At 46.3% G+C, this 72,089-nt stretch overlaps 2 protein-coding genes, 1 non-coding gene and 1 pseudogene across 3 annotated transcripts; 2 read left to right on the top strand and 2 right to left on the bottom strand.

Annotated features, from left to right (window-relative positions):
• Nucleotides 1–25,385: 25,385 nt before the first annotated feature.
• On the top strand, nucleotides 25,386–25,859 carry LOC147965729 (putative B3 domain-containing protein Os03g0621600; annotated as a pseudogene).
• Nucleotides 25,860–32,230: 6,371 nt separating this feature from the next.
• Nucleotides 32,231–36,708, bottom strand: LOC147965728 (uncharacterized). The gene is made up of 3 exons (XM_087526895.1): nucleotides 36,690–36,708; nucleotides 32,644–33,600; nucleotides 32,231–32,277 (listed from the first exon to the last, which is right to left on the bottom strand). The coding sequence occupies exons 2-3, from the start codon at nucleotides 33,584–33,586 to the stop codon at nucleotides 32,231–32,233; spliced, it is 990 nt and encodes a 329-aa protein (XP_087383021.1). The 5' UTR covers nucleotides 33,587–33,600; nucleotides 36,690–36,708.
• A 4,762-nt stretch (nucleotides 36,709–41,470) lies between these two features.
• Nucleotides 41,471–41,551, bottom strand: TRNAL-AAG (transfer RNA leucine (anticodon AAG)). The gene has a single exon. It is a non-coding gene; the product is annotated as a tRNA-Leu (tRNA).
• A 1,823-nt stretch (nucleotides 41,552–43,374) lies between these two features.
• OTP43 (Pentatricopeptide repeat (PPR) superfamily protein) lies at nucleotides 43,375–51,475 on the top strand. The gene is made up of 3 exons (XM_048679367.2): nucleotides 43,375–45,086; nucleotides 45,675–45,761; nucleotides 50,985–51,475. Exon 1 carries the CDS (start codon nucleotides 43,432–43,434, stop codon nucleotides 44,923–44,925), a length of 1,494 nt encoding a protein of 497 aa, XP_048535324.1. The 5' UTR covers nucleotides 43,375–43,431; the 3' UTR covers nucleotides 44,926–45,086; nucleotides 45,675–45,761; nucleotides 50,985–51,475.
• Nucleotides 51,476–72,089: the final 20,614 nt, after the last annotated feature.

Below are 72,089 nucleotides of genomic sequence, written 5' to 3'. Positions count from 1 at the left end.
GCTAGGAGTGTCCAAAAGAGGTGCGGTTTGAGGCCACGCGATCATGATCGAACACTCTAGATGATAGAAGGGGTTTAGGTGGGTTTTGGGCCACTTTGGAAGGGTGTTGGGCTGCAACACACACGAGGCCTTTTCGGTCCCTCGGTTAACCGTTGGAGTATCAAACGAAGTCCAAATGGTACGAAACTTGACAGGCGGTCTACCGGTAGTAAACCAAGGCCGCTTGGCAAGTCTCGGTCCAATCCGGAAATGTTTAATCCCCACACACGAAAGAAAGGTACGAATGACCATCGAAGGAGAACGGAGCACCGGAATGCAAAACGGACAACGGGGAAAATGCTCGGATGCATGAGACGAACACGTATGCAAATGCAATGCACATGATGACATGATATGAGATGCAAGACAATGACAACAACACACGGAGGCAAAAACCCAAACCCGAGAAAATAAAATAACTTAACGCTGGAAACGGCAAGAGTTGGATTACATATTAGGTAAATCACATCAGGGGTGTTACATTAGCATCATGGATATTCAAGGAATTCATACTAACAACATTGCAATCATGCTCATCATTCAAAGATTTAGTGCCAAACATTTTATAGATTTCCTCTTCTAGCACTTGAGCACAATTTTCCTTTCCATCATACTTACGAAAAATATTAAAAAGGTGAAGCGTATGAGACAAACTCAATTCCATTTTTTATAGTTTTCTTTTATAAACTAAACTAGTGATAAAACAAGAAACTAAAAGACTCGATTGCAAGATCTAAAGATATACCTTCAAGCACTCACCTCCCCGGCAACGGCGCCGGAAAAGAGCTTGATGTCTACTACACAACCTTCTTCTTGTAGTCGTTGTTGGGCCTCCAAGTGCAGAGGTTTGTAGGACAGTAGCAAATTTCCCTCAAGTGGATGACCTATGGTTTATCAATCCGTAGGAGGCGTAGGATGAAGATGGTCTCTCTCAAGCAACCTTGCAACCAAATAACAAAGAGTCTCTTGTGTCCCCAACACACCCAATACAATGGTAAATTGTATAGGTGCACTAGTTCGGCGAAGAGATGGTGATACAAGTGGTATATGGATGGTAGATAAAGGTATTTGTAATCTGAAATTATAAAAACAGCAAGGTAACTAATGATAAAAGTGAGCGTAAACGGTATTGCAATGTGTTGAAACAAGGCCTAGGGTTCATACTTTCGCTAGTGTAAGTTCCCTCAACAATACTAACATAATTGGATCACATAACTATCCCTCAACATGCAACAAAGAGTCACTCCAAAGTCACTAATAGCGGAGAACAAACAAAGAAATTATGGTAGGGTACGAACCACCTCAAAGTTATTCTTTCCAATCAATCCGTTGGGCTATTCCTATAAGTGTCACAAACAGCCCTAGAGTTCATACTAGAATAACACCTTAAGACACAAATCAACCAAAACCCTAATGTCACCTAGATACTCCAATGTCACCTCAAGTATCCGTGGGTATGATTATACGATATGCATCACACAATCTCAGATTCATCTATTCAACCAACACAAAGGACCTCAAAGAGTGCCCCAAAGTTCCTACCAGAGAATCACGACGAAAACGTGTGCCAACCCCTATGCATAGGTTCATGGGCGGAACCCGCAAGTTGATCACCAAAACATATATCAAGTGAATCACGTGGTATCCCATTGTCACCACAGATACACACGGCAAGACATACATCAAGTGTTCTCAAATCTTTAAAGACTCAATCCGATAAGATAACTTCAAAGGGGAAACTCAATTCATTACAAGAGAGTAGAGGGGGGAAGAAACATCATAGGATCCAACTATAATAGCAAAGCTCGCGATACATCAAGATCGTATCACCTCAAGAACGCACGCGAGAGAGAGAGAGATCAAACACATAGCTACTGGTACATACCCTCAGCCCCAAGGGAGAACTACTCCCTCCTCGTCATGGAGAGCACCGGGATGATGAAGATGGCCACCAGAGAAGGATTGCCCCCTCCGGCAGGGTGCCGGAACGGGTCTAGATTGGTTTTCGGTGGCTACGGAGGCTTCTGGCGGCGGAACTCCCGATCTATTGTGCTCCCTGATGTTTTTAGAGTATATGGAGATATATAGGCAGAAGAAGTGCGTCAGGGGGGCCACGAGGGGCCCACGAGGGTGGAGGGCGCGCCCAGGGGGGTGGGCGCGCCCCCTACCTTGTGGCCTCCTCGAAGCTTCCCTTACGTAGACTCCAAGTCTTCTGGGCTTCTTCTGATCCAAAAATAGGTTCCGTGAAGTTTCAGGTCATTTGGACTCCATTTGATTTTCCTTTTCTTCGAAACCCTAAAACAAGGTAAAAACAGAAACTGGCACTGGGCTCTGGGTTAATAGGTTAGTCTCAAAAATGATATAAAAGTATATAATAAAGCCCATAAACATCCAAAACAGTAGATAATATAGCATGGAGCAATCAAAAATTATAGATACGTTGGAGACGTATCAATCCGTTGCATGGCAATCCCTACTCACTCACATTGATATCTATTGATGGGCATCTCCATAGCCCGTTGATACGCCTAGTTGATGTGAGACTATCTTCCCCTCTTTTGTCTTCTCCACAACCACCATTCTATTCCACATATAGTGCTATATCCATGGCTCACGCTCATGTATTGCGTGAAGATCAAAAAAGTTTTGAAAATGTCAAAAGTATGAAACAATTGCTTGGCTTGTCATCGGGGTTGTGCATGATTTAAATACTTTGTGTGGTGAAGATAGAGCATAGCCAGACTATATGATTTTGTAGGAATAACTTTCTTTGGCCATGTTATTTTGAGAATACATAATTGCTTTGTTAGTATGCTTGAAGTATTATTATTTTTATGTCAACATGAACTTTTGTCTTGAATCTTTTGAATCTGAATATTCATACCACATATTAAGAAGATTTACATTGAGATTATGCCTAGTAACACTCCGCATCAAAAATTCTGTTTTTATCATTTACCTACTCGAGGACGAGTAGGAATTAAGCTTGGGGATGCTTGATACGTCTCCAACGTATCTATAATTTTTGATTGATCCATGCTATATTATCTACTGTTTTGGACATTATTGGGCTTTATTATCCACTTTTATATTATTTTTGGGACTAACCTATTAACCGGAGGCCCATCCCAGAATTGCTGTTTTTTGCCTGTTTTAGGGTTTCGAAGAAAAGGAATATCAAACGGAGTCCAAACGGAATGAAACCTTCGAGAACGTGATTTTCTCACCGGATACAACTCAGGAGACTTGGACCATACGTCAAGGCACGTAACAGGAGGCCACGAGGTAGGGGGGCGCGCCCTACCCCCCCCCCCCTAGGCGCGCCCCCACCCTCATGGGCCCCCTGTTGCTCCACCGGCATACTTCTTCCTCCTATATATATCCACGTACCCCCAAACGATCAGATACGGAGCCAAAAACCTAATTCCACCGCCGCAACTTTCTGTATCCACGAGATCCCATCTTGGGGCCTGTTCCGGAGCTCCGCCGGAGGGGGCATCGATCACGGAGGGCTTCTACATCATCCAAGCCTCTCCGATGAAGTGTGAGTAGTTTAATTCAGACCTACGGGTCCATAGTTAGTAGCTAGATGGCTTCTTCTCTCTTTTTGGATCTCTATACAATGTTCTCCCCCTCTCTCGTGGAGATCTATTCGATGTAATCTTCTTTTTGCGGTGTGTTTGTTGAGACCGATGAACTATGGGTTTATGATCAAGTCTATCTATGAATAATATTTGAATCTTCTCTGAATTTTTTTATGTATGATTGGTTATCTTTGCAAGTCTCTTCGAATTATCAGTTTGGTTTGGCCTACTAGATTGGTTGTTCTTGCCATGGGAGAAGTGCTTAGCTTTGGGTTCGATCTTGCGGTGTCCTTTCCCAGTGAGAGAAGGGGCAGCAAGGCACGTATTGTATCGTTGCCATCGAGGATAACAAGATGGGTTATTTATCATATTGCATGAAACTATCCCTCTACATCATGTCATCTTGCTTAAGGCGTTACTCTGTTTTTAACTTAATACTCTAGATGCATGCTGGATAGCGGTCGATGAGTGGAGTAATAGTAGTAGATACAGGCAGGAGTCGGTCTACTTGTCTCAGACATGATGCCTATATACATGATCATACCTAGATATTCTCATAACCATGCTCAATTTTGTCAATTGCTCAACAGTAATTTGTTCACCCACCGTAGAATACTTATGCTCTTGAGAGAAGCCACTAGTGAAACCTGTAAGTGCATCTAGTGCCACCCCTAGTTGGTTTTGGAGTATTGACGACAAACCTAGTTGAGGGACTAATGTGTTTGTGAGAATTGCAGGATAACACAGGTAGAAGTCCCTCATTGATTCGATTTTCCTACCAGAGATGACCCCTAAAAATGTATGAAGACATTGAAGTCAGAGGTGGTATGTGAAGACATTCACATTGAAGACTATGATAAGAGAAGACATCGCGTGAAGACTATGGAGCGCGAAGACTTAGCAGTTTCGTCGTTCTGTGTTTTTCTTTGTTAATTCATAGGAACCACCGTATTGTTAAGTGGGGTCCAAGAGAACCAGTCAGAATGACTGAAGTGATGCTTAACCAAAATCCTATGTCTTCGAGTGAAGACTATAAGAGCAAATCTTGTCCAGAGTTGGATAAGTCAGCTTTGCTTGTAGTCCAAGTAAAGTTGTCGTGTGTGTTTGAAATCTGACCATTGGAACACGTGTCAGTTCCTTAGTGACCAAGGGTCATTTCGGACAAACCAGGTCGGGTTGCCCAGTGGCTATAAATAGTCCACCCCCTACAACCATAAACGGTTGGCTGCTCAGAGTTAGAGTACGGCTTTTGTCGTTTGAGAGCAACCCACCTCGAAGCCTTTGAGAGAGAATTCCTTGCGAGGATAAAGCCCTAACCACCTAGAGCCAAAGAGTGTTAGGCATCACTGAGGTCTTCTTGTCTGTGTGATCTGAAGACTTATTACACTTGAGGACTGTGAATCCTCCAGCTGGTTAGGCGTCGCGTTCTGAGCATCCAAGAGTCATTGTGGATCGCCAGTGAACGAAGTCTGTGAAGGTTTGGAAGTCTACCTTGAAGACTTACCAGAGTGATTGGGCGAGGTCTGTGTGACCTTAGCTCAAGGGGAATACGGTGAGGACTGAGTGTCCTGAGCTGCGTGTTGAGGACTGGGTGTCCGGGACTGTGTGTCCTTAGGTTTAAATACCTAGCCTCCCTAACCAGACGTACAGTTGTCACAGCAACTGGAACTGGTCCAAAAAATCATTGTCTTCAACGAGTCACTGGTTTCATCCTTCCCTTCCCTTTACTTACTGTTGGTCTTTGTGAAGTCATTGTATGATTGCATTATCGTTTGTCTTCACTGAGTGACTGCTTGTTCTGATTGGCTTCACAATATCTTCCTACCTGATCTTTACTGCCTAGCTGCTATTAGTCATTGTGCTTTCACTTCATTGAATACTTGACTATGGTTTGCCTAGTGTAGTCTACCTTCCGCTGCATGGTAATAGGTTTATTTCTATCGTTTGTCTTCGAAACTTCCATGTTTTGAAGACTTTCATAAAAATCACCTATTCACCCCCCCTCTAGTCGATCACTAGCACTTTCAATTGGTATCAGAGCAAGGTACTCCCTTGTTCTGTGTGATTCGGTTTAACCACCTGGAGTTTTAGCTATGTCGACTGCAGGGATAATTAAAGTCTCTACTGCATGCCCCGTCTTTGATGGAACTGAATATCCCTACTTGAAGAGTAAGATGCGCATGCATCTTGAAGCCATTGATGTCGACCTATGGTATGTCGTCAAGAATGGCGTTCCCAAGATGGTGAAGGTGTCACCACTGCTGATGTCAAGAAGTTCGTTCAACTGGACTCCACTGCCAAGAACATCATCTGTGGTCATCTGACCAAAGGGCAGTATGGCCGCGTGAGTGCTTTGGAAACATCTAAGCTAGTCTGGGACTGGCTCTCCAAGGTCAATGAAGGCGTCTCAACCCAGAGAGATCAGAGAATCAGTGTCCTTCGCAACCTCTTCAACCGCTTCAAGAGAAATGACAATGAGAATGTCCAGCTCACGTTTGATCGACTCACTGACATCACAAATGAGCTTCAAGCTCTCGGCGCCACTAAGATCACCAAGCATGAAGTCCTCAAGACACTCCTGAGATCACTTGACAGCTCGTTTGACACCCTAGCCCTGATGATTCAAGAACGTCCTGACTTCAAGACACTCGATCTGTCTGACATACTTGAGAGGCTCAACACACACAAGTTTCAGCTTTCTGAGAAAAGAGACATCTACGGTCCCAACTATGGGCGAACTTGTGCCTTGAAGGCAAAAGCTGTCTCCTCATCTGAAAACATTGGAAAGGAGCTTGCTATGCTTGTGAAGAAGTTCCAAAAATTCACCAAGAAGGAAGGCTTCAGAAAGTCTTCACGATCAAGCTCAAGGAATGATGAAGCTTCTGCTCATGACTACAAGAAGAGAACATGCCACAAGTGCAAGAAACCTGGCCACTACATCTCTGAGTGTCTGCAGTGGGAAAATGAGAACAAGAAGAAGAAGAAGAGCAAGTAGGATGACTCTGACGACAAGAAGAAGAAGAAATACTCAAAGTCTTCTTCCAAGTCTTCCTCAAAGTCTTCATCACACAAGAAGAGCTCATCTGGCAAGGCACGTGCGTTTGTTGGCAAGGAAATGGATTCAGAGGAGGAGTCCGCTTCTGAGGAGGCAGAGGTGGAGTCTGAGGAGGAGTCCGATTCTGGCATTGCGAGTCTGGCTACAGCATACGTTGCCAAGTCCATCTTCAACACTGAAGACAATGACTTCATCACCGACACCGATGCAAATGAAAAGGACTACCCCGCTCCTACCTACTGCTTCATGGCACACGGTGCCAAGGGTACGACACCAGCTGCTTCAGAATGGATTATTGATAGTGGGTGTACTAATCACATGACTGGCAAGCGAATCCTTCTCATGGACTCAACCTTACGTCCATCTGAGAAAAGTCACATCACATTTGCTGACACTGGTAAAAGCAAGGTATTGGGTCTAGGTAGAGTTGCAATCTCAAAGGATCAACACATGGATAAAGTCATGCGTGTTGAATCCCTTGGTTTCAACTTAATGTCTGTCTCAATGCTTTGCGATTTAAACATGATTGTGATGTTTGGAAAATATCGTTGCCTTGTTCTAATGGAATCTAACAAGTCTCTAGTGTTTGAAGGGTATCAGAAAGATGATTTGTACGTGGTAGATTTCTCAGCAGGACCACAACTTGCCGTATGTCTTCTAGCAAAAGCTTCTGAATGCTGGCTCTGGCATCGGAGGCTAGGGCATGCTGGCATGAGGAACCTCCAAACCCTTGCAAGGAAGAAGCATGTCATAGGCATCGAGGGCGTCAAGTTCAAGAAGGATCACTTATGCGGTGCCTGTGAAGCAGGAAAGATGACGAGGGCCAAGCATCCCTCGAAGACAATCATGACAATGACTCAACCCTTCGAACTGCTCCACATGGACCTTTTTGGTCCCACTCATTACTCAACTCTTACTACTACTGCTTGTCTCTATGGCTTTGTCATTGTTGATGATTATTCAAGATATACTTGGGTGCATATAATCCTCTACAAGACTGAAGTGCAGGATGTCTTCAGACGCTTCGCCAATCGAGCCATGAACAACTATGGCGTCAAGATCAAGCACATCAGAAGTGACAATGGCACTGAATTCAAGAACACTGGTCTAGACACTTATCTTGATACTTTGGGCATTACACATGAATTCTCAGCTCCGTACACACCGCAGCAGAATGGCGTCATGGAACGCAAGAACAGAACACTTATTGAGATGGCCCAGACGATGCTTGATGAATACAAGACTCCAAGAAAGTTCTGGCCTGAAGCCATTGATACTGCATGCCATATCATCAACCGTGTTTATCTTCACAAGCTTCTCAACAAGACATCCTATGAGCTCCTTACTGGCAAGAAGCCAAATGTCAGTTACTTCAGAGTATTTGGTGCCAGGTGCTGGATCAAGGATCCACATCACACTTCAAAATTTGCACCAAAAGCACATGAGGGTTTTATTCTTGGATATGGAAAGGATTCGCACTCCTACAGAGTCTTCAACCTTTTTCACTATAAAGTGGTTGAAACAGTGGATGTGCGGTTCGATGAGACTAACGGCTCACAAAGAGAGCAGCTGCCAAATGTGCTAGATGAAGTTCCATCCAGTGAATCAATCAAACTTATGGGAACTGGAGAAATCATACCATCTGAATCTCAGCCTGAAGAGGAACTTATCATCTCCGCACCTGATCAAACTGAAGACAATGCTCAGCCTGAATACAATCCTTCTAATGATGACAATCATCAGTAAGAGCAAAATCTTCGTCCTGTACATCCTCGTGTTGCAAATGAAGTACAAATTGAGAGAATAATTGATAGCATCAATGCACCAGGTCCACTCACTCGTTCGAGGGCAACACAACTAGCAAATTTCTGTGGGCACTTCGCATTCGTCTCAATATCTGAACCCAAGAAAGTTGAAGAAGCCTTCATGGAACCTGAATGGATTCAAGCTATGTAAGAAGAGCTTCAACAGTTTGAGATGAATAATGTATGGGAACTGGTTAAGCATCATGATCCTCGCAAGCACAATATAATAGGCACCAAATGGATATATCGCAACAAGCAAGATGGGCATGGTCAAGTTGTCAGAAACAAAGCTCGTCTCGTTGCTCAAGGGTACACTCAAGTTGAAGGGATTGACTTCGATGAAACATTTGCTCCTATGGCTAGACTTGAAGCCATACGCATACTGCTGGCCTATGCAAATCATCATAACATTCTTCTGTATCAAATGGATGTGAAGAGCGCTTTTCTCAATGGCAAGATTGAAGAAGTGTATGTTGCACAACCGCCTGGCTTTGAAGATCCAAAACATCCTGACATGGTGTACAAGCTCAACAAGGCACTATATGGCCTCAAACAAGCCCCTCGGGCTTGGTATGACACACTCAAAGACTTCCTGAAGAGCAAAGGCTTCAAACCTGGTTCCCTCGACCCCACTCTCTTCACGAAGACATATGATGGTGAACTATTTGTGTGCCAAATATATGTGGATGACATTATCTTCGGCTGCACCAATCAGAAATACTGTGAAGAGTTTGGATATATGATGCAAGAGCAATATCAGATGTCCATGATGGGTGAGCTGAAGTTCTTCCTTGGTCTTCAAATACGTCAGCAACGCAACGGCATCTTCATATCTCAAGAGAAGTACCTCAAAGATTGCCTGAAGAAATTTGGGATGCAAGACTGCAAAGGCTTCACGACGCCAATGCCAGCCAAACATCATCTGAGTCCCGATGACAATGGTAAAGAGTTCGATCAAAAGGTATACCGCTCCATGATTGGTTCTTTACTTTATCTATGTGCATCTAGGCCAGATATTATGCTTAGTGTTTGCATGTGTGCTCGATTCCATGCGGCACCAAAGGAATCGCATCACTTAGCCGTGAAGCGAATTCTTTGATATTTGGCTTACACCCCAACATTAGGATTATTGTATCCAAAGGGCTCAGAGTTTGATCTGGTTGGATTCTCGGATGCTGATTATGCTGGTGACAAGGTGGATCGCAAGTCTACATCGGGCACATGTCATTTTCTGGGACGATCACTTGTATGTTGGTCTTCAAAGAAGCAGAACTGTGTATCTCTCTCCACTGCTGAATCTGAATACATTGCTGCTGGATCTTGCTGCGCTCATCTTCTATGGATGAAGCAAACACTCAAAGACTATGGCATTCATCTGAAGCAAGTGCCACTCTACCGCGACAACGAAAGCGCCATCAAGATTGCCAACAACCCAGTTCAACACTCGAAGACAAAGCACATTGAAATTCGTCATCACTTTCAAAGAGATCATGTTGTGAAGGAAGATATTGATATCATACACGTCAACACTGAAGAGCAATTGGCAGATATCTTCACCAAGCCCTTGGATGAGAAGAGGTTTTGCAAGTTACGGTGTGAGCTAAATATCTTGGAATCCTCAAATGTCTTGTGATCAGGCACACATCCTAACACTTATGCATATTGATGACTTAGATGTGCAACACGCGAAGTAAAGTATATCTTCAATCAATGAAGACTTACATTCTAAGTGTGAATACATTAATGTGGAATTTGACTTCGGAGCGCCACGATAATTGTGCGCCGTGTCTGGGTCTAATACTTCCTATACGGTGGGTAACGCCACCACCAATTTTTTCTGTTTGAAGTGTTTCACTCATGGCGTTACGTTTGGTATGTCTTCACATTTGGTTTGGCTTCAATCTCAACTTGTCTTCATGATTATCTTCACTATGTTGATTTGATTGTCTTTCTCATATATATATATATATATACTAGTGTTCTGTCCTCTACATCATTCACTTATAGCTATGTCTTCTTGTTGAATCTTTTGAACTAAGTGAATGTGATCGGACCCTAACCTCTCTATGCTTTCTATCTCAAACTCTATCTCTCCAAATCATATGCATTCTATTGAAACTGTCGAATATCTTCTCTGCGTCCTTGTCAGCAGAAGATACAGAGACAAACATTAAGTCCATTTTCAATGCTAATTCCTTCACCTGAAACCCAGAGAAGTGGGAACGACCACCCGACAATCCAGGCATGCGTGGGAACTGTTGGGGAACGTAGTAATTTCAAAATTTTCCTACGCACACGCAAGATCATGGTGATGCATAGCAACGAGAGGGGAGAGTGTGATCTACGTACCCTTGTAGATCGACAACGGAAGCGTTAGCACATCGTGGTTGATGTAGTCGTACGTCTTCACGGCCCGACCGATCAAGCACTGAAACTACGGCACCTCCGAGTTCTAGCACATGTTCAGCTCGATGACGATCCCCGGACTCCGATCCAGCAAAGTGTCGGGGAAGAGTTCTGTCAGCACGACGGCGTGGTGACGATCTTGATGTACTATCGTCGCAGGGCTTCGCCTAAGCACCGCTACAATATTATCGAGGACTATGGTGGAAGGGGGCACCGCACACGGCTAAGAATATGATCACGTGGATCAACTTGTCTGTCTAGGGGTGCTCCCTGCCTCCGTATATAAAGGTTCAAAGGGGGGGTGCGGCCGGCCAGGAGAGGGCGCGCTAGGAGGAGTCCTACTCCCTCCGGGAGTAGGATTCCCCCCCTTTCCTAGTTGGAATAGGATTCGGGAGGGGGGAAAGAGGAGAGAAAGAAGGAAGGGGGGAGCCGGCCCCCTCTCCTTGTCCTATTCGGACTAGGGGGGGAGGGGCGCGCGGCCCAGCCCTGGCCACCTCTCCTCTCTTCCACTAAAGCCCACTAAGGCCCATATACCTCCGTGGGGTTCCGGTAACCTCCCGGTACTCCGGTAAAATCCCGATTTCACCCGGAACACTTCCGATATCCAAATATAGGCTTCCAATATATCAATCTTTATGTCTCGACCATTTCGAGACTCCTCGTCATGTCCGTGATCACATCCGGGACTCCGAACAAACTTCGGTACATCAAAATGAATAAACTCATAATATAACTGTCATCAAAACCTTAAGCGTGCAGACCCTACGGGTTCGAGAACAATGTAGACATGACCGAGACACATCTCCAGTCAATAACCAATAGCGAAACCTGGATGCTCATATTGGCTCCCACATATTCTACAAAGATCTTTATCGGTCAGACCGCATAACAACATGCGTTGTTCCCTTTGTCATTGGTATGTTACTTGCCCGAGATTCGATCGTCGGTATCTTAATACCTAGTTCAATCTCATTACCGGCAAGTCTCTTTACTCGTTCCGTAATACATCATCTCACAACTAACTCATTAGTTGCAATGCTTGCAAGGTTTATGTGATGTGCATTACCGAGAGGGCCCAGAGATACCTCTCCGACAATCGGAGTGACAAATCCTAATCTCGAAATACGCCAACCCAACATGTACCTTTGGAGACACCTGTAGAGCTCCTTTATAATCACCCAGTTACGTTGTGACGTTTGGTAGCACACAAAGTGTTCCTCCGGCAAACGGGAATTGCATAATCTCATAGTCATAGGAACATGTATAAGTCATGAAGAAAGCAATAGCAACATACTAAACGATCGAGTGCTAAGCTAACGGAATGGGTCAAGTCAATCACATCATTCTTCTAATGATGTGATCCCGTTTAATCAAATAATAACTCTTTTGTTCATGGTTAGGAAACATAACCATCTTCGATTAACGAGCTAGTCAAGTAGAGGCATACTAGTGACACTCTGTTTGTCTATGTATTCACACATGTATTATGTTTCCGGTTAATACAATTCTAGCATGAATAATAAACATTTATCATGATATAAGGAAATAAATAATAACTTTATTATTGCCTCTAGGGCATATTTCCTTCAGTCTCCCACTTGCACTAGACTCAATAATCTTGTTCACATCGCCATGTGATTCAACACTAAGAGTTCACATCACCATGTGATTAACACCCATAGTTCACATCGCCATGTGACCTATACCCAAAGGGTTTACTAGAGTCAATAATCTAGTTCACATCATTTATGTGATTAACACCCAAAGAGTACTAAGGTGTGATCATGTTTTGCTTGTGAGATAATTTTAGTCAACGGGTCTGTCACATACAGATCCATAAGTATTTTGCGAATTCTATGTCTACAATGCTCTGCATGGAGCTACTCTAGCTAATTGCTCCCACTTTCAATATGTATCTAGATCGAGACTTAGAGTCATCCAGATTTGTGTCAAAACTTGCATCAACGTAACTTTTTACGACGAACCTTTTGTCACCTCCATAATCGAGAAATATTTCCTTATTCCACTAAGGATAATTTTGACCAATGTCCAGTGATCTACTCTTAGATCACTATTGTACTCCCTTGCTTAACACAGTGTAGGGTATACAATAGATCTGGTACACATCATGGCATACTTTATAGAACCTATGGCTAAGGCATAGGGAATGACTTTCATTCTCTTTCTATCTTCTGCCGTGGTCGGGCTTTGAGTCTTACTCAATTTCATACCTTGTAACACAGCCAAGAACTCTTTCTTTGACTGTTCCATTTTTGAACTACTTCAAAATATTGTCAAGGTATGTACTCATTGAAAAAACTTATCAAGCGTCTTGATCTATCTCTATAGATTTTGATGCTTAATATGTAAGCAGCTTCACCGAGGTCTTTCTTTGAAAAACTTCTTTAAAAACACTCCTTTATGCTTTGCAGAATAATTCTACATTATTTCTGATCAACAATATGTCATTCACATATACTTATCAAAAATGCTGTAGTGCTCCCACTCACTTTCTTGTAAATACAGGCTTCACCGCAAGTCTGTATAAAACTATATGCTTTGATCATACTATCAAAGCGTTTATTCCAACTCCGAGAGGCTTGCACCAGTCCATAAATGGATCGCTGGAGCTTGCACACTTTGTTAGCTCCTTTTGGATCGACAAAACCTTCCGGCTACATCATATACAACTCTTCTTCCAGAAATCCATTCAGGAATGCAGTTTTGACATCCATTTGTTGGATTTCATAAAATGCGGCAATTGCTAACATGATTCGGACAGACTTAAGCATCGATACGAGTGAGAAACTCTCATCATAGTCAACACCTTGAACTTGTCGAAAACCCTTTTGCGACAATTCTAGCTTTGTAGATAGCAACACTACTATCAGCGCTCGTCTTCCTCTTGAAGATCCATTTAATCTCAATGGCCCGCCGATCATTGGGAAAGTCAATCAAAGTCCATACTTTGTTCTCATACATGGATCTCATCTCAGATTTCATGGCCTCAAGCCATTTCGCGGAATCTAGGCTCATCATCGCTTCCTCATAGTTCGCAAGGTCGTCATGGTCTAGTAACATGACTTCCAGAACAGGATTACCGTACCACTTTGGTGCGGATCTCACTCTGGTTTACCTACGAGATTCGGTATTAACTTGATCTGAAGTTACATGATCATCATCATTAGTCTTCCTCACTAATTGGTGTAGTAGTCACAGGAACAGATTTCTTGTGATGAACTACTTTTCAATAAGGGAGAAGGTACAATTACCTTATCAAGTTCTACTTTCCTCCCACTCACTTCTTTCAAGAGAAACTCCTTCTCTAGAAAGGATCCATTCTTAGCAACGAATGTCTTGCCTTCGGATCTGTGATAGAAGGTGTACCCAATAGTCTCCTTTGGGTATCCTATGAAGACATATTTCTCCGATTTGGGTTTGAGCTTATCAGGATGGAACTTTTTCATATAAGCATCACAATCCCAAACTTTAAGAAACGACAACTTTGGTTTCTTGCCAAACCACAGTTCAGATTGTGTCGTCTCAACGGACTTAGATGGTGCCCTTTTAAACGTGAATGCAGCTGTCTTTAATGCATAACCCCAAAACGATAGTGGTAGATCGGTAAGAGACACCATAGATCGCACCATATCTAATAAAGTACGGTTATGATGTTTGGACACACCATTATGCTGTGGTGTTCCAGGTGGCGTGAGTAGTGAAACTATTTCACATTGTTTTAACTGAAGGCCAGACTCGTAACTCAAATATTTTACCTCTGCGATCATATCGTAGAAACTTTTATTTTCTTGTTACGATGATTCTCCACTTCACTCTGAAATTCTTTGAACTTTTCAAATATTTAAGACTTGTGTTTCATCAAGTAGATATACTCATATCTGCTCAAATCATTTGTGAAGATCAGAAAATAATGATACCTGCCACGAGCTTCAATATTCATCGGACCACATACATCAGTATGTATGATTTCCAACAAATCTGTTGCTCGCTCCATTGTTCCGGAAAACGGAGTCTTAGTCATCTTGCCCATGAGGCATGGTTCGCAAGCATCAACTGATTCATAATCAAGTGATTCCAAAAACCCATTAGCATGGATTTTCTTCATGCGCTTTACACCAATATGACCTAAACAGCAGTGCCACAAATAAGTTGCACATTCATTATTAACTTTGCATCTTTTGGCTTCAATATTATGAATATGTGTATAACCACGATCGAGATCCAACAAACCATTTTCATTGGGTGTATGACCATAGAAGGTTTTATTCATGTAAGCAGAACAACAATTTATTCTCTTACTTAAATGAATAACCGTATTACAATAAACATGATCAAATCATATTCATGCTCAACGCAAACACCAAATAACACTTATTCAGGTTCAACACTAATCCCGAAAGTATCTGGAGTGTGCGATGATGATCATATCAATTTTGGAACCACTTCCAACACACATCGTTACTTCACCCTTAACTAGTCTCTGTTTATTCTGCAACTCCCGTTTCGAGTTACTAATCTTAGCAACTGAACTAGTATCAAATACTGAGGGGTTGCTATAAACACTAGTCAAGTACACATCAATAACATGTATATCAAATATACTTATATTCACTTTGCCATCCTTCTTATCTACCAATCACTTGGGGTAGTTCTGCTTCCAGTGACCAGTCCCTTTGCAGTAGAAGCACTTAGTCTCAGGCTTAGGATCAGACTTGGGCTTCTTCACTTGAGCAGCAACTTGCTTGCCGTTCTTCTTGAAGTTCCCCTTCTTCCCTTTGCCCTTTTCTTGAAACTAGTGGTCTTGTCAACCATCAACACTAGCGACTGTAGTACTCAGACAATCTGAGCACATGCTCACTAGTTGAGCGATTCTCCTCCATCTTTTAGCTATAGAACTTGTTGGAGACTTCATATCTCTCAACTCGGGTATTTGCTTGAAATATTAACTTCAACTCTTGGAACATCTCATATGGTCCATGACGTTCAAAACGTCTTTGAAGTCCCGATTCTAAGCCATTAAGCATGGTGCACTAAACTATCAAGTAGTCATCATATTGAGCTAGCCAAACGTTCATAACGTCTGCATCTGCTCCTGCAATAGGTCCGTCACCTAGCGGTGCATCAAGGACATAATTCTTCTGTGCAGCAATGAGGATAAACCTCAGATCACGAATCCAATCCGCATCATTGCTACTAACATCTTTCAACACAATTTTCTCTAGGAACATATCAAAATAAACACAGGGAAGCAACAACGCGAGCTATTGATCTCCCGGGGGGTTCCGGTAACCTCCCGGTACTCCGGTAAAATCCCGATTTCACCCGGAACACTTCCGATATCCAATTATAGGCTTCCAATATATCAATCTTTATGTCTCGACCATTTCGAGACTCCTCGTCATGTCCGTGATCACATCTGGGACTCCGAACAAACTTCGGTACATCAAAATGCATAAACTCATAATATAACTGTCATCGAAACCTTAAGCGTGCGGACCCTACGGGTTCGAGAACAATGTAGACATGACCGAGACACGTCTCTAGTCAATAACCAATAGCGGAACCTGGATGCTCATATTGGCTCCCACATATTCTACGAAGATCTTTATCGGTCAGACCGCATAACAACATACGTTGTTCCCTTTGTCATTGGTACGTTACTTGCCTGAGATTCGATCGTCGGTATCTTAATACCTAGTTCAATCTCGTTAACGTCAAGTCTCTTTACTCGTTCCGTAATACATCATCTCACAACTAACTCATTAGTTGCAATGCTTGCAAGGCTTATGTGATGTGCATTACCGAGAGGGCCCAGAGATACCTCTCCGACAATCGGAGTGACAAATCCTAATCTCGAAATACGCCAACCCAACATGTACCTTTGGAGACACCTGTAGAGCTCCTTTATAATCACCCAGTTACGTTGTGACGTTTGGTAGCACACAAAGTGTTCCTCCGGCAAACGGGAGTTGCATAATCTCATAGTCATAGGAACATGTATAAGTCATGAAGAAAGCAATAGCAACATACTAAACGATCGAGTGCTAAGCTAACGGAATGGGTCAAGTCAATCACATCATTCTTCTAATGATGTGATCCTGTTTAATCAAATAACAACTCTTTTGTTCATGGTTAGGAAACATAACCATCTTCGATTAACGAGCTAGTCAAGTAGATGCATACTAGTGACACTCTGTTTGTCTATGTATTCACACATGTATTATGTTTCCGGTTAATACAATTCTAGCATGAATAATAAACATTTATCATGATATAAGGAAATAAATAATAACTTTATTATTACCTCTAGGGCATATTTCCTTCAGGAACGTGGAACAACCTCCGATATGTTGCATGATGGCCACGTGTCCTTCAGATGTGAATCGCCAGGGGCACCTGTGTAATAACACTGTGCCATCCCTGTCCCTATAAATACACGCCTCACCACAGTCATTATCCTTTCTTCCACTCTCGCACAAACCCTAGCGCCACCGCTAGCCCTCGAGGACGCCGGTGACGAAGCGCTTAGCTGCCGCCACCTCACCGACGCCGTCTTCACGCCGGCCGCGGACATCGTCTTCTCCGCCGTCGCCGTAGGTGTCCTCCGTCGCCAAATTAGGGCATGGACGATCGAACTGCTCGTCCTCCTCTCCCACTCCGTCTAGCAGTTCTTTGTGTGGTAAATAAAACTTCCTTTTTACGGCCCCTTTGATCCTATAGATTCATTACTTTCTACCACAAGCAGTTTCTATTCACACAAGTTGGATCTATTTCATACTGCATATCATAATATGCCTAGTATGTTCACTTATGCTTCACAAAGTAGTTAGATTCCTCACTTGTACTTATTCATGGATTCGTACAAATCTGGAACCAACTCTCTATCTATGAGTGAATGTCTTCGCACTATGAGGTCATTGTCTTCTAAACTGATTTATCTTCAAAATCTTCTAAGAATGCATATGACCTCTTCCCCTTCCCTCGCACCTTAATGTTGTCACGGGTACATGTCCGTGGGAGAATCCCTTGGTTCTCATAGTCTGCATTCATTTGCAGAATTCTTACAACATCATATAAATTCTCCCGAAGCCAGTTCATGTTTGACCCGCAGGCGGAAGCCTTTGAAACCTTTGAACGTGTTGAAGCCATTCAGTTTAAAGTTCATGGCTACAGAGAAATCTACAAGGAAGGGAGGCAGACAGCGTCATGGAAACACTGCTAAGGACCTGCCACCAGATCTCTATGAGCTATACAAGTCAGATCCAGAAGAAACCTATGGAGAACGCAAGAACCGAATCCAATGGATTCGAAGACATTGGGCAGAGAAATGGTTCAAGTACAGATTCGTCACCGACGAATATGCTGAGTAGAGTGTTATCAAGGGCCCATGGGGAGATATCATATACAAAGGTCTTCAGCCCAAATCACAGTCCGAAGCTATTGCTCAAGGCTTTTACCCATGCATGCTTCGTGGACCCCAGCCTGCTAATGCCGACCCATCCTCTCTGTTATGGTGTCGCGAAGACAATCTCTTCAAGCGCAACTATCAGTTTGCACAGAACTCTGCCAAGGAAAACAAGAAGTCATTGGGATTAGACTTCAACCCAGGCCCCTCTGCGCCACGTGCTGATGGCACACGAGAAGCTGAACCCAATCTGGTTGGGCCCTTCTACAACCTAGAAGGTCTCATCACTCATATTATGGTTCAAGGGGCAGTTGTGGATCAACCTGCAGATGATGCTAAATCTGACGAAGCACCTGCACCACCGAAGCCAACGAAGTTGAAGAAGTCTAAAGCTTCAAAGTCTGCCTCAGCACCAAAAATCTTACGGGCGAAGCCACTGGCTACTGCACCTCCTAAAGACAGTGTGCAGTCTGAAGATCTATCACGTATCTCCAAGAAGACTGAGATGAGAAAGAATACTGATCAGGCACTGACTGCTACTGCTATTCTGCGCAATGACGCCATTGATCTGTCCAGCGATGAAGATCTTGCAGATGACGCTCTTGAGCAACTGATCAAGAGCAAGGAAGAAGCAGAGATCTTCAATGATTTGCCTCTCTTTGATGTGGCAATCATCCATAACTTCATTGATGAGTGGTTTGACACGCCCAACCTCAGCTTTAAAGATCTGCAACTTCCAATTGGCCTCAGTGTCGCCTTCACTGGCGCCATTGCTTCTGAGCTAGCTCTAGCTCAGCGCATCGTTGAACTGAAGCAAAAGATCGACTATGAGAGAGCTCGGTTCAAGAAGCACATGGCCAAGCTCAGCATGCAAGATGTGAAAAACTTCAAGATTATGTTGCATGAGCTCAAGGAAGCCTTTCTCAAGAAGCATGAAGAAGCTAAAGGTTCTCGTGAGCGCATGAAGAGCCTGGCCGACAAGTGTGTGCAAGCCTACAATGAGGCTGAGAAGCGCAAGGCTCTTGGTCGTCCTGGCATCGACCCAAGAATGGCTGCAAAGAAGAAGAAGCCATCAACAGACCAATCTGCACCTTCAAGGCGGGAAGAGCCACGCATAGTCTTTCCAAGCAGCATGACTGGATCGAAGCCAAAGGTCCGGTCAACCGCTTCAAAACTAAAGAAGACGAGGACTACCGAGGCTGAAGCCAGAAAGAGGAAAAATCCTGATGCTTCTGATGTCGCTCCCTCCAAGAAGAAGCGCAGAACCAAGAAAGATCGGGCTGCTCCCACAGAGCCCCTTGTTGTAGAACCCATCTCTGTTGCTCGCCCTGATTCCTCGCATTAAGAACGGCAGATAGTAGTTCATGAGCCTACTTCCACAGAGGCTCCTGAAGCTGAAGACATTCCAACAGTTGACCCCACCACTGCTGAAGACATTGGTCACCATGACAATGTTGAAGATGATGAAGTCCTTCCTCAGATCGAGCACCAACTGGTATCATCGCATGTGCTCACGCACAGCGAACTCATCAGCATTGGTCGTCCTCTGACGCCAACTGCTTAGGATGCATCGTGGGTTGATCACCCACAACAACAAGACACCCCGAGTACTCCCAACAACAAGTCACACCACCTGTGCAAGACGAAGAAGACGACTTTGAGGCCCAGCCAACTCCATCTCCATAGGCGTCGCCAGCGCTATGCAGGCTTCGCAAAGGACCAAGGCCTCAAGTCCCTCTTTCGAGCGTTCCAGAAGGAGAAGTGCACCACCAATCTGTTGCACGTCAAGTGTTTCCAGATGCCACTCCTACTGTGACTGTCTCTGAATCCGAAGCCAAAATAGTTGAAGATGTTCCGGCTGCATCAGCCGATGAAGAAGAAGCCCCAAGAGTTGCTACACCCCCGTCTCACCAAGATGTTGTTCTCGAGGAGAACGTGACCGACCCTCCAGCTTCTGAAGTGAAGGTTGAGAATCCTGAGGCTGCCACCACTAACACCACTGAAGCCAATGACGTGGTCATGGCTGAAGACACTGTGGAGCCTGCACCTAACACTGTTCCAGAGGCCAATGAAGCCAATGATGCACCTGCAACAGATGTGCAGCCTGACGCCTCTATTGATGCCACTGCTCCTGTTCCGCCACCAAGGCCACACACTATCGAGCAAGCATTCAACTATGGCCAACTTATCACTGTCAAATGGCCTTTTCTGACTCCTCCGCCTGCTGCTGGTCCTCAGTTTGACTATCACGTTGAGCACAGGCCTCAGGTTCAGAAGCCAATGCCAAGGTTGCCCAGGTTTCCAGGTACTGCATCTGCACCCGAATCTTTTAATATCAATGGCTTCAAGGCACACAACACCTTCTTTGATAGCTCCAAGAACCCCTACACCAAGGCAAGAATATCTTCTGATCGGTTCTGGAGCTATCAGCAGCGCAGTTATTACTCATGCATTCTGTACAATCAAGGTCGCATTTTCCCACATATGCGTCTTGACACTGAAGCCATAACTGGTCTGCCTTGTTTGGAAGAAGCTCTGGATTGCTTCAGAGAGTCTGGATTGTTGCCGTTCGTCACTGACAAGGAGCACTGGAACGAAGAATTGCTGCTCCAATTCTATGCCACTCTTCATATTCGTGGCTACAACAGAGATCCGAAGACTTGGGTCCTTGAGTGGATGACAGGAAATGTTCATCACGAAGCCAAAGCCTTTGATATCATTGAGCTCACTGGTCTGCCCACTCCAGAAGATCTTTATGAACCTGGTTGTCAGCTTCACAGTGCAGCTATGGAGAGCATTTTTCACAAGCCTGAACCAAACATGAGTCAGATGCTTAGCATGATGAAGCCTTTGCCTCCAGATGCTGCATATCCTAAGGAGTTCTTTGTTGAAGACCTTGAGTATCTGCCACGCACTATCTATCACATTATAAGGCGAACTCTCTGGCCCGTCAAAGGACATTCTCCACATGCAAAGCTAGAAGGTGCAATGAAGACTTTGGTCTTCCATATTCTTCACGGCAAATGCTTCAATGCACAAGACTTCTTCATCCGCCAACTTGCTGCATCAGGATCTGATCTCTTTGGCTTGAAGTTTTACGCTCCATGGATTATGCGGCTGATCAAACTACACTCAGCTGTCACCTATCAGCCCTCTGCTCGCAATCATCAGATCTTTATGCCTGACATCGATATGTCCATTGAAGCCATCTATCCAGAGCCTGCCAAGGAGCCCCTTAGTCTTCAGAATGCTGATAAGCAAAGTTTCTCACAACAAATTGACGGAGATCCAGCAGTCGCTCGTGTTTATCCTCTGGCTGGTACTACCCGTGCAACCTCATCGTGCCCTCACTGAAGCAACTGAAAGCACCATTGCCCAACGGCCCAAGAAGTGATCTCGTGTTCTCAACGACCGAGAACTTCTGGTTGCCCTTCATCAGAAACAGGATAAGCATCATGACTGGCTGAAGCGCCAAATGCAAAGCCTCTTGGTGGACGTAAACAGGATTCGCAACCTTGCCACCAAGAATGCCTTTGTTGCCCATGAAACTTGTCGGCGTACATGGAAAGGGCTGACGCTTATGTGTTCTGAAGATGATCTTCAAGAGGATGGCTTCTCTGAACGCTTCAAGTTTGACTCAACACCTCCAAGAAGGACTGTGCTGCGGTGTACTCCGTCTCTTGAAGATTCTGAGTTCTCCTCCTCTGCTGCAACAGTGAATGCACGTGTCATCGATGATGAAGACGATGCTACTTCACCACCTTCGGCGTGAATCAACACTGCACCGAGTTCGTCTGCACCGCCAACCAACACCGAAGACCCTGCTGCTTCACCAACTCCTCACGGGGATGAGTAGGTGCTCTATGTCTTCAAACCTTTTTGGTCCTTACTGACAAAAGGGGGAGAAGCATATGAGTTTGATAGTCTTCAAGCGGGTTCATATGGGCGGTAGTTTTATATTTTTCCTAGTGTTTACAACTCTCGCGTCTTGATACATTTGGTTCTTTGAGTTGTAACACTCAAACTCGATGGTCGTCTGCTACTTATTTGCTATTCTGTGATGCGATGATAAATTCCGCATGTGCGACGATAAATTCCGCACTTCGATCATTTTGCAGATGTCCATTTTTCATTATGCATGTCATTATCTTCACATACTTTTAATGCATGATAAATTGTCATCATAATTTGAAGAGGATCTCCACAAGTACAACCTGCCATGTACATTTGCATACCAAAAGCAAATTACTTATATGCACATCTTCAGGGGGAGCCTTTGCCACTTATGAAGACAATAACCTATTCTTTACAATTTCACATATTTTATTCCCCGTTGAAAACTTCAACTAGTTTGTCATCAATCACCAAAAAGGGGGAGATTGTAAGTGCATCTAGTGCCACCCCTAGTTGGTTTTGGAGTATTGATGACAAACCTAGTTGAGGGACTGATGTGTTTGTGAGAATTGCAGGATAACACAGGTAAAAGTCCCTCATTGATTCGGTTTTCTTACCAGAGATGACCCCTAAAAATTTATGAAGACATTGAAGTCAGAGGTGGTATGTGAAGACATTCACATTGAAGACTATGATAAGAGAAGACATCGCGTGAAGACTATGGAGCGCGAAGACTTAGCAGTTTCGTCGTTCTGTGTTTTTCTTTGTTGAGTCATAGGAACCACCGTACTGTTAAGTGGGGTCCAAGAGAACCAGTCAGAATGAATGAAGTGATGCTTAACCAAAATCCTATGTCTTCGAGTGAAGACTATGAGAGCAAATCTTGTCCAGAGTTGGATAAGTCAGCTTTGCTTGTAGTCCAAGTAAAGTTGCCGTGTGTGTTTGAAATCTGACCGTTGGAACATGTGTCAGTTCCTTAGTGACCAAGGGTCATTTCGGACAAACCAGGCCGGGTTGCCTAGTGGCTATAAATAGCCCACCCCCTACAACCATAAACGGTTGGCTGGTCAGAGTTAGAGTACGGCTTTTGTCGTTTGAGAGCAACCCACCTCGAAGCCTTTGAGAGAGAATTCCTTGCGAGGATAAAGCCCTAACCACTCAGAGACAAAGAGTGTTAGGCATCACTGAAGTCTTCCTGTCTGTGTGATCTGAAGACTTATTACACTTGAGGACTGTGAATCCTCCAGCTGGTTAGGCGTCGCGTTCTGAGCATCCAAGAGTCATTGTGGATCGCCGGTGAACGAAGTCTGTGAAGGTTTGGAAGTCTACCTTGAAGACTTACCAGAGTGATTGGGCGAGGTCTGTGTGACCTTAGCTCAAGGGGAATACGGTGAGGACTGAGTGTCCTGAGCTGCATGTTCAGGACTGGGTGTCCGGGACTGTGTGTCCTTAGGTTTAAATACCTAGCCTCCCTAACCAGACATACAGTTGTCACAGCAACTGGAACTGGTCCAACAAATCATTGTCTTCAATGAGTAACTGGTTTCATCCTTCCCTTCCCTTTACTTACTGTTGGTCCTTGTGAAGTCATTGTATGATTGCATTATCTTTTGTCTTCACTGAGTGACTGCTTGTTCTGATTGGCTTCACAATATCTTCCTACCTGATCTTTACTGCCTAGCTGCTATTAGTCATTGTGCTTTCACTTCATTGAATACTTGACTATGGTTTGCCTAGTGTAGTCTACCTTCCGCTGCATGGTAATAGGTTTATTTCTATCGTTTGTCTTCAAAACTTCCATGTTTTGAAGACTTTCATAAAAATCGCCTATTCACCCCCCCCCCTCTAGTCGATCACTAGAACTTTCAAAACCTATGGCCCCCCGGTCTCTTTCTCATCATATCAATCTCCATCACTTTATTATTGCTTTGTTTTTACTTTGCTTTTACTTTTTACTTTGCATCTCTATACAAAAAATACCAAAAATATTATTTATCATCTCTATCAGATCTCAGTTTCGTAAGTGACCGTGAAGGGATTGACAACCCCTAAGCGCGTTGGTTGCGTTGAGCTATTGTTTTTGTGTAGGTACAAGGGACTTGTGCGTGTCCTCCTACTGGATTGATACCTTGGTTCTCAAAAACTGAGGGAAATACTTACGCTACTTTGCTGCATCATCCTCTCCTCTTCGGGGAAATCCAACATAGTGCTCAAGAGGTAGCATAGTTCATACTAGTTCTAAGCAGTTCATACGAGTTCATACATGCAATATCGGAATGCATAAGGTAGATTTCGGGATTGGGGGATAGAGGAATAGGGGGAAAGGGGGTACACAACGGACACCGGCTGACCGCGGCGCCCGTCACCGTCGTGCGGAGTGGATGGTCAAGCCGCTAGCCTTCATCTTCTTCTTCATCAGCATGCGGGCGGGCGGGTCATCCTGTCATCCTCGGTGGAGTCGAGGTCGATCTGCCAGGTAGGACGGACTGGCTCCGGCGCCCTAGCTGGCATGTGCATCGCCTCTTCTTCCTCCTTAGGCTCCCCGCCGATGACCGCCGGCGGTGCGATAGCCGTCTCCCAGTACACTGCGGCACGGCGGTCATTAGGAGCCCAGTAGGTCTTATACTTGCGCCACTTCTTCCTCTGTTTAGGGTCGTCGGAGACGACCTGATTCATGGCCCAACAAATGATGTCAACTGCCATCTCGCCCTTCGCTGGGTCAGGAATCAGCTCTTCAGCTCTTCTTTACTGGCCTTCATGACCACGGCATTCGATTCGTTCTACATGTCAGCCATGGAGCCGAAGTTCGAGCACACCTCCATGGTGTTCTCGAACTTGGTCCGGTCACCAGCCGTCCACTCGAGGAAGAAGGCCCTCCAGCCAATACCCCAAGGGAAGGGGTTGGCATTGGAGTTGGAGCTAGAGCTCATGGCGATGGGGAGGAGGAAGGTTGACAGTGAGAGAAGAGAGGGGGTGGGTAAATAGTGATGGGCGGGGTGAGTAAATATAGGAGGGATGGAGAGGAGGAGAAGAGTGACAGTCATGCCGTTTTAACTACAAGCTCTTGAATTAGCCAGGAACTCTGTGCAATGCCTGACTCCATGACTTGTGTGCGGATCGAGGACACGGAGGTGCTCCCGGCCGTTGACAGCAAGGGCAAGCAGCCCCTTCGCCCAATGCCCGACGAGGTTGAGCTGCCGCCCACCGCCGAGGAAGACCCGAAGACGCCTGAGGGTGGCGATGACGAGGGCATGGAGGAGCCCCCCAGCAACAAGCACCGCAACTACAGCCACTACCATCAGGAGGATGGCCCAACTCACTTCTGCAAGGTCATCCTTGCACCGAAGCTTGAGTGCATCCCCATGCCCCTGGACTTCACCAAGCACTTCGTCGCGGTGCCGACGGAGTTCAAGCTCAGGAACAACACCGGCTGCTCCTAGAAGGTGACGGTCAAGCTGATGAATGGCAGGGTGACCCTAGATCAGGGTTGGGCCACCTACGCAGCCGTTCATCAGATCAAGATCGGCTACATGGTGACTTTCAAGCTCCTCACTCCCGACACCCTCAAGGTCATCATCTTCGATGACGATGGCATTGAGGTCATCAACAAGTGCGGGAAGCACGACGACGCCTTCGCCGCCAAGGAGTAGGGTCGGGCCACCTCTTTCGAGCGTACTATCGAATTATGCTAGTTGATGGTTTATGCGTTGAACTGTTATATCTGTGGTACTGCTTATATCTGAATTATGCTAGTTGATGCTTTGTTTATAGTCTGTTGTGCTTATGATGTGTGCTGCCGAAGTGTGGTGGTGACCTCACCAACTAGCCAAAGAGGTTACCACACATCAGACCTTGCATACAACCAAACACCATGCCTTGGGTTTGTGGACTAACATGCAAGCAACCAAACACCAGGCAGTGTGGTTCAACCCATGCAGATAAGAGGGCATGCAGGCAACCAAACAACATGCATATGGTGAATTTGAGGCTGCATTTGCATAGCCAGGCTGAGTAGAGAAGTGTATGCGATGCAGGCACTGTTGCACACGGCAACCAAACACGCCCTTATACAGTTAGCTTAGCTCGCATTAAAATTCTAGCGAGCCTAGACCGAGTCTAAGTTAAGGGTCGAGGTGTGGAAAATGGCTTCTGACCAACTTAACAATCTCGAGCTAGTTTCGAGCAAAAGATGATGACAACCTTGTTTATCCGTGGCGAGTCCTTCGACTAAATATGATACAAGAACATACATTGAAACACTATAAATTATAAAATATTACTATGATCAACATCATGATGATATAATTTTCTTAGAGTAGTTTAGCTTATTCTCCCTCAACTCATATACGAATACTTAATTGGAACACAATACAAGGATTCACTACAAACATTTAATTGGGATAACAAAATATAGTCCAAAGACCATAAAAAGTTCTGGCGTAGTGCACTGTAATGGATGCCAAGCTAAAATCGAGCGAGCTCGTATTACCTCATGATCGGCTCGCTTCTCGGTCGAGTCACACAAAAACATTCAGACTTGACTCATTTTATTTCGAGTCAACCTCGAAGGGCTCACAAGCCTCAACCTCTTCTTGTAGGTCTACCCATGTGAGTCGGCTGATGAAGACGATGATAGACCTTGTGGATCGGGTAGGTCAGATCGATCTGGTAGTCCTACCTTCTCCTTGTGTTGAAGAGCTCAAGCCGGTGCCGAACGTGGTGAAGTAGTGGCCGGTGATGGCAGAAAGATGGTGGTGGTGGTGTGCTTCCTGAAGGAAATATGCCCTAGAGGAAATAATAAAGTTATTATTTATTTCCTTATATCATGATAAATGTTTATTATTCATGCTAGAATTGTATTAACCGGAAACATGATACATGTGTGAATACATAGACAAACAGAGCGTCACTAGTATGCCTCTACTTGACTAGCTCGTTGATCAAAGATGGTTATGTTTCCTAGCCATAGACAAAGAGTTGTCATTTGATTAACGGGATCAGATCATTAGGAGAATGATGTGATTGACTTGACCCATTCCATTAGCTTAGCACTTGATCGTTTAGTTTGTTGCTATTGCTTTCTTCATGACTTATACATCTTCCTATGACTATGAGATTATGCAACTCCCGTTTAACAGAGGAACACTTTGTGTGCTACCAAACGTCACAACGTAACTGGGTGATTATAAAGGTGCTCTACAGGTGTCTCCGAAGGTACTTGTTGGGTTGGCATATTTCGAGATTAGGATTTGTCACTCTGATTGTCGGAGAGGTATCTCTGGGCCCACTCGGTAATACAATCACTTAAGCCTTGCAAGCATTGCAACTAATGAGTTAGTTGCGGGATGATGTGTTACGGAACGAGTAAAGAGACTTGCCGGTAACGAGATTGAACTAGGTATTGAGATATCGACGATCGAATTTCGGGCAAGTAACATACCGATGACAAAAGGAACAACGTATGTTGTTATGCGGTTTGACCGATAAAGATCTTCGTAGAATATATAGGAGCCAATATGAGCATCCAGGTTCCGCTATTGGTTATTGACCGGAGACGTGTCTCGGTCATGTCTACATAGTTCTCGAACCCGTAGGGTCCGCGCGCTTAAAGTTCGATGACGGTTATATTATAAGTTTATGGGTTTTGATGTACCAAAGGTATTTCGGAGTCCCGGATGTGATCACGGACATGACGAGGAGTCTCGAAATGTTTGAGACGTAAAGATCGATATATTAGACGACTATATTTGGATACCGGAATGGTTTCGGGTGAGATCGGGATAATACCGAAGCACCGGGAGGTTATCGGAACCCCCCGGGAGATATATGGGCCTTAATGGCCTTTAGTGGAAAGGAGGGGAAAGGAGCAAGGGAGCCCCCCCCAAGCCCAATCCGAATTGGGAGGGGGCCTCCCCCCTTTCCTTCCTCCCTCCTTCCTCTTCCTTCCCTCTCCCTCTCCAAATAGGAAAAGGAGGAGTCCTACTCCCGGTGGGAGTAGGACTCCCCCCTTGGGCGCGCCTCCTCCCCTTGGCCGGCCCTCTCCTCCCCTCCTTTATATACGGAGGAGAGGGGCACCCCATAGACACAACAATTGATCTCTTGGATCTTTTAGTCGTGTGCGGTGCCCCTCTCCACCATAGTCCACCTCGATAATATTGTAGCGGTGCTTAGGCGAAGCCCTGCGATAGTAGAACATCAACATCGTCACCACGCCGTCGTGCTGACGGAAATCTCCCTCAAAGCTCGGCTGGATCGGAGTTCGAGGGACATCATCGAGTTGAACGTGTGCAGAACTCGAAGGTGCCATGCGTTCGGTACTTGATCGGTCGGATCGTGAAGACGTACGACTACATCAATCGCGTTGTGCTAACGCTTCCGCTTTCGGTCTACGAGGGTACGTGGACACACTCTCCCCTCTCGTTGCTATGCATCACCATGATCTTGCGTGTGCGTAGGTTTTTTTTGGAATTACTACGCTCCCCAACACTTCCCGTGAGCACCGCGCTAACCCTAGATCGGTAGGGGATTTCGGTGGGGGTTGTGGCAGCGGTGAACTTCGCCAGTCGTGCCCCGGCCCCCACCTCTGTTTATATATGCGTGGGTCACAGGGGCTCACCAACCATATGAAGGTTGGGCGCCCCCGATCAGGCCGCGGATCTAAGGGCCTGGTGGGCTGTTGGGCCCACACGGAGGAGATCAACCTAACATTCTCCCCCTTGATCTCAACTTTACTTTTAACCTTATACTTTCTAGTTTATTTGTTTCATCACATATTGGTACATAGAGCATGTTTCATCGTCACAGCTTAATTGCCGATAGAATCATACAGCTACAACATACATTTTGTTTATAAACATATTTTGTTCCTTTTGGACCTATCCAGAAATCGTAGGCTTTCCCTTAAACCCATGCCGGCTAAGTGTTCCTTGAACACATTGGGTGGTAAGCCTTTCGTTAGTGGATCCGCAAGCATATCCTTTGTCCTTATATGCTCGAGACTTATAGTTTGATTCTGGATATTATCTTTCACAACATAATACCTTATCTCTATTGTTTTGGCAACATTACTCTACTTGTTGTTGTGAGCATAGAATACTGCGGGTTGGTTGCCACAGTACATCTTTAGTGGTTTGTGAATACAATCTACCACTTTCAAGTCGGGTATAAATTTCTTTAGCCATATCGCCTGCCCCATGGCCTTGAAGCATGCTATAAATTTCGCATACATCATGGATGATGCAACTATCGACTGCTTGGAGCTTTTCCACGAAATAGCTCCCCCGACAAGGGTGAATACGTATCCTGGCGTGGATTTTCTATCATCTCTGTCCCCCGCAAAATCTGCGTCTGGATACCCTTTTATCCCTAGGGAATCACTTCTCCTGTATATTAGCATGTAGTCCTTCGTGCCTTGCGCATAACACAATGCTTTTTTTTACCATTTTCTAGTGCTCTATGCCTGGATTCTCTTGATATCTACCGAGTACCCCGGTGATAAAAGCTAAGTCAGGGCGAGTGCACACTTGTGCATACTGTAAGCTTCCAACAGCCGAAGCATATGGTACTGCTTTCATTTGACTGATCTCGTACTGGTTCTTGGGACATTGGAATTTCCCAAAACTATCGCCCTTGACTATAGGAGCAGGTGTGGCTTTACTTGCATGCATATTATACTTTTGAAGAACCTTTTCTAAATATGCTTTCTGCGATAGTCCTAAGACTCCATTGTTCCTATCTCGGTGGATTTCTATGCCCAAAATATATGATGCTTCACCAAGATCTGTTATATCAAAAATTTGAGGACAAGAACTTCTTTGTTTCTTGTAGCAGACTAGCATCACTGCTAGCAAGCAAGCTATCATCCACATACAAGATTAGGAAAATATATTTCCCATTTTTAAACTTTGCATAAATGCAGTTGTCCTCAATATTTTCTTTAAATCCAAAAAAAATTAATCGTTTGATTAAACTTTAGATACCACTGTTTAGAGGCTTGCTTTAATCCATAAATGGATTTCTTCAGGCGACATCCCATATTTTCCTTGCCTTCCATGATAAAACCCTTGGTTGTTTCATGTAGACATTTTCTTTTAAATCCCCATTGAGAAGTGTCGTCTTTACTTTCATTTGATGTAACTCTAAATCAAAATGAGCAAAACTCATGCCATTATGATTCTGAAGGAATCCTTACATGAGACTGGAGAAAATTTCTCATTGTAATCTATCCGTTCTCTTTGTGTAAATCCTTTTGCCACAAGTCTTGCTTTATACTTTTCTACATTCCCTTTAGAGTCATACTTCGTTTTGTAGACTCATTTACAGCCTACTGTCTTGGATCCTTTAGGAATTTTTTCTAAGTCCCAAACATCTTTGGAACTCATCAATTTCATCTCGTCTTCCATTGCCTTCATCCAGTTCGATGAATGAGGGCTTCTCATGGCTTCTTCATATGAGGTGGGATCTTTTTCTGTATGAACTATTTCCATGTTATAAACTTTATAATCAGTAGAAATAGCTGACTTTATGTGTCTTGTAGACCTTCTCAGGGCCTCAGTTTCTGTCACATTTTGTGCCTCAACTTCTGGCACTTCTTGTAAAATTTGTTGCTGCACCTCCCTTTCATGCTCAACAACGGGTTCAGTCGTCTCCTGACGGACAGGTTCCGGGTCTACTCCCATAGTTGTCATGGGTGGAGTTGCAACTGGTAGTGAGAAAAATGGCCCCTGAATCATCGGATTAGGTGCATGCATCCTCTTCTCCTCGAGATCATTTTTTTGAGCTACCATGCTCCCCCTCATCATTTCGTCCTCTAAGAAGACTGCATTTCTTATTTCTACAAACTTTGTATATCTGGCTGGATAGTAGAAACGAAAACCCTTTGATCTGTCTGGATAACCAATGAAGTGGCAGCTCACTATTTTGGGATCTAACTTTGCAATGTTTGGATTAAACATTTTGGCCTCAGCAGGGCACCCCCACACTCTGAAGTGTTGTAGGGAGGCACTCTTCCTGTCCACAACTCGTACGGTGTTTTGGGTACCGACTTGCTTGGTACTCTGTTGAGAATGTGAATGGCGGTTTTAAGCGCCTCCATCCATAATGCCAATGGCAAGGTGGAGTAACTCATCATGATGCGCACCATATCCATAAGTGTACGGTTGCGCCTTTCAACTACTCTATTTTGCCGAGGCTCGCCCGGCATTGAATACTGGGCTACTATGACAGTCTCCTGCAAGAACTTTGCAAAAGGTCCGGGGACTAGTCCATATGGAGTCTGCCGACCGTAGTACTCTCCCCCACGGTCGGATCTTACTATCTTTATTCTTTTATCGTGTTGATTTTCAACTTCAGCTTTGAATATTTTAAATTTATCCAACGCTTCAGATCTTTCTTTGATTGGATAAATATATCCATAGCGAGAGTAGTCATCTGTGAATGTTATGAACGAGTCATATCCATCCACACTTTTCACCGGAAATGGTCCACAAATATCAGTGTGAATGATTTCTAGTGTGTCTGTGCTATGGATTGTACCCTTTTGAGTTGTTTTATATACTTTCCTTTAATGCAATCTATGCATTGTTCTAAGTCTAAGAATTCTAACGGATGAAGAATTTCACTTTTGACTAATCTTTCTATTCTTTCCTTGGAAATATGGCCCAAGCGACAGTGCCATCATTTCGATGAGTCGAGTGTTCTCTTTCTTTTCTTTTGTTCTTTATTCGACACGACATGCTCATTCACATTACACACAGAATGCACTTTTTCACGTAGTGATAATAAATAAAGCTCATCATGTAGTAAAGCATCACCCACATAAGAATTATTAAACCATACGGCACACTTGCCATGTCCAAAATAAAACTCATAATTATCTTTGTCCAAACATGAAATGCTAATCAAGTTTCTATGACATGATGGAACATATAAAACATCTCTAAGCAGAAGCTTGAATCCATTGACTAACTCCAAGGAGATGTCGCCGACAGCTGCAACTTCTGCTTCAACTCCGTTTGCCACTTCAATGCGTCTTTCGCTTCTTTGCGTAGTCCGCGTCGAATGAAATCCCTGTAAAGAATTTTCAACATGAACAGTTGCTCCTGAGTCGGTCCACCAAGTAGATATTAAAAACTGTGTATACAAGGATTCATTTACAAAGGAAACTACTCCCTCTGTTCCAGAATATAAGGTGTATTGGTTTTCGTGCAAATCAACCATTTGAAAATTTGGCCAATATTAGAGAACTAAATAGAAACATCTGCAATACCTAATAGATAAGATATGAAACTACCTTTCATGATCGATCAAATGATATAAATTTCATATTGTAGATATTGATACATTTTTCTAAAAACTTGGTCAAACTTGTGCTCGTTTGACTTTTGAAAAAACAAATACACCTTATATAAAGGAACAGAGGGAGTATATTGTTACCTCTTTTTGCCATGATTGACTTTAGCCAATCAGGGCAGTCTTTCTTGTAATGTCCGGTCTTCTTACAGTGGAGACAAGTGTCTTTGTCCACTGGGAAAGACTTCTGCTGATGCTGATAGGCAGCTTTACCATGTGGCTTTGAGGGGGGACTTTTGTTATTCTGATTGTAATTCTTTTTCTTCTGATGCTGATAGGCAGCTTTACCATGTGGCTTTGAGGGGGAACTTTTGTTATTCTGATTGTAATTCTTTTTCTTATGATCCTTCACATAGTTGAGTGAACCACCATTTGAGGCTTTGAGTCTGTCCTCTTCCTGGACACACATTGCTATTGTCTTTTCAATGTCCCATGTTCCAGGTGACATATTGTAGTTTACAACAAAAGTTTTAAACTCCTTTGATAGTGAAGCCATGACCAGGTGGACCAGGAGCGCTGGTTTGATCTCCAGATCCTCATCCATGGGCTTAAGCTTTGCTGCCATGTTGCTCATCCTAAGGATGTGCTCTCTTATTCCATGACTACCACCTGTGTAGTTTTCTGTCACCAGTTGCTTTAACACCTGTGTGGCATATATCTTTGAAGAGCCAGTGAACTGGCTCTTTATCTTTGTAAGCAACCCCCCTGCGGAAGTGCACTCTGCAACTGAGCCCACAATGGCGCTCTCAATTGTATTCTTTATAAATGCCATGCACTTTTTGTTTGCATTGACCCACCTTTTGTTTTCTATGGAATATGATATCTCCACAGGATCATGATCCCCCCTCTTTTTATCCCACGCAGCATTATCATCAGTGGCCTCTCTGACTGGCTCTGTAGGTCTGACCAGCTGTGGAGTGTCCACAACCCAGTCCAGCTCAGCATAGACAAATGATAGTTCTACTTTCTTCCTCCACTCAGTGTAATTATCACCTTTGAGTGTCGAAACATCTTTTAGGCAACTCATCAAGTGGAAGCCTCCTGAAATCATAATTTAAGTGATATCAGTATAACAATCATATGAATTAATCTAACATTGGTCAAATTAAACATACAATTTTCCATGCAATTAAATCTATATTACCGTTGGGCAAAATGTTAGAAATAAATGCACCTTTAAATTCAATAATAAAACATGATCATGTTATTCACAACGTTGGTCATAAAAAATAACATAATCATATTCATTTTAATAGACACTTTAACATGCTCTTAAAACTTAATTCTATCTAATCTTTTATTTTCTTTGTAAAAGAGCACTATTAATTATTTACGCAGCGGAAAAACATGAATAAAAATTCATGAACTTTTTATTCTTTACAGAACTTTTCTTTGACCAAATAAAAATTCATGAACTTTATTATTTTCTTTGTAAAATTCATGGACATTTATTTTTCTGAAAATTTACTATTTTCATTTTCAGAAACTTTTTCTATTTACTTTTCTATTTTCTAAACAAAGATTTTTGTTGGAAAAAAATGCATAGAAAAACTATTTGAAAATTTGCCCAAAAATCTTGCCAAGTAAACAACAAACTAAAGAAAGTGGAAAACAGCAGTAGCCGGCCTCGACTCGACCTGGGCCGCCCGTGGCTGCAGCCTCGGCCCATCTCGCATGGCAGTGCCCACACTGCTGCTGCTGGCCTCAGCCTCTTTCGGCCCAAAAATCCCATGTCCAGCTAGGTTTTTCACCACAGCCGTCCAATGAGATCGATGGTCCAGCTCGATTTTCGATGGAACAAAACTGGGAGAAGCCCCTGACCGAAAACCCTAGGTTATTCAGTTCTCTTCTCCGCTCGATCCCCTTTCAACTCCCTCGTCTCTATCCCGCGGCGGCGAGGAAAGGGGCTGCCCCCCGCCCGGCCGCCCCAGCCGTCGGCGATGGCGGCGAGGGTCACCGCGCCGCGCGCGCCTACTCTCCCTTCTCTTTCCCTTCTCGCGCGCTGATACGTCTCCAACGTATCTATAATTTTTGATTGTTCCATACTATTATATTATCAATTTTGGATGTTTTATAATCATTTTATATCATTTTTTGGTACTAAGCTATTGACATAGTACTAAGTGTCAGTTGTTATTTTTTGCATGTTTTTTACATCACAGATAATCAATACCAAACGGAGTCCAAACGCAGCGAAACTTTTTGTGGATTTTTTCCATGGATCAGAAGACAACCAATGGGCCAAAGAAGCACCTGGGGGCTGCTCCGAGGGGAGCACAACCCACCAGGGCACGCCTTGAGGCCTAGGCGCGCCCTGGTGGGTTGTGCCCACCTCGGGTGCCCCCGGACCGCCTCTTTACTCTATAAATACCCCAATATTCTAGAAACCCTAGGGGAGTCGAAGAAAATCAATTCCAGCCGCGTAGAGTCCAGAACCACCAGATCCAATCTAGACACCATCACGGAGGGGTTCACCACTTCCGTTGGTGCCTCTTCGATGATGCATGAGTAGTTCTTTGTAGACCTTCGGGTCCGTAGTTAGTAGCTAGATGGATTCCTCTTTCTCGTTTGATTCTCAATACAGTGGTCTCTTGGAGATCCATATGATGTAACTCTCGGTGTGTTTGTTGGGATCCGATGAACTTTGAGTTTATGATCAGATCTAGTTATTTGAGTTTTTTTTTGATCTCTTATATGCATGATTGCTTATAACCTCGTATTTATTCTCCGATATTTGGGTTTTTTTGGCCAACTTAATCTATTTATCTTGCAATGGGAAGATGCGCTTTGTAGTGGGTTCGATCTTACGGTGCTTGATCCCAGTGACAGAAGGGGAACCGAGACGTATGTATCGTTGCTACTAAGGATAAAACGATGAGGTCTATTTCTACATAAATAGATCTTGTCTACATCATGTCATCGTTCTTATTGCATTACTCCGTTTCTCCATGAACTTAATACACTAGATGCATGTTGGATAGCAGGCGTTGTGTGGAGTAATAGTAGTAGATGCAAGCAGGAGTCGGTCTACTAATCTTGGATGCCTATGTAATGATCATTGCCTGGATATCGTCATGATTATTTGAAGTTCTATCAATTGCCCAACAGTAATTCGTTTACCCACCGTTTGCTAATTTTTCGAGAGAAGCCACTAGTGAAACCTACGCCCCCCGGGTCTCTTTCTTATATTATTTGCCTTTGCGATCTATCTTCCTTTGCTTTTATTGTGAAATCTATTAAACCCAAAAATACAAAAATACCTTGCTGCAATTTATTCTTATTTATTTTATTTGGCTTCGATCTATCAATCTACTACAATTTATCCACGTCCGCTTGCCAATTTCTGGCACCGTTACCCGAAAGGGATTGACAACCCCTTTAATACGTCGGGTTGCGGGTATTTGTTATTTGTGCGCAGGTGTCGTTTACGTGTTGTTGCTTGGTTCTCCTACTGGTTCGATAACCTTGGTTTCATCACTAAGGGAAATACCTACCGTCGCTGTGTTGCATCATCCCTTCCTTTTTGGGAAATACCGACATAGCTTCAAGCCGCTATCACGCGCCCCTGGTCTCTTTCATGCTCCGTAGCGGCAGCCCCGTGTCCAGGTCGCCGGCGACGGCCACCGCGCCGTGCTAGGTCGGCGCGCCTTTCCTTCCTTTCCTCCCTCCATTTCTTCCTCTGACTCCAGCAACAGAGAGAGAAAGAGACGATCGGTCAAGCCCTCCTCTGCCCCCCTTTGCGCCCGAGGGCGGCGGAGCAGACGGCGGCGGCGCCGTGGCCTTCCCCCTCGCCGGCTGTGCGTCCACCTTGCGGTGAGCACGCCGCCGTTGAGCGGTTTGGCCGCAGTGCTCTTTGCCCCTTTCGGGATAGGTTCTTCGTCCCTGTCGCCTCGGCTTGCCGATGCGCGACGGGATCGAGAGGAACAGGCGCGGCCTTGCGGCGGCGCACTTTGCCGGCGAGGCCCGAGGCCCTTCTCCGGTGAAAACTTTGCCCTGTCTTTTTAGGGTTCTTTGGGGAGGGATTTACCTTTGCTGTGATTTCTTTCTACCGAAAAGACTAAACTCAATCTAGCTGATATCATTGATAGACCTTGTGGATCGGGTAGGTCAGATCGATCAGGTAGTCCTACCTTCTCCTTGTGTTGAAGAGCTCGAGCCGGTGCCGACCATGGTGAAGTAGTGGCCGGTGATGGCAGAGAGATGGCGGCGGTGGTGTGCTTCCCATGAGCACCGCGCTAACCCTAAATCGGTAGGGGATTTCGATGGGGTTTATGGCAGCGGTGAACTTCGTCAGTCGTGCCCCGGCCCCCGCCTCTGTTTATATATGTGCGGGTCACAGGGGCCCACCAACCATACAAGGGTTGGGCGCCCCCGATCAGGGCGCGGATTTAAGGGCTCGGTGGGCTGTTGGGCCCACAAGGAGGAGATCAACCTAATAGACGACCCACTATGGGTTAATTGTTCCTCTCTAATAGGCAGCATCGGCCTCTTTGTCATCGCTGGTGTATCACATACTTGCATGTCACCATAATATGCAATCACACAGTTTTAGTCCGTAACCTAGAATTTTCACTACTGATGAGTGCAAATCCATAGTATCATTTTCCTGGGAGTATCTGATTCAACCGAATATAGTTCTAGACCATAATGTTTGATGTTCAATTGAAAATTTGTTGAGAATCAAACAAAATGGAAGCTTTTAGAAACAAGGCAAAAAATGCACATTCCCCGTTTTGCCAGTTCTTTTAGTTGGAAAAACCTATCAGTCAATTCACACGGGAAAAATCTTAAGAATTCAAATTCACTGTATTCTTATATGAAAATGAACCAAAGAGCCCTAATATGATATTCTTATATGAAAAGTCGGATTCAAGTGGGCATCAATTCACTTGGATATTTTCTAGTATAATTTTTCATGCCGTTCATCCACACTGACTGCACTTGATCGATGCCTGTGTAGGAGTACACTGCGCAGGTGAAGGACCACTGACGGTGGTGGTACGAAGCCCCGCTTGGCACAAAACTGCCAGGAGTCAATAGCTGAGGGAGGACGAAGGTGGGGGTGAGCTCGGGCCTCCACCCAGCGAGCGCCGACGGCCTCCACGAAGCTAGTTTGGGGCAGCCAGAATGTCTCGAACCGGAAGCGAGGGGGAATCGGAGGGCGCTCGTCGGCGGAGGACAAGAGGAGAGGGACATGGTCGAAGCCAATCCGGGTGATGGCCCTGAGGGAAGCCAGGGGGCAGCGGAGGTCCCACTCCGGGAAAACTGGGACCCGGTCCAAGACAGACTGGGTCGGGGCCGCCTGGCGATTGGTCCAGGTAAACCTGACACCAATTCTATCTATCTCGCGAAAGCCAAGATCAGCAATGCAGTCATTAAATATTTGCATCCGCACAAAGTTGACATGCGCATTGCTCTTGTCCTCTGCGCAGTGAAGAAGGTTAAAATCGACCCCGACCACCACAGGAAGGGTGGCGGCCGTCACCTTTTGGGAGAGCTTCTCAAGGAAGGTGGCAGACCTACTAGTAGGGTTCTTCATTGCCGTTGAGCCACACTGACTGCACTTGATCGATGCCGGCCGGCGTGGATATCGGCAGAGTAGAGACGGACACCGCGCAGGTGAAGGACCACGGACGGTGGTGGTACCAAGCGACCGACGGATTAACCAGTGCACGCTCATGGTCGTTTTGCAGTGGGAGAGCTGAGTACTGACTATTGGGTAGGATTACCAGCTAAAAGTTGATTAATTAACATGCTTTTAGTCCGTTGTCCCAGGACAGTTTTTTGGGTTAATTGCGTGCATTCGGTGTTGTAGTTGTCTACCTGAAAAAGATGAACCACTGGGAAAGGACAGCGCGTCATGCTCCGCTCTCCATTTCCGTGAGACCGGAGAGGGCAGAGGCACCTTTCTGCGTGCACGTGCATGTACCATGATTTGTCATCGAACGGTAGGTCGTGGGTTGTCCGTCGTGACATGACCAGCCGCGAGGACGAGATACTTGGATTCAGAACACGTTAGATTCCGCAACCCTGTCCTTCACGTGGGGCTAGTGCCGTCAGCCTTTGCTCTTGTCGCGAGCGCCTCTTGAAGAATCTGTTCTCCTCCACAGATGTAAAGTGATGGTGGATTGGAGTTTTAGGCTCTGTTTGACTGAGCCTTTTTTTTTAATCCAACTTCGACTTAAAAAAAAGATACTTCTAGATGCTAATCAAGGCCAATGGGTCTCAGGTCCCATTGCACCCGAATTGATTTTTTTTTAGAAAATTTAGAGTAAAGAATTCCAGAAACTTTTTGAAATCATCATGAACGAAGATACCATGAACAATATCCGTAGTACGGTGAACAATATTCGTAGTAAGATAGTTTTATGCTTGTCTTCTGAGTGTATCATAGGTTAGCTATATTGATGGAGGTCATCGTCATGCGAACCATCTGTGATTCTATGCTTGTATGGTTCATGTCGTTTGTAATAATAGTACAGGAGCGCACTCTATTTATACATATGCAACATTAAAAATAGTCATTGAATTGCCTATATGCTAGCTATGAATTGTCTATGTTGTTGTAATTTTTCTTTGCAAAATGGTCGTTCAACTTCCAACCAATGTAAAATAATTGCTTTGTGGTCAATTAGCATATAAATATATTCGTTTAGGCCCCAGGGCATTACAGACAATTCACAGTCAAATCTACATTTCATAGTTGTCTCATCCAAACAACTTTCAATTTTTCCACAGTTCTCCGCTCACATCAACTTTTTCACAGCTCACGACTGACAACAACTTTTTTCAGAATCCACAACCCAACCAAACTCACCCTTAGTATCCAGGCCATATTTGGTTTGTATCCTTAAGGTTACCACGTCTAATCTTAGCATGCCACAAGATCTTAGAGCAATTCTAACATAGTCGCCATAACTTCGATCACCATTCGCCGTATGGATTATGTTTCATATGGATACCAAGACTGCCGAGGCGACCCGCAAACACAGAGTCGTCATATGTGGTCTCCATATCTTTTATTTTCAGTTTTTTTGTCACATCAATTTAAAAATCCACACACACAATTTCAAGGTTTGAAAACCAACCAGAGATAACATTGCCTTACAAAGTGGCTACGACTTTTTATGGTTTAGGAGAAGCACTAGTTGTTCCCCACCATGACAATGTTGACTGCAGTGCATGGGACACATGCATATGCGATGAGTCACCTCGTTGTCTAGGCAAGGCGGTGTGACAGTCGACGACCTCGCCTTCGTCCCATTCCTGCCCGTCGTTGTCGAGGTTGGGAAGACACAATATATCACGACCTGTATCGGTCAAGGATGCCATATCCATGTCAAATTTGCGCCATCTGTTGCACTTCCTCTCCTACACCATGTCCGTCTGCTTCTTAGCGTAATGGACCAGACGACGTGTTCCCTCTTGGCCCACAACACCTTCCTGACGGTGGTATGCTCGAAGATTTCGCCGGGGCGGATGACGGAGCGAAGGCCTCATAGTGCTATCCCAATTATCCAACACCATTGATAACAATTTCTCAAGTGGATGGTTTATGAATCATGTTCCCAGGATTTGTAAATAATTGTCTTGATGAATACATATTCAAATGAATAAAAGGAAGAAGCGAATGTATACCCAACATAAAAGGAAAAGATATTGACGAGAGTAGGTTTATGAATCATGTTACAGATTTTTTGCAAAATATTGCATCGGTGAATTCTTATTCAAGGGAATAAAAAAGAAAGTGAATGCATATCCGAGAGAAAAGAAAAATATGTTTTCACCAGAGTGGGATTTGAACCCTCATAGTGCTATCCCAATTATCCAACACCATTGGTAACAATGTCTTAAGTGGATGGTTTATGAATCATGTTCCCAACATTTGTAAATAATTGCATCGGTGGATTCATATTCAAATGAATAAAAAGAATAAGTGAATGTATATCCGGCAGAAAAGGAAAAGATATTGACCAGAGTAGATTTACGAATCAAGTTCCTGATACTTTGTAAAATACTGCATCGGTGAATTTTCATATTCAAGGGAATAAAAAATACTGCATCAGTGAATTTTCATGTTCAAGGGATTAAAAAAAACAAGTGAATGCATATCCGAGAGACAAGAAAAATATTACGAATCAAGTTCCTGATACTTTGTAAAATACTGCATCAGTGAATTTTCATATTCAAGGGAATAGAAAATACTGCATCGGTAAATTTTCATGTTCAAGGGATTAAAAAAACAAGGTGAATGCATATCCGAGAGAAAAGAAAAATATTATGAACCAAGTTCCTGATACTTTGTAAAATACTGCATCGGTGAATTTTCATATTCAAGGGAATAAAAAGAATAAGTGAATGTATATCCGGCAGAAAAGGAAAAGATATTGACCAGAGTAGATTTACGAATCAAGTTCCTGATACTTTGTAAAATACTGCATCGGTGAATTTTCATATTCAAGGGAATAAAAAATACTGCATCAGTGAATTTTCATGTTCAAGGGATTAAAAAAAACAAGTGAATGCATATCCGAGAGAAAAGAAAAATATTACGAATCAAGTTCCTGATACTTTGTAAAATACTGCATCGGTGAATTTTCATATTCAAGGGAATAAAAAATACTGCATCGGTAAATTTTCATGTTCAAGGGATTAAAAAAAACAAGGTGAATGCATATCCGAGAGAAAAGAAAAATATTACGAATCAAGTTCCTGATACTTTGTAAAATACTGCATCGGTGAATTTTCATATTCAAGGGAATAAAAATTACTGCATCGGTGAATTTTCATGTTCAAGGGATTAAAAAAAACAAGTGAATGCATATCCGAGAGAAAAGAAAAATATGTTTTGACCAGAGTGGGATTTGAACCACAAGTGAATGCATATCCGAGAGAAAAGAAAAATATGTTTTGACCAGAGTGGGATTTGAACCCACGCCCTTTCGGACCAGAGCCTTAATCTGGCGCCTTAGACCAACTCGGCCATCTGATCTTTTTGCTTCAAAATGCGTACTAGGTGCTTCTCTATGAGTAGTTGAACTATTCGAGAGCAAAATAGAAACATAATAATTGACCAGCGTGGGATTTGAACCGACGCCCTTTCGGACCAGAGCCTTAATCTGGCGCCTTAGACCAACTCGGCCATCTGATCAGTTTTATTTAAATTGGACACAAATACTATTTAAACGTTGGAATAATGCGCAGATTCTCCCTTAACTAGCATCTACCTCCGCCTATGCCTCTTCTCGCGATGTTCTATCTTCACCGTATCATTGCTTCCTCTGCTCTTTGTTCCTTTTCTATATCAATAATCGTGCTAGCCCTCGATCTGCCCTTCAGCACTCACCTATTGCTTGTTGTCGGACATCAACATGTACTAAATTTACGACAATTAATTTTGATCCGAGGGAGTATTACTTTTACATAGAGAAATTTTTTTCTTTGATAGCCAAGCATCGGCAACATGCTAGCTTTTGCTACATCGACTAAAAAGAAATTGGTTGCTCCGTAATGGAAAACGCGGGAAATCGATACTACAGACAAACTCCTATGCACAAAGTGCCTATCTTTGGTGCACACGATTCATTCTTCAACGACTGATGGTTCCACCATTGGTGCAGTAGTTTCTGCTATTAAAATTGCAGCTAGTGCCTTTAATTCGGTGATCTTCAAACACATCCATTGTTGAGGAGGCAGTAACTGAACTTAGGTACAGATAAACCCGTCTTAAAAAATGCATTTTAAACGTGTTTTAGAATGTCATAAATCACTAAACAAAATTTTACACATACATCTTTGTAGAATATGTGTGGGGCAAGAGTTTTTGTGAATAAATGTCTTTTTATTTTGCCTCTGCAAAAAAGACAAACATCAATGCTTCTAAATAGCATTTCATGACACATTTTTTAAAATCTTTTTTGCACATGCCAAAAGAAAGTTATTTTTCGGCGAAACTTCTTGAGCACACATAGAACACAGAGATGCGCGCATGCAACTTTTTTCAGTGTTTTTTTTAATATTTAGAAATGTGTTTTCCGAAGCGGGTTCACATGTACCTGCATTCATACATATATGTTCCATCCATTGTCATTTGAATATTGTTGCTCATTTGTTAGCTAGAGTTTGTATATATACATGCTTTCTATTCTTTTGTCCTGGATTGCATACGGGAAACTCTCGCTAAGGTTGTTGAGCAATCAATGGTTGGGCGGCGCTGCCGGCTGGCTGGTTCGTCTTCTATTAAGGACGAGAGTGCTGGGGCTGGCATGATCCTCCGTGATGGACATGGTGCTATTATTTTCTCTTCCTGCCGTGATCTACGACATTGTGCATCCCCGCTGGAATCAGAACTAGCTGCTTGTTTGGAGGGCATCTTCCTTGCTTTCCAGTGGTCTGTGTTGTCAATTGTAATTCAAACAGATCGCCTTGACGTGATCAAGGAAGGAGTAGATGACCTCAGAGCATATGATGATGGTTAGAGAGATTATTGCTCTTCTTCAGGATCGTGGTGAATTCTTAATCAAGCATGTTAAAAGAAAACAAAATGTTGTTAGTCATTTTTTAGCAAACTTTGGTCGAATTAAGAAGCGCACTGCGGTGTGGCTTCGATCAGGTCCGGACGGGTCCGGAAACTATGTAATGCAGACTTGGATGTTGCTTGATGAGTGAATTCTCCTTTTCCTCGCATATAAATAAATAAATAAATAAATAAAGCTGAGGTTCTCTCGCTGTAAAAATGGGAAAAACTCCCGTGCTACGAGAAAAGTATAACACGAACTCGTATGGAGAGTGACTGAAATCTGAATACTCCTTCGTCTTTGTGTAACTGATCCTCTCTCTCCGGCTCACACCCCCGCGCCCGAAGTTCCCCCAATGCCGCCGCCGCCGCCGCCGCCGACCTCGCTCTCGCCATCCTCCCCCACGCCTTCAACCGCACCACCCCCATCCCCGCGCCAGATCGCCGCCCTCGTGCTTAACCACCCGTCGTCCAACCTCACCACCGCATCGGCCCGCTCCCTCTCGGCGTCCCTCCTCGCCGTCGCCCCGGCCCTCCCGACGCCCGTGGCCAACCGCGTCCTCAAGCTCCTCTGGCACCACGCGCCGCGCGCGCTCCTCTTCTTCCACTCGCTCCTCCACCTCCCCACCCGCGCGCACGCCGTCTCCCCCTGCACCATCGACCTCGCGCTCGACCTCTCCGCGCGCCTCCGCCACCCACGCCAGCTCACCAACTCCATCCTCGCGCTCTTCCCGCGCCTCCGCATGCCCTTCACCCCGCGCACTTTCCCCATCCTCTTCGAGCGCTTCGCCGCGTCGCAGCGCCGGCCCGACATCGCCGTCCGCCTCTTCCTCTCGCTCCACCGCTCCCAGCGCGTCGTGCAGGACCTCCCCCTCTTCAACTCCCTCCTCGACGCGCTCGGGAAGTCGCGCCATGCCAGCAAGGCCGCCTCCCTCGTCCGCGCTCTCGAGCGGCGCTTCCCCCCGGACGTTGTCACGTACAACACCCTCGCCGACGGATGGTGCCGCGTCAAGGACACATCCCGCGCGCTTGACTTGCTGCGGCAGATGGCCGAGTCCGGCATCACGCCCACGAAGACAACCTATAATATCATCCTCAAAGGCTTCTTCCGTGCTGGGCAGATACAGCACGCGTGGAACTTCTTCCTCCAAATGAAGAAGAGGGGGGCCAAGGACGAGAGATGTAAGCCGGACATCGTATCGTACACTACCATCATTCATGGGCTGGGTGTTGCTGGGCAGCTAGACAAAGCTCGCAAACTGTTCGATGAAATGTCTAAAGAAGGTTGCACGCCGTCTGTGGCAACTTACAATGCGCTTATCCAGGTGATATGTAAGAAGGGAAATGTGGAGGATGCAGTCACAGTGTTTGATGATATGGTTCGACAGGATTACGTGCCAAATGTGGTCACCTATACCGTCTTGATTCGAGGTCTCTGCCATGCTGGGAAAATTGACCGGGCTATGAAGCTCATGGAGAGAATGAAAGATGAAGGCTGTGAGCCAGTCGTTCAGACATACAATGTTCTAATAAGATATTCATTTGAGGAAGGGGAGATCGAGAAGGCCTTGTGTTTGTTTGAGAGGATGAGTAAAGGAGAGGACTGCCTGCCTAACCAAGATACATACAATATCATAATAAGTGCAATGTTTGTGCGCAAGAGGGCTGAGGACATGGCAACGGCGGCGAGGATGGTGATGGAGATGGTGGAGAGAGGCTACTTGCCAAGAAGGTTCATGCTCAACCGCGTTCTGAATGGGTTGATGTTGACAGGGAATCAGCAAATTTCTAGAGATCTGTTGAGAATGCAAGAGAAATATAGACGCCTGCGACGAGAAATAAGATTGTGATTGCCATTTGAGTTCTACAATGGCATAAGGATACAATGTTTTGCGCATCTTGAGGCTTGGGTACAGAAGTATGGTGCAACCCTCGTGCCTGGCAGTTCATACTTGATACTCCTGTTGTGGTGTTATGATCAGTCTGATGTTTCAGGGACACTTGATTATTGGTATGTGTTCTGAACATGTCCATGGAGTTTTCTCTGTTGCCTGTGCATATCTGATTAGCAATTTAAGTATTTTTGTTTTGAGCTTGTGTTTTAGCTCTTTTGTTAACTGCATGTTCTATTTGTAATTGCGAAGGGTCAAACTGCAAAGGTATGCCGATCATTATCCATTGTCTTGTTGTAATGTGGTATATAGTTACTAGGATCTGTAGTACTAGGATGCTGCAAGTGTTTCTCTAGAAGTAAGGTAAGGTCTGCTCATGCTTTACACTACTAATCAATGATACTCTTAGATGCCAAAGACATCACGAAGCTATGAGACTCTTAGTCACCAGATTATGCATGAAGGGAGACTGCATTAATTGCCCAAATACTTGCAACAAGAAACAAAGCTAGCGGTGGCTTTTAGTTGTATTGTGTCATAGGCAAGTTTTGAGTTGTGCTTGAAATTTCTCATTGTTAAAAAGAGTTTGTGGTATGCTGTGTGGAATCTGTACTGTTGTTTTTTGGTAAATGTTATGGGTTGAATATGGATGGCGCAAACACAAATAATAAATAAAATATTTATTTTGTTTTATTTCTTCTTTACAGGTTTTGCAGGTGCTGGATATCTAGCAAAGCAGTGTTGTCTTTATTGACCTGACTGTGTGAGCGAACATACTGCCAGACGCCAAGAAGGTAGGTTCTCTGTTGTTCAAGATAAACATACTTATTTTGGTGTTTTCTCCATAGTTTTAGTGTCGGGCTTTCACATATATGTGTGCTGATTCATTCTAGCTGTTGCGAGCAATAAATTCCTTTCTGAAACTAGTTTGATGGCTAGTCTCATGTAGTTGTGTGTACTACTATTCTGTCTGTAAGAAGTGACAAGCAGCATTGATTTGTGACTCTTATCGTATTCTTTAGATTAAGTCAGAAGCAAACATATCATGGGCAGATAAACGTTGATGTTCGTATCAACTATCAAGAGAGGGTACATGACCTTTAGTCTGTCCTCCAACATAACATTTCCACATGAGTGCAATGCCTGCAATATACACAAGCCTTATAAAAGATGGCATACATTCATTTTCTGGTTTACTAGCAGTATCGGGAGATTTGATACACGGAATTTATGGAAAGAATATACTGAAATCTTCTTTGTTTCCTTCCGATGGGTGATCTTAGCTTACCACCAATGTATTTAGCAGGAGTCCATGAACTCTTGTTTGCCATTCTTCTCTCGCGCCCATTGGTAGCTTGGTACACATTTTCTATTAAATTCTCTTTCCTGCCTTTTTGTGCATCCAAAACCTTCGCATCCAGACATTGTGAGAAACCTACAATGCAAAGACTCTTAGACCCTTGCATGACGAGTAGATTGAACTATGCATGTGTTAAAAGAACTAGCGAGCGACTCAGGCTCACCTGCTTTTAGCTCGGATCATGAAAGTAGAGAGCCAGAGCTGAGCAACCTTTTCAACTCTGTACGTTAAAGAGCCAAGTTCAAGCAGCTTTCGAATTTTCATTAGCTTGCGAAGGGTCAATTTATATTAGAAAAATACCAGTCCGCAACTAATATTTTGACAGTTGACAGCCTAATAACTACGCAAGGCTTTGTTGGACCATGTCCATGCCAAAAGGCCGTACCTGACTTATGTGCATATTTATTTGACTCTGGAATTTGTACAAGGTTGGTCTACAAATTGTTGGCCATGGGTTGTCTGATAATTTCCAGTGGTTTTGCTGGTTCTTAGCCGCATGAGGTTTTCTTATATCTAAGTCGATTTCTGAAAAGTACAATTTCTGTTTAGTGCAAAGTGCAACTTGCACTTTTTTAGAGAAGATTTTTGAATAAAAGTGCAATTAATATTATTTCTGAACTGAAGCTATACTTTTCATAACCGACTTACACGTAAGAGTCTCAGTTTACTTATTTATAAATGGATCAGAGCATCTCTAGCAAATCCTGTAAAACGCGGTACCGCAAATTTCGTTTAAGGGATCCTGTAAAATGACTTTGCAGTACCACAGAAGACACGACAGAGCAGATCCTGTATAATTTAAACTTAGACTTCGCACCACCATAGTTCACCGGAGTTCATCACACATTCAAACACACGAACTTAAAAACATACTCCCTTCCTCCCAAAATAAGTGTCAACCTTAGTACAACTTTGTATTAAAGTTAGTACAAAGTCAAGACACTTATTTTGGGACGGAGGGAGTAGATAAACCTAATCTAAACTACTCTAGGGCTTGACATTGAGATAGTACTTGGCCGCGGAGTTGGAGAGAGTACACCAGCTGGTACTCCTCTTTGGCAGCCTCGAGCCGCGCGGCGGCACCTTCTTCCAGCCACGACCGCCTCCTTCCCTTCGCCTCGAGGAGCTCCAGCTCCGCCTCACGGAAACGCTTGGTGATCGGCCAAAGGATGTCCCTGATCTCGTCGAACTTCCTCCACGCCCTCCGGCCGCTGCTGCGGGAGAGGGCGTTGCGCCCCCTTGCCTGCTTAGGGTGTGTTTGGTTCAGGAACGAAGTGGAACGGAATGTAATGGTTCCATTCTACTAGAATGGGTCCGTTCCGTCCTTGTGTTTTGTAAGAGCAATTTTAAGGAATGGAATGGTTACATTTTGGTGTTTGGTTTGAGAGATAGAATGGAATGAAATTATTTGTCACAACTCATTATATTGACTCATACTGAATTAGATTTTGATAGAAAACGAAACTGAACTAGAGATACATCAAATTGTTGGAACAGAGATACATCAAATTGTCGGATTTTTTTTCTTCTAAACTGAACTAGAAATTGGTAGAAAACTAAACTGAACTAGATCTTGATAGAAACTAAACTAAATTAGATCTTGATAGAAGGCCATAGGCACGCACGGCGACGTTAGCCGCGCATTGCAGCCGGTTCACGAACATGTGGAGGTTTGTCTCTACGCTACCTGCAGTGTAGAAGATACAGAGAAAGTTCAGAGAAAAAACCAGTGTTAAAATTCAGAAAGGAAGCACACACACACAACACATCGGCTTCTGCATGCACGCACATCCCACTAGTAGACGCGCTGGAGCCCACGACAGCCGCCGCCGCCGCATGTCAGCTTGCCGCGGACACCCTGGATTCACCTCCGCAAGCAAGAACATACACTGGAGAGGTGGGGAGGATCGCAACTTGAGGAGAAACATCAGGAACTCCAACTCTGCCGGTTGCCTCCGTCGGTAGTCCGCGCTAGCAGCCGTTTGCCCGCCGCCCCGCTGATATCCTACCGCGGATGTGGGAGAGACGAGATGCAGTGCCGAGAGGAAGAGAATGGCGATGGAGAGGCGGCGCCGAGAGGAAGAGACGACGCCGAGAGGGAGAGAGCGACGAGGGAGAGGCGAGGCGCCGCAGATGGAGGTCGGAGTTGGAGGCGAGTGGGTTGGGAAGGTGAGGGCGAAGACGGGGACGAGGTAATTCCTTCGATTCGGCGGTACGAGCGCATTCCGCATATTGGACGAATATGCCGTTCCTGGGAACGGGTGGGTTCCTATTCTATTTCTCTACCAAACGCGAGAACGAGTTCCAGGAACAGAACGGACCCGTGCCGTTCCACCTGATGATCGGTACCAAACACACCCTTAGAGCGCCATTCCTCGACCCGGGGGGGGGGGGGGGATGGAGCTGCCGGCCTCATTGTTGTGGCGGGCCCGCTTGTGCGGCGGTGAGCCGCCACGGCCACCACGCCCGCGAACTCCGCTCGACATGGATCTACTCGAAAATGGCCTCTGTGCGCTAGAAATGGTCGCTTTATTTACCGGATCTGCTCGGGCCAAAATTTTACCTTTTCCTGTAAATCAGCCGGAATTATAAGGGCCGGCGAGCTTATACAAGATCTGCTAGAGATGCTCTCAAATCTCTAGAATGTATGCTGTACCACAAATAGTATTCATACTCATTGGGTACAACTAGGACATCTTTGCTGCCTACATCGATTCCTTAACCAAGCTTGGGATACATCTAAGGCATGCATAGTTGTCTGCACCGATTCCCCACCCTGGTCGGCTTAGGCCCTTTAGGTTGTCTGCATCAAATTGTCTCTGATCACCTCTTTTCGTGGGTGGTGATTCTACCTATGAAGTGATACTCCAATTTATCCAAGTCTCTAGCTCCACTTTCTCAAGAAAATCAACAGAAAGCCTAAATTGTCTTATCATATGGCATCACGGTATCACAAATTGAACTAAGCTATACATGTAACTGTTAAGCTTCATGCACTAGCCAACGCAACCAAAAGTTTGAATTGATGGAAAGGGCTAGGCATACCACATATACATTTCAATACCCCCTCTCACGTGTGACGCGGAAAGCCAACACGTGGATAGACTCAGAGGTATGGCTCAAGAGACCTATACGTAGACACAAAGGGGGCAACATCAAGTTTTAGATAAATTGCGAAAGCCAGGACTTGAACTCGAGACCTTAACTCTGATACATTGGAACAGAAAAATATACTACCTTCGTTCACTTTTCTAAGTCGTTTCAGACAACTCAAAATAGGCTATTTTGCACATTGTCTGAAATGTCTTCAAGGTCTTATAAAAGTGAACAGAGGGAGTACTAAACTTCCCTTCACTCACCAATTGTCCAGAGCTTGCACAATATTCATCCAATACCTGTCTCAACAAGGTTGCTTTATTCATATCTGCTTTCATAAGGACTAAGGAATCAACAGAGAATAATACATGAGAGACTAATGGTGCATTTCTGCACACCCGAACACCTTCAATGCCACAAACCTCCTCTTTACGAGCCAAAGCACTAGATAAACCCTTTGCACACACAAGAAATAAATATGGTGATAAGGGGTCCCCTTGTCGGAGCCCCCTTAGGGTTAAATCCTTCTGTTTCTCGATCATTATACTTCACTTTGTATTTTACAGAAGTAACACCAGTCATTGAAAGCTCCACAAACCCAGTTTGGAAACCCAATTTTTCCATCATCCTCTCCAAGAATTTCCATTCCACGGTCAGCTTTATGCACATCAAGCTTTACAACACAATACCCCTCTTTGCCTTTCCTTTTATTTTTATTGTATGAATGCATTCATAGGCTAATAAGATACTATCCGTAATAAGTCGGCTTGGAACAAAAGCACCTTCAACCGGTGCAATAATTTTATCAAGGCAAAGTTTAAGACGGGAAGCTACCATTTTAGATCACCTTATACAACACATTGCAAAGACTTATTCGCATGTATTGGGTAATTCTTCTGGGTTCTCCACCTTTGGAAAAGGACGATGACCATGTTATTCCATCCTTCTGGAATAGCTTTGTTATTGATAGCATTCAGAACTTCAGAAATTAGAACATCACCCAAGATCAAGTCAACATTTCTTAAAGAAGATAGCATGTAACCCGTCCATACCCGGAGCTTCCATATCACCAATGGAGAAAGGTTTCTTCTTTACCTCTCCTGGAGTATATGGTTTCACTAAGCTTTGTTCATTTGTACCGTCATCCTCGGCTTAACCTTTTCAATCAAACTTGGGCCCGGTTCATCTATCTCTGTAGAGAAAATACCTGCAAAACAATCATTTTTTTCGCGCACGGTTGCCGTCACATCCCTTCCTGCAAAATAATCATATACGAGGGGATTTAGACATGTAGTACCCTCCCACCATACGACTTGATCATCTTGTAACTTGTTTATACGGTTTTTTAGCCTACGAGCTGAGGCAAACTTTTGGAAATATGTCGTATTCTTGTCAATTTATCCGGCTTCTTTGGGCCCAATGAATCTCCTCTATCTACAGCAATTGTTCCAGCCCATCCGCAAGTTCTCTCTGCCTAGTAACATTTTCCTGAGATAGCACATCTCTAACACTTGCTCTAGTTCTCTATGCACTTTCTTAATTTTCTTTTATGATTTTTCAGAACCTTCTTGTCCCACCGATGGAGTTGTTCATGAACACATGCTAGTCTGCCAGCCAGCCCAGTGTTCTGAACATCCGGCCGTGAGGACTGCCAAGTTTCTTCGACCACGTCTCGGAATATCTGCTCCCTTAGCCAGTGTGTCTCAAACTGGAGAACCGACTTGCCCAACGATTCCTGGGCCACTTCCTCATGCAAGCACATAAGTATTGGTCTATGATCCGATTTGTTATAAAGTGTTCCAGAATAGCGCTAGAGAACATCAGATTCCATCCATCATTTATCAGAACTCGATCTAATCTCTCTTTGATCAAAGCTCTATGCCATCTAAATTTGTCCCCCGATAAAACCATGGTCAGATAAGTTGCTGTCTTCTCTGAAAGCCATCGACGACACACCATTCAAGGTGTCAACAAGTATTATGGTGTGTATTCACAAATGAACCGACGGCCAAGTGACATGGCACTCCAAGAGCTCATAAGTTTTGCTTAGTATTGCTCTATTTGTTGGTCAAATGATTATTTTGCTCTGTTATGCAACCTGTTGATCATGTCAATGTATTCCTTTGCTAGTTCGGTCGGGTGTTCACGTCGTACCACAATAAAGAGGGCAAGTGCAAGTTGAATGGGCAAAGCAAGTGGAGCCACACTGCTAATTCCATCAAACCGCTGACGGTGGAGGGGATGAAGTTGATTAGTTGGACAAGGAAGACCACGAAGAAGCTAGAAGAGGCGGCGTCCAAGATGATGGACAAGTTCAAGGACATCATGGCGAAGGAGGAGGCATATCTCAAATGCAACGAGCTTAAGAAGAGGAAAAAAGGTGGAGAGAATTACGCAATCATGGAAATACTAAAGAAGAAGATGGAGCTTGAGGAGAGGAAGCTTGCGGTCAAACAAACATGCGAGGACCAAAATTTCTTGTACGTGAAAGCCGGCAACTTGGATCCTGATGTGGTGTAGTTTGTTCATGAATCGTGTGGTGGCATCTACGCACACTATGCACAAAAGGGAGGTGGAAAAGAGGCCGGAAATTGAGTCATTCGCTTTTGCTAGTGGTTCGATGGTTGTACAATTTTTTTTGAAGATATGATGTTTTCACTATTAGTTGCATTTGTTTTTAATTATTTAAATGTATCATTGAATTTGACAAAGAGATGAGGCCGGGCAAATGGAGAAAATTGTGAGGGATATCATTGAATGATGTCCGTCCGATCGGATGTTCGTAGAGAGAACATTTGGTGACGTATATTTCATGAAGGCCATTGAAGATGCCCTAGGAGCCAAATATTGGAAGTAGCCTACGGGGCTCATTTGGAACAATAGGTAGTGAGGGCATACACTGCCGTCCATCGAAACGAATACCTTGGACAGCTTATAAGGTGGCGGCCATCCAACTCTATACATCGCCGTGCGAGGAAACACTCGTTCGCACCTGCCAGCGGTTCACCCAGCCAATAGAAGGGTTGGACGAGCCCACCAGTCATGGAAGCGAAAAAACAACCGCGCGGTCAAAATAAACAATGCAGGTCCAACATCTGAGACGAGTTTTGATCTAGATCCAATGGCCAACGAAGCTCCATTCCAGGGGAGCCCTGGGAGGCCGAGTTAGCCAGCCTACTTGTAGGTTAGAATATGTTCGTTCCTGTTTTTTATGCTATATTTGAAGCATTTAAAATAACTAAAACAAAATCATCCTTCATCCATAATCATGTTGTGCAAATATTTCAATGCAACAAATTCAAATATACATATTACAATCCATGTACACAATGTGCAGGAATGAAGTGGACCTGGGTGGCGGCCGGACCAGGGTTGGAATTGAAGTGTAGGCAACTCGGTTGACGCCCGTGTGGCATGGCAAAGGTCTGGCAAGGCCTGGGCGGCGCAGTCGGTAGTACAACGACCACGGTGGTCCCAGACTATGCAGATACACAACAAAGATGGAGGGACAAAGTGAGAAAAGCGAGGCTCCAGATGAGGTTTTTGTGTGGGTCGGAGGGCGGGAGTCCTACGTGGCGGTTGTCTGGATATCTACAAAACTTTCCAGGTTTATTTTTGGTTTGCGGGAATTTGGACGTGTGAACTTGTCCACATATGTTTGATGGGGAATGTGGAAGGGCATATAGGACGCGTTTGGTTGCCTGCATCGATTTCTTCCCCTTTGCATCTATGACTCGTATGGTGTCATCCTACTACCACATTGGCATACATGATCACATATGGCAACACAAGTTTGTCCTAACGACTATGGTGTCATCCTACCACCACATCCAAAAGAGGATGTTATCCTACCACCCCAAGTTCTCCATAAGTGTGAGGGGTTATTATATACCACCTCATCAAAACATGCAATCCAACATCAAGAGTTTTTCAAGCCCTAGCTACCACAAAATGTATATTGTCGTCGCCATCTTCATCGTTGATTGTCATGCACGCCGTCGCCACCACCACCAGAAACAATTGTAGAAGTAGTGCTTGCCTAGCTAGGTCCTCAGCCAGAGCACCCTATGGGCATTTGTAATAGCAATGAACCGAACAAACTGAGCCTTGTTGTCCAGCAGGTGGCTAAGAGCAACCATGAGAGCCTCCTGACTGAAGCCACCTTGCCCCATGACGATGTTGTATAGCTTAGGGTGTACGTCGATTGACTTGCTCTCCCTAATGGTGATTGCCACCTCCTTCATAGCCTCAGTCATGCTGGTAAACACGATCAACTCCTCCTCCATCAAGCCGGCCCTCTTCCTCTTCCTATCGAGCACAAGAACATGACCAACAACCTTCTCAGGTGTTGGGGAACGTAGTAATTTCAAAAATTTTCTACGCACACGCAAGATCATGGTGATGCATAGCAACGAGAGGGGAGAGTGTTGTCTACGTACCCTCGTAGACCGGAAGCGGAAGCATTATAACAACGAGGTTGATGTAGTCGTACGTCTTCACGGCCCGACCGATCAAGCACCGAAACTACGACACCTCCGAGTTCTAGCACACGTTTAGCTCGATGACGATCCCCGGACTCCGATCCAGCAGAATGTCGGGGAAGAGTTCCGTCAGCACGACGGCGTGGTGACGATCTTGATGTTCTACCGTCGCAGGGCTTCGCCTAAGCACCACTACAATATTATCGAGGATTATGGTGGACGGGGGCACCGCACATGGCTAAGAGATCAATGATCAATTGTTGTGTCTTTGGGATGCCCCTGCCCCCGTATATAAAGGAGTGAAGGAGAGGGAGGGCCGGCCCTCTCTATGGCGCGCCCTAGGGGAGTCCTACTCCCACCGGGAGTAGGATTCCCCCTTCCTAGTAGAACTAGGAGCCCTTCCAAGTAGTAGGAGTAGGAGGGAAGGAAAGGGAAGGGAAAAGGAGAAGGAAGGAAGGGGCGCCCCCCTCCCTAGTCCAATTCGGACCAGCCCATGGGGAGGGGTGCGTCCACCCTTTGAGGCCTTTCTCTCCTTTCCCGTATGGCCCATTAAGGCCCAATACGAATTCCCGTAACTCCCCGATACTCCCGAAAATACCCGAATCACTCGGAACCTTTCCGATGTCGGAATATAGTCGTCCAATATATCGATCTTTACGTCTCGACCATTTCGAGACTCCTCGTCATGTCCCCGATCTCATCCGGGACTCCGAACTTCTTCGGTACATCAAAACACATAAACTCATAATATAACCGTCATCGAACTTTAAGCGTGCGGACCCTACGGGTTCGAGAACTATGTAGACATGACCGAGACACGTCTCCGGTCAATAACCAATAGCGGAACCTGGATGCTCATATTGACTCCTACATATTCTACGAAGATCTTTATCGGTCAAACCGCATAACAACATACGTTGTTCCCTTTGTCATTGGTATGTTACTTGCCCGAGATTCGATCGTCGGTATCTCAATACCTAGTTCAATCTTGTTACTGGCAAGTCTCTTTACTCATTCCGTAACACATCATCCCGCAACTAACTCATTAGTTGCAATGCTTGCAGGGCTTATAGTGATGTGCATTACCGAGTGGGTCTAGAGATACCTCTCCGACAATCGGAGTGACAAATCCTAATCTCGAAATACGCCAACCCAACAAGTACCTTCGGAGACACCTGTAGAGCACCTTTATAATCACCCAGTTACGTTGTGACGTTTGGTGGCACACAAAGTGTTCCTCCAGTAAACGGGAGTTGCATAATCTCATAGTCATAGGAACATGTATAAGTCATGGAGAAAGCAATAGCAACAAACTAAACGATCAAGTGCTAAGCTAACGGAATGGGTCAAGTCAATCACATCATTCTCCTAATGATGTGATCCCGTTAATCAAATGACAACTCATGTCTATGGTTAGGAAACATAACCATCTTTGATCAACGAGCTAGTCAAGTAGAGGCATACTAGTGACACTCTGTTTGTCTATGTATTCACACATGTATTATATTTCCGGTTAATACAATTCTAGCATGAATAATAAACATTTATCATGATATAAGGAAATAAATAATAACTTTATTATTGCCTCTAGGGCATATTTCCTTCAGTCTCCCACTTGCACTAGAGTCAATAATCTAGTTCACATCGCCATGTGATTTAACATCAATAGTTCACATCACTATGTGATTAACACCCATAGTTCACATCGTCATGTGACCAACACCCAAAGGGTTTACTAGAGTCAATAATCTAGTTCACAGCGCTATGTGTTTAATACCCAAAGAGTACTAAGGTGTGATCATGTTTTTCTTGTGAGGGAAGTTTAGTCAATGGGTCTGCTACATTAAGATCCGTATGTATTTTGCAAATTTCTATGTCAACAATGCTCTGCATGGAGCTACTCTAGCTAATTGCTCCCACTTTAAATATGTATCCAGATTGAGACTTTGAGTCATCTGGATCAGTGTCAAAACTTGCATCGACGTAACCCTTTACGACGAACCTTTTGTCACCTCCATAATCAAGAAACATATCCTTATTCCACTAAGGATAATTTTGACCAATGTCCAGTGATCTACTCTTAGATCACTATTGTACTCCCTTGCCAAACTCAGGGCAGGGTATACAATAGGTCTGGTACACAGCATGACATACTTTATAGAACCTATGGCTAAGGCATAGGGAATGACTTTCATTCTCTCTCTATCTTCTGCCGTGGTCGGGTTTTGAGTCTTACTCAACTTCACACCTTGTAACACATGCAAGAACTCCTTCTTTGACTGTTCCATTTTGAACTACTTCAAAATCTTGTCAAGGTATGTACTCATTGAAAAACTTATCAAGCATCTTGATCTATCTCTATAGATCTTGATGCTCAATATGTAAGCAGCTTCACCGAGGTCTTCCTTTGAAAAACTCCTTTCAAACATTCCTTTATGCTTTGCAGAATAATTCTACATTATCTTCGATCAACAATATGTCATTCACATATACTTATCAGACATGCTGTAGTGCTCCCACTCACTTTCCTGTAAATACAGGCTTCACCGCAAGTCTGTATAAAACTATATGCTTTGATCAACTTATCAAAGCGTATATTCCAACTCCGAGATGCTTGCACCAGTCCATAGATGGATCGCTGGAGCTTGCATATTTTGTTAGTACCTTTAGGATTGACAAAACCTTCTGGTTGCATCATATACAACTCTTCTTTAATAAATCCATTAAGGAATGCAGTTTTGTTTATCCATTTGCCAGATTTCATAAAATGCGGCAATTGCTAACATGATTCGGACAGACTTAAGCATAGATACGAGTGAGAAACTCTCATCGTAGTCAACACCTTGAACTTGTCGAAAACCTTTTTGCGACAATTCTAGCTTTGTAGATAGTAACACTACTATCAGCGTCCGTGTCGGTATCAAAACCGGCGGATCTCGGGTAGGGGGTCCCGAACTGTGCGTCTAGGCGGATGGTAACAGGAGGCAAGGGACACGATGTTTTACCCAGGTTCGGGCCCTCTTGATGGAGGTAAAACCCTACGTCCTGCTTGATTAATATTGATGATATGGTAGTACAAGAGTAGATCTACCACGAGATCAGAGAGGCTAAACCCTAGAAGCTAGCCTATGGTATGATTGTATGTTCGCCCTACGGACTAAAACCCTCCAGTTTATATAGACACCGGAGAGGGCTAGGGTTACACAGAGTCGGTTACAATGGCAGGAGATCTACATATCCGTATCTCCAAGCTTGCCTTCCACGCCAAGGAAAGTCCCTTCCGGACACGGGACGAAGTCTTCAGTCTTGTATATTCATAGTCCAGGAGTCCGGCCGAAGGTATAGTCCGGCTATCCGGACACCCCCTAATCCAGGACTCCCTCAGTAGCCCCTGAACCAGGCTTCAATGACGATGAGTCCGGCGCGCAGATTGTCTTCGGCATTGCAAGGCGGATTCCTCCTCCAAGTACTTCATAGAAGATTTTGAACACAAAGGTAGTGTCCGGCTCTACAAAATAAGTTTCCACATATTGCCATAGAGAGAATAATATTTACACAAATCTAATCTGCTGACGTATTCCGTAGCGTGACATCACACCACAGCCAAGTCTTTATTCGAATCGTTTTACTGTTCCACCTTAGCGTGTTTAGCGAGGCGGTTTCCTTGGCACGTCTTGTCAAAGCAGAGATCGTGTCCTCTTATTTCGGGATTCTCATCAATACGGGCGTGGGTAACCCAACCGCGCCATTGATTACGGCGCTTGGGAGATAAGCAAGTTTTACCAGGCTGGTGGGGACGCATAGTCGCGTCCACCCATATAAGGGGATAAGGATCCACCTTTTCATCCACGCCTTCTTCCTCCTTTGCCTATCCATTTCCGCGCACTCGAGCTCCAGCGCCCAAGTCCGCACACCCCACCTCAACCTTCTCCAGCCATGTCCGGAGCAGGAGGCAAGTGGATGGTCTCCTCCGTTACGGAGGGACACATCAAAAAACTAAGGAAGGCCGGATACTTGTCTAATGACATTGCGCACCGGCTTCCCGAAGAGGGGCAGCTCATCCCCACCCCTAGGCCCCATGAGAGGGTGGTGTTCCTCCCCCATTTCCTCCGCGGACTGGGTTTCCCTCTCCACCCATTTGTCTGGGGGCTCATGTTCTACTATGGCCTGGATTTCCACGATCAGGCCCCGAACTTTGTCCTCAAACATCTCGGCGTTTATCGTCGTGTGCGAGGCTTTCCTCTGCATCCGCCCCCATTTCGGCCTATGGCTCAAGACTTTCAATGTCAAGCCGAAGGTGGTGCGCGGCACCCAGGCGGAGTGTGGAGGCGCCATTGTGGGCAAGATGCCCAACGTCCTATGGCTCGAGGGCTCCTTTGTGGAGACCCTAAAGGGGTGGCAATCGGGGTGGTTTTACATCACCGAGCCGCGCGGCCCTGAATGGGTCACAGTCCCCGAGTTCCGATCTGGACCCCCTACGCGGCTCACCTCCTGGAAAGAGATGGGCCTGTCGTGGGGTAAAAAAGGAGAGCTGACCAGACTCCAAACATGCGTCCAAACCCTGGTGGACAGGAAGCTCAAACTTGTCAACGTAGTCCAGGTTATGCTCATCCGCCGGATCCTCCCGTGTCAACAACGGGCTTTCAACCTGTGGGAGTTCGACCCGACGCGGCACCAAACTCTGAGCAGGCTCTTCGACACGACGTACGAAGATGCCTGGAAGGTGCTTTTCAAGGGCACGCAGCGTCACGCTCGCGCGGTAAGCTGTTTTTACCTTTTACAGGGTATTAGTTTTTCATAGTTTGACTCCATGTGGGATCTAAGCTCCCTTACCTTTGACAGGATTGGCAGGAGACGTCCGGACAGATCAACTGTCCGACTCCTTTGCCCGAAGGCCCAGCGGACGCTCGCTTGGCGAAGCTGCTGGTTCCGGCACCCTATGTGGTGCCAGAGAAGAAGGCCAAGAAGAAGGCCACAGGGACTCGAAAGAGTGCCCGGCGCCAGGAGGTGTCGGATTCATCATCCGACGACTCCAAGGCGCACTCCTCCCATGAAGACGAGGAGGAGGAAGAAGAGACCTCTCCCCCTCCAGCGGGGGGAGGGAAGAAAAGGAAGGCCGCCCCAACTGGGGAGGCCGAAGGGTCCAAGGAGGGGAAGACCCCTCCTCCGGACTACTCCACCAACGCCGACGACGGCGAAGAGGAGTGGCCGCACAGGGCCAAGCCCCTGGCGAGATCGTAAGTATCCGGATACCAGAGTGATTCATAGTATTCCCCCATTGCATAGCTTTTCCTTACGTCGAACATGTTTATGCAGTCCACCCAAAGACCGGCTCGACGTGTCGTTGAGCAGTTCCCTGAATTCGTCGAATGTGAATTCGCTTCCGACGGCTACCTTCCCCCATCCTACGGACGACGCCGCGGTGGTGTCCCAACAGGTTCCAAGTCAGGAGGAGGTGGTCCTGGAGGCGCCGCAAGGCGACCTCCCGGACTCCAGGCGTAAAGGGGATAGAATCCCCAAGGGCTCCAAGTCCGGCCTTGAGCCGGACACCGCGCCGGAACCTCAACGGTTCCGGACTCCAGTAGGCAGCCTCCTTCCAAGAGGAGCAAGCCTACCGAGCCGGCGACCTCCGTCCAACCGGAGGCACCGGACAATTTGCTGGAGGTGCTTAACGACGCCTCCATCAACGAGGAGCACCGCACTATTATGAGTGCGGTGATCCAGAAGGTTCAGTCCGCCAAGAGCGGACTGACTGAAGCCTGTGCCAGCCTTCTAACAGGCTTTGAGGTAAGTAAAGAATATGTAAAAATATTACCGCATATACAATAGCCCCTGATGCTCTGTTCGGCGTTCGGAAAGAAAAGCCGAATAGAGGATCTAATAACATTCGCAGGAGTCTAACATAATCAAGTCAATATGCGTATGCAGGCTTCGCTGCTGGCCTCCGCCGCACTGACTGCGGAGGTGGATACGCTGAAGCAAAACCTCGCGCGGTCCGAGAACGAGCTCGGCCATGCCAAGAGGCAACTCGAGGAGAAGGAAGGTAAGTAATACCTTGCGCAAGTATATAGAGAAGATGTGGTTGCAAAAAATGACAGGATCAACGTGCTATTATAGGGGCCACGACCGAGGTGGCAACCCTTAAAAAAGCGCTGTCCGAGGCCGAAAACAGAGCGGCCGCGGAGCGCACAGAGAGAGGGAAGCAGGAGGCGCGGGTGGAGGAGGTGCAGAAAGAGCTCCAGGCTCTCGTGAAAAAACAGGAGAGTTTGGAGCTTGACTCAAAGACGCAAGCGTCCGACGGCAGCCCTCGAAAGCGCGAAGTCTGCCAAGGCTGAAGCCCAGAAAGCCCTCCAAGAAATTGAAGCAATGAAGAAGATAGCGGCGGGTAAGGCATTCATTATGCAAAGCAAGCACGTGAAAGTGAATTACTTGTTACTTACCCGAGTCCGAAGCTCTCCAGGAGCATTCACAAATTTGCCCCGTAGTGTGTCTGATGCCGCCGCCTACTACTGATCCGAGGAGGGGAGCTCGATGGAGAAGGTGTTCTGGTCTCAGTATGCTGAGGCCGGACAACTGGTGCCTTTGAGCGACCAGCTGAAGCAAATGGTCGAGCTCCACAAGGTGGCCGAACAGGCCATAAAGGGCCTCATAGTTCGGCTTTGGCCTGGATAGGCTCTGCCTGGGAGCTACTTCGGGCTGGTGAGGCGGCTGGTGGATGCCTGTCCACGACTTGAAGTAATCAAGCGCTCCGTCTGCATCGAAGGTGCCCGTAGGGCGCTTGCCCGTGCTAAAGTGCAATGGGGCAAGATGGATGCGGGGAAGCTGGTGAAGGACGGGCTGCCGCCGGGCAAGGAGCATCGCGTCCCGGAAGCATATTATGAGGGTGTCCTGAAGGGTGCCCGCCTTATAGCGGATGAATGCTCCAAAGATGTAATTTTTGAGTAAACTCGCATTTGTGATCCTGTACGCTGAAAACTTGTTCATATGCGCTAAGCAACACTTTTGAATTTAAAATATTACCTTCTGTGCGGCCGTTTATCAAATTTGAGAGATGGCGAGTCATCGGCTTCTGCCCCCATGCCACGAGTGCTGGGGTGTTCGGGATAAACATGAGCGCTCTTTTCCCATTCTTGGGTCCTTCGAGGGAGGTGCTCTACATAACGAACAAGGCAATCGGACTATAATGCTTGAACACTCTCACTTAGCCATAGAATTCTATAATTTTAAATTTCAGCAAAGCCCCTAGTGTTCGAAAGACCGAGTTCGGGGCGCTATCCACGCCTAGGCCGGACAAAGCCGACTCCTCGCTCTAAGCGGCATAAGTCTTTAGGGACTCGAAAACCTCTCGAACAGCGACCAGCTCTCGCCTCATCATGACGGTCAGTTTTAGCTTTCTCTACTGAGGTGCTTAGCCCAGCTCAACTGGGGCACAATCACAGTAGTTCTCCTAGTGCTACCTTAGCCGATATAACGGAATGTAAGGTACCAAAACATAGGAGCCGGGCAAACCCAACTATTGACCCAAGACATGATTCGGAGCCGATGCATATAATGCTATAAGTTCGGGGTGCCGCACTTGTGAAAGTGTTCGGACTTCTCACAGCGTATTGTGGGGTACTTAAGCCCTTGGCATATTGGCCATACCAAAGTGTACGGGTGCAACATGTCATTAATGAACATATATTCGTAGAAAAGAGTAATGCAATAATAGATGGAAGTTATGCATCGTTTATTTAAAAAAGCTGTGATCAAAGCAGAACGATACAAATAGTGCAATAAGCAAAAGATGGGACTATTTAACATGTCCTTTCCAGGGGTTAGCTGCGGAATGGTATGTGAAACATGTATACTGCTCGTTATAGAGACCACCTTAGAGTTCCATAGTGCGGCGTAGCTTTTTGCTTTCCTAGTTGTATCGTTTGTGCGGCAATTGTACTGCCGGACAAGCCTTCTGAAGAATGGAGTCCTGAAAATAAGAGAAAATTAAGAAATCGGCAGCCCCTAGTGCGGTTTAAGCCGCATTTCGGGCGTGCCGTGATGGTGCCCCTCCCCCTGTGCCCATGGTATTTCCAGAGCATAGTTATGTACGCGCAACACTGGTTTCGCAAGTTCGCGAGGGCTGGGGTTGGGGCCGCATTGCTACGCTTGCTCGGAACGTGCCAGTCGGTCTTGTTGTAGGTTACTCCGGGCGCGCTTGACGGTGTCCAGACGTTTAATGGTCGGACTGGAGAATTGCCTTGAGAGGCTGCTTTGTACTTCCGCTGCGATAGCCGCCGTATGCTCCTCCGTTCGGAGAGAGCGTTCGGTGTTTCCATTGACCGTGATGACGCCTCGAGGGCCTGGCATCTTGAGCTTGAGGTATGCGTAGTGCGGCACCACATTGAACTTGGCAAATGCGGTTCGCCCGAGCAGTGCGTGATAGCCACTGCGGAACGGGACTATGTCGAAGATTAACTCCTCGCTTCGGAAACTATCCGGAGATCCAAAGACCACTTCAAGTGTAACTGAGCCTGTACAGTTGGCCTCTACACCTGGTATGATGCCTTTAAAGGACGTTTTAGTGGGTTTAATCCTCGAGGGATCGATGCCCATTTTCCGCACTGTATCCTGGTAAAGCAGGTTCAGACTGCTGCCGCCGTCCATAAGGACTCTAGTGAGGTGAAATCCGTCAATAATTGGGTCTAGAACCAATGCGGCGAATCCGCCATGACGGATGCTAGTGGGGTGGTCCCTTCGATCAAAAGTGATCGGGCAGGAAGACCATGGGTTGAACTTTGGGGCGACTGGCTCCATCGCGTATACGTCCCTTAGCACATGCTTCCACTCCCTTTTGGGGACGTGGGTTGCGTATATCGTGTTCACCGTCCGCACTTGTGGGGGAAAACCTTTCTGTCCACTGTTGTTCGGCGGCCGGGGCTCCTCCTCGTCATCGCTATGCAGCCCCTTGTCTCTGCTTTTGGCATTTAACTTGCCTGCCTACTTGAACACCCAACAATCCCTGTTGGTGTGATTGGCTGGTTTTTCGGGGGTGCCATGTATCTGGCATGATCGGTCGAGTATTCGGTCCAAACTGGACGGGCCCGGAGTATTTCTTTTGAATGGCTTTTTCCGCTGACCGGGTTTAGAGCCTCTGAATCCGGCATTAACTGCCGTATCCTCAGCATTGCCTCCGTTAATGCGGCGCTTTTGCTTGTTGCGATGCGACCTGCCACTACTGTCCTTGGTATTCGAATTACCAGGGCTCTTGGTCATGTTATTGCTGCGAGCTAGCCAACTGTCTTCTCCCGCGCAAAAGCGGGTCATAAGTGTCGTGAGGGCTGCCATAGATTTCGGCTTTTCCTGTCTTAGGTGCCGTGCAAGCCACTCGTCGCAGATGTTATGCTTGAAGGCTGCTAGGGCCTCTGCGTCTAGACAGTCGACGATTTGATTTTTCTTGGTTAGGAACCGTGTCCAGAATTGTCTGGCCGATTCCTCTGGCTGCTGAATTATGTGGCTAAGGTCATCGGCGTCTGGTGGTCGCACATAAGTGCCCTAGAAATTGTCGAGGAATGCGGTTTCCAGGTCTTCCCAACAACCAATTGATTCTGATGGCAAGCTGTTAAGCCAATGACGAGCTGGACCTTTAAGCTTGAGTGGGAGGTATTTGATGGCGTGTAGGTCATCACAGCCGGCCATGTGGATATGAAGGAGATAGTCCTCGATCCATACCGTAGGATCTGTTGTGCCATCGTATGATTCGATGTTCATGGGTTTGAAACCCTCGGGGATTTGATGATCCATTACTTCATCTGTGAAGCATAGTGGGTGTGCGGTGCCTCTGTATTGGGCTATATCACGACGCAGCTCGAACGAGTTTTGTCTACTGTGTTCGGCCCGGCTGGATTTACTGTATCCGGAGTGATGATTACTGTCTCATGCCGTGGGGCGCCCACGCGATCCGTAGATCGATCTTGTTTGCCTCGCCTTGTCCTCCAATATATCTCGCAGGTCTGGCGCATTTTCCCGTGCCTTGGTATTTTTTGAGCGGCGTTGGGGTGCGGCTTGAGTGGAGGGCCAAGAGGCCTCTCTGTCGCGGCCACGGGGTGGCCGGTCGGCCGCATCATGCGCTGGTGATGTAGGTTTAGGTGCTTCCTCCTCTAATCGGGGTAGCAACCTACGCTTTGGGTAGCTCTTGGAGGGGCGTTCGAGTTCATACTCTTCGGCCGCAAGGACTTCAGTCCATCTTTCGGCTAGCAAATCTTGATCAGCTCTAATCTGTTGCTGTTTTTTCTTGAGGCTGCTCGCCGTGGCCATAAGCCTGCGTTTGAAACGCTCTTGTTCGACGGGATCCTCCGGCATGACAAATTCATCGTCGTCGAGGCTTGCCTCGTCTTCGGAGGGAGGCATATAATTATCGTCCTCGACCTCTCTGTCTGCCGCTCTCTCATGAGGGCTGGCTTCTCCATCCTCCTGTACTGAATCTTGCTGGAGGTGGTTGTCTTCGGCACTGTCCGGGGTGTTATTATCTCCCGTGCCGGAATCACCGTTTTTGATTTGGCGGGATTTAGAGAGGCGCCGCGGACGCCGGCGCTTAGGCTGCTTCTTGGAGGGGTCATCCTCCGCTGTTCCATCGCCATTGCCTTCTTTTGGGGTGTCCACCATGTATCTATCATACGACGAGGTGGCTTTCCAGTGCCCTATAGGCGCTGGTTCTTGATCGTCTCCTGCATCGGCGTCCATACCGTCGATGTCTTCGGAGTCGAAGTCGAGCATGTCGGTTAAATCATCGACAGTGGCTACGAAGTGGATGGTGGGTGGGCTTTGAATTTCTTCATCATCCGCATCCCAACCTTGTTGACCATAGTCCAGCCAGGGCTCTCCTGATAAAGAGAGAGACTTTAGTGAATTCAGAATATCGCCGAAGGGCGAGTGCTGAAAGATGTCCGCGGCGGTGAACTCCATGATCGACGCCCAATCGGGTTCGATCGGTAGGGGCGCGGAGGGCTCGGAGTCTGGAGAGGAGTCCGGCTCCTTGGAGTCATGGGCTTCGTAGAGAATAGGGCTGGTGTTCGGCTCGATCGCCGTAGAGATTGCAGCCCCCGAGGCGGTGTCCAACGACCCATCCTCGATTGGCGCAGTTGGCTCCGAATTAAGGGTCGGAGCTGATGCGGGTGCGGCCTCCAGGGCATTGTTTGGCGGCAGAGCTAGATCATGCCTATCGTGAGTGTCGGTGTCAAAACCGGCGGATCTCGGGTAGGGGGTCCCGAACTGTGCGTCTAGGCCGGATGGTAACAGGAGACAGGGAACACTTTGTTTTACCCAGGTTCGGGCCCTCTCGATGGAGGTAATACCCTACTCCTGCTTGATTAATATTGATGATATGGGTAGTACAAGAGTAGATCTACCACGAGATCAAGGAGGCTAAACCCTAGAAGCTAGCCTATGGTATGATTGTTGTGTATGGAGTCGATTGCCTACGGACTACAACCCTCCGGTTTATATAGACACCGGATAGGGTTAGGGTTACACAGAGTCGGTTACAATGGTAGGAGACCTTGAATATCACATCGCCAAGCTTGCCTTCCACGCCACGGAAAGTCCCATCCGGACACGGGACGAAGTCTTCAATCTTGTATCTTCATAGTCCAGGAGTCCGGCTGAAGGTATAGTCCGGCTACCCGAACACGCCCTAATCCAGGACTCCCTCAGTAGCCCCTGAACCAGGCTTCAATGACGACGAGTCCGGCGCACAAATTGTCTTCGGCATTGCAAGGCGGGTTCCTCCTCCAAGTCCTTCGTAGAAGATTGTAAACACCAAGAGTAGTGTCCGGTTCTGCAAAATAAGCTTCCACATATTGCCATAGAGAGAATAATATTAACACAAATCAAATCTGCTGACGTATTCCGCAGTGCGCTATCACACTACGGCCAAGTCCTTTACTCGAATCGTTTTTACTTTTCCACCTCAGCATGTTTTGCGAGGCGGTTTCCTTGGCACGTCTTGTCAAAGCAGAGATTGTGTGCCCTTTTTACGGGATTCTCATCAATACGGACGTGGGTAACCCTAACCGCGCCATTTACCATGGCGCTTGGGAGGCAAACGAGTTTTATTAGGCAGGTGGGGACGCACAACCGCATCCGCCCATATAAGGGGATAAGGATCCACCTTTTTACCTACGCCTTATTCCTCCTTTGCCTATCCATCTCCTGCGCACTCGAGCTCCAGTGCCCAAGCCCGCACTTCCCACCTCAACCTTCTCCAGAGATGTCCGGAGCGGGAGGCAAGTGGAAGGTTTCCTCCGTCACGGAGGGCGACGTCAAAAAGCTTAGGAAGGCCGGATACTTGTCCAAAGACATCGCACACCGGCTTCCCGAGAAGGGGCGGCTCCTCCCCACCCCAAGGCCCCACGAGAGGGTAGTATTCCTTCCCCACTTCCTCCGCGGACTGGGTTTTCCACTTCACCCATTCGTCCGGGGGCTCATGTTCTACTACGGCCTGGATTTCCACAATCTGGCCCCGAACTTCATCCTCAACATCTCGGCGTTTATCATCGTGTGCGAGGCTTTCCTCCGCGTCCGCCCCCATTTCGGCCTCTGGCTCAAGACCTTCAACGTCAAGCCCAAGGTGGTGTGCGGCAACCAGGCGGAGTGCGGAGGCGCCATGGCGGGCAAGATTGCCAACGTCTTGTGGTTCGAGGGCTCCTTTGTAGAGACCCTAAAGGGGTGGCAAGCCGGGTGGTTTTACATCACCGAGCCACGCGATCCGAACTGGATCGCACCCCCCGAGTTCCGATCCGGACCCCCCACGCGGCTTATGTCCTGGAAAGAGACGGGCCTGTCGTGGGGTGACAAAAAAGAGGTGACCGGATTGCAAACATGCATCCAGTCCCTGGTGAACAAGCCAATCCGGCTTGTCAATGTAATCCAGGTTATGCTCGTCCGCCGGATCCTCCCGTGCCAACAACGGGATTTTAATCTGTGGGAGTTCGACCCAGCGCAGCACCAAACCCTCAGCAGGCTCTTCGACACGACGTACAAAGATGCCTGGAAGGTGCTATTCAAGGGCGCCAAGGCTCCCGCATCCGCTTCCGAGGACCGCGGATACAGCTCGCAGCGTCACGCTGGCGAGGTAAGCTATCTTCACCTTTTACAGGATGTTCAGCTTTTTTCATAGTTTAACTCTATGCGGGATCTAAACTCCCTCACCTTTGACAGGCTTGGCGGGCGATATCCGGACCGATTAACTGTCCGGCTCCGCTGCCCGAAGACCCAGACCCAGCTCTACTAGTGAAACTGCTGGCTCCGGCGCCTTATGTGGTGCCGGAAAAGAAGGCCAAGAAGAAGAAGACCACGGGGACTCGAAAGAGTTCCCGTAATGTGGTGGGGTCGGACTCGTCATCCGACGAGTCCGAGACGCACTCCTCCCGTGGAGATGAGGAGGAGGAAGAAGAAACCTCTCCCCCTCCAGCGGGGGGAGGAAAGAAGAGGAAGGCCGCCCCAGTAGGGGGGGCCGAAGGGTCCAAGAAGAGGAAAACCCCTCCGCCGGACTACGCCCCCGACGCCGACGAGGACGAAGAGGAGTGGCCGGACAGGGCCAGGCGTCCGGCGAAATCGTAAGTGTTCGGATACCATAGTAACTCATGATATTCCTTTTGTTGCACAGCTTTCCCTAATGTCGAATATAATCATGCAGCCCGCCCCGGGCCGAACTCAACGAGTCGTCGAGCGGCTCCCTGGATTCATCAGACGTGAACTCAGTTCCGCCCGTTGTCTCCCCCCGCACTGCGGATGACGCCGAAGTGGCGTCGCAACGAGCTCCGGGGCAGGAGGAGGTGGTCCTGGAGGAGCCGCAAGGCGACCTCCCGGACTCCAGGAGTAAAGGGGACAAGACCCCCCAGGGCTCCAAGTCCGGCTTTATGCCGGACACCGCGTCGGAATCTTCAACAGTTCCGGACTGCGGTAGGCAAACTCCTTCCAAGAGGAGCAAGTCTTCTGAGCCGGCGGCCTCCGTCCAACCGGAGGTGCCGGACAATCTGCTGGAGGTGCTTGACGGCGCCTCCATCGACGAGGAGCACCGTACTATTATGAGTACGGTGATCCAGAAGGTTCAGTCCGCCAAGAGCGGACTGAGTGAAGCTTGCGCTAGCCTCCTAACAGGCTTCGAGGTAAGTAAAAATATGTAAAAATATTACCGCATAGACAGTAGCCCCTGATGCGCTGTTTGGCGTTCGGAAAGAAAAGCCGAATAGAGGATCTATTAAATTTCGTAGGAGTCTAACAACAAAGAGTCAATATGCGTATGCAGGCTTCGCTGCTATCCACCGCCGCACTGACTGCGGAGGTGGGTGTCCTGAAACAGGACCTCGGGCGGACCGAGCAATAGCTCGGCCTTGCCAAGCGGCAGCTCGAGGAGAAAGAAGGTAAGAAATACCTTACATAAAAAGGTGCCTATAGAGAGGCATGATTGCAAAAAATAACAGGATTGTACTGCTTATTGTAGGGGCCACGACTGAGGTGGCGACCCTCAAGCAGGCGCTATCTGAGGCCGAAAAGAAAACGGCCGCGGAGCGCACCGAGCGAGAGAAACTTGGGGCTCAGGTCGGCGAGGTGCAGCAAGAGCTCCAGGCTCTCATGAAAAAACATGAGAGTTTGGAGCTTGAGTCAAAGACCCAAACATCCGAGCTCGCGGCGGCCCTTGAGACTGCCAAGTCTGCCAAGGCCGAAGCCCAAAAGGCCCTCCAAGAGTTGGAGGATGTGAAGAAGATAGCAGCGGGTAAGGCATTCTTTATGCAAAGCAGAAATATAAAAGTAAACTACTTGTTACTTACCCGAATCCGGAGTTCTCCAGGGGCATTCACAGATCTTCCCCGCAGCGTATCCGACGCCGCCGCATTCTACCGAGCTGAAGAGGGAAGGTCGACGGAGAAGGTGTTCTGGTCTCAGTATGCTGAGGCCGGACACCTTGTGCCCTTGAGCTACCAGCTGAAACAACTAGTCGAGCTCCACAAGGCGGCCGAACAGGCCATGAAGGGCTTCATAGTTCGGCTGTGGCCCGGAGAGGCCCTGCCTGGGAGCTACTTCGGGTTGGTGCGGCAGCTGGTGGAGGCCTGTCCTAGGCTCAAGGTCATCAAGCGGTCCGTCTACATCGAAGGAGGCCGTAGGGCCCTTGCCCGTGGAAAGGTGCACTGGGGGAAGCTGGACGGTGAGAAGCTTGTGAAGGACGGGCCGCCGCCGGGGAAGGAGCATCGCAAGCCCGAGAACTATTATAAGGATGTTCTTGTAGGTGCCCGCCTTGTGGCGGATGAATGCACCAAGGATGTAATTTTTGAATGAACTCGCTCGATTTTATCCTGTGCGCTGAAAACTTGTTCATATGCGCTAAGCAATGCTTATTGAATTTAAAATATTATTTTCTGTGCGTCCGTTTATCAAAAATTGAGAGATGGCCAGTCGTCGGCTTCTGCCCCCATGCCACTAGTGCTGGGGTGTTCGGTGATAAACCTGTGCGCTCTTTTTCCCATGTTTGGGTCCTTCGAGGGAGGCGCTCAGCACGACGAACCAGGCAATCGGACTATAATGCTTGAACACTCTCACTTAGCCATAGAACTTTATAATTTTAAATTTCGGCGAAGCCCCTAGTTTGGAAGACCGAGTTCGGGGCGCTATCCACGCCTTGGCTGGGGTTATCCAGCTCCTCGCTCGAAGCGGCATAAGTCTTTAGGGACTCGAAAAACCTCTCGAACAGCGACCGGTCTCTCGCCTCATCATGACAGTCAGTTTTAGCTTTCTCCACTGAGGTGCTTAACCCAGCTCAACCGGGGCACAATCGCAGTGGTCCTCCTAGTGCTACCTTAGCCGATATAGCGGAACGTAAGGCACCAAAATATAGGAGCCGGGCAAACCCAACTATTGACCCAAATCATGATTTGGAGCCGATGCATATAGTGCTATAAGTTCGGGGTGCCGCACTTGTGAAAGTATACGGGCTTTTCACACCATATTAAAGGGTACTGAAGCCCCTGGCGTACTTGCCGTACCACAGTGTACGGGTGCAACATGTCATTAATGAACATATATAAAAGAGAGTAATGCAAAAAATAGACAAAAAGCTAAGCATTGTTTATGGAGAGGCTATTTATCAAAGCCGAATGATACAAATAGTGCGGTAAGCAAAAGATATTGGACTATTCAGTATGTCCTGACCAGGGGCAGGCCGTGGAATTGTATTTAAAACAGGTATACCGCTCGTAACAGAGACCACCTGGGAGTTCCATAATGCGGCATGGCTTGTCTGCCTCCCTGGATCTTGCATCGTTTGTGCGGCAGTCGAATTACCGAACATGTCGTCCGAAGTACGGAGTCCTGAAAGTAAGAAAAAATTAAAAAAAGAATCCGGCAGCCCCTAGTACGTTTTAAGCCGTATTTTGGGTGTGCCGTTATTGTGCCCCTTCCCCTGTGCCCATGGTATTTCCAGGGCGTAGTTATGTACGCGAGGTACTGGTTTCACTATATTGCGAAAGCTGGGGTTGGGGCCGCATTGCTACGCTTGCTCAGAGCGTGCCAGGTGGTCCTGCTGTGGGTTACTCCGGGCGCACTTGGCAGTGTCTGGCTTTTTAATGGCCGGGCTGGAGAATTGCCTGAGAAGGCTACTTTGTACCTTCGCTGCAAGAGCCGCCGTATGCTCCTCCGTATGGAGGGAGCATTCGGTGTTCCCGTTGACCGTAATTACTCCTCGAGGGCCTGGCATCTTGAGCTTGAGATATGCGTAGTGCGGCACCGCATTGAACTTTGCAAATGCGGTTCATCCGAGCAGGGCGTGATAGCCACTGCGAAACGGGACTATATCAAAGATTAACTCTTCACTTCGGAAATTGTCCGGGGATCCGAAGACCACGTCAAGTGTTACTGAGCCTGTACAGTTGGCTTCTACACCTGGTATGACGCCTTTAAAGGTCGTTCTTGTGGGCTTAATCCTTGAGGGATCTATGCCCATTTTACGCACTGTATCCTGATAAAGCAGGTTCAGGCTACTGCCGCCGTCCATGAGGACTCTTGTGAGGTGAAATCCGTCGATGATTGGGTCGAGAACCAATGCGGCGAAGCCGCCATGACGGATGCTAGTGGGATGGTCCCTTTGATCAAAAGTGATCGGGCAGGAGGACCATGGGTTGAACTTTGGGGCGACGGACTCCATCACGTATACGTCCCGTAGCGCACGCTTCCGCTCCCGCTTGGGAATGTGGGTTGCGTATATCATGTTCACCGTCCGCACTTGTGGGGGAAAGCCCTTCTGTCCATTGTTGTTCGGCGGCTTGGGCTCCTCGTCGTTGCTGTGCAGCCCCTTGTCTCTGTTTTCGGCCCTTAACTTGCCTGCCTGCTTGAACAACAATCCCTGTTAGTGTGATTGGCTGGCCTTTCGGGGGTGCCATGTATCTGGCACAAGCGATCGAGTATTCGGTCCAAACTGGACGGGCCCTGAGTATTCTTTTTGAATGGCTTTTTCCGCTGACCGGATTTATAGCCTTTGAATCCGGCATTAACTGCCGTGTCTTCATTGCTGTCGCTGTTAACGTGGCGTTTTTGCTTATTCCGACGTGTCCTGCCACTTTTGTCCTTGGTATCCGAATTACTAGGGTTCTTTGATAAGTTGTTACTGCGAGCTAGCCAGCTGTCTTCTCCCGCGCAAAAGCGGGTCATGACTGTCGTGAGGGTTGCCATGGATTTTGGCTTTTCCTGTCCCAGGTGCCGGGCAAGCCACTCGTCGCAGATGTTATGCTTGAAGGCTGCTAGGGCCTCTGCGTCCGGACAGTCGACTACCTGGTTTTTCTTTGTTAGGAACCGTGTCCAGAATTGTTTGGCCGATTCTTCTGGCTGCTGAATTATGTGGCTTAAGTCGTCGGCATCCGGCGGTCGCACGTAAGTGCCCTGGAAGTTGTCGAGGAATGCGGCTTCCAGGTCCTCCCAAGAACCGATTGAGTCTGCTGGCAGGTTGTTAAGCCAATGCCGGGCCGGTCCTTTAAGTTTGAGCGGGAGGTATTTGATGGCGTGTAGATCATCGCCGCGTGCCATGTGGATGTGAAGGAGATAATCCTCGATCCATACCGCCGGGTCTGTTGTGCTATCGTATGATTCGATGTTTGCGGGTTTGAAACCCTCTTGGATTTTATGATCCATTACTTCATTCGTGAAGCATAGCGGGTGTGCGG

The sequence above is a fragment of the Triticum urartu genome, chromosome 6A (genome assembly GCF_056163025.1).
Source record: "Triticum urartu cultivar PI428250 chromosome 6A, HENAU_Tu73, whole genome shotgun sequence".
Taxonomy (NCBI): domain Eukaryota; kingdom Viridiplantae; phylum Streptophyta; class Magnoliopsida; order Poales; family Poaceae; genus Triticum; species Triticum urartu.
Note: the sequence above shows the minus strand (reverse complement) of the source record. Positions and strands in the feature narration are given on the sequence as shown.

What these genes read in the sequence shown, in the direction of transcription:
- LOC147965728 (XM_087526895.1), bottom strand. Translation starts at nt 33,586, where the DNA reads ATGAGTTGCCTAAAAGATGTTTCGACACTCAAAGGTGATAATTACACT. An exon ending in GTCAATCATGGCAAAAAGAG is followed by an intron (nt 32,278 to 32,643) that starts GTAACAATATAC and finishes AATTCTTTACAG; the next exon opens with GGATTTCATTCGACGCGGAC.
- OTP43 (XM_048679367.2), top strand. Translation starts at nt 43,432, where the DNA reads ATGCCGCCGCCGCCGCCGCCGCCGACCTCGCTCTCGCCATCCTCCCCC.